General features: G+C 35.8%; 6 protein-coding genes and 2 pseudogenes across 8 annotated transcripts; 3 read left to right on the top strand and 5 right to left on the bottom strand.

Annotated features, from left to right (window-relative positions):
- The first annotated feature begins 7809 nt into the window (after positions 1-7809).
- Positions 7810-10260, top strand: LOC146954655 (F-box/kelch-repeat protein At3g23880-like). Its single transcript, XM_085717496.1, has 2 exons — positions 7810-9192; positions 9868-10260. Exon 1 carries the CDS (start codon positions 7900-7902, stop codon positions 9181-9183), a length of 1284 nt encoding a protein of 427 aa, XP_085573622.1. The 5' UTR covers positions 7810-7899; the 3' UTR covers positions 9184-9192; positions 9868-10260.
- A 2560-nt stretch (positions 10261-12820) lies between these two features.
- LOC146954656 (uncharacterized) lies at positions 12821-17708 on the bottom strand. The gene is made up of 7 exons (XM_085717514.1): positions 17585-17708; positions 15554-16502; positions 15336-15453; positions 14822-15118; positions 14602-14706; positions 13862-14403; positions 12821-12983 (listed from the first exon to the last, which is right to left on the bottom strand). Exons 4-6 carry the CDS (start codon positions 15035-15037, stop codon positions 13864-13866), a joined length of 861 nt encoding a protein of 286 aa, XP_085573640.1. The 5' UTR covers positions 15038-15118; positions 15336-15453; positions 15554-16502; positions 17585-17708; the 3' UTR covers positions 12821-12983; positions 13862-13863.
- On the bottom strand, positions 17605-22436 carry LOC146954657 (uncharacterized). Of its 2 annotated transcripts, XM_085717508.1 has the most exons (4): positions 22328-22436; positions 19073-21687; positions 18174-18987; positions 17605-17738 (listed from the first exon to the last, which is right to left on the bottom strand). In XM_085717508.1, the coding sequence occupies exons 2-3, from the start codon at positions 21682-21684 to the stop codon at positions 18195-18197; spliced, it is 3405 nt and encodes a 1134-aa protein (XP_085573634.1). In that variant the 5' UTR covers positions 21685-21687; positions 22328-22436; the 3' UTR covers positions 17605-17738; positions 18174-18194. The 2 variants fall into 2 exon arrangements, with proteins under 2 accessions (XP_085573634.1, XP_085573630.1); XM_085717504.1 differs by lacking the exon at positions 17605-17738 and having other exon boundaries at positions 18057-18987.
- Positions 22437-24016: 1580 nt separating this feature from the next.
- Positions 24017-25411, bottom strand: LOC146954658 (F-box/kelch-repeat protein At3g23880-like). Its single transcript, XM_085717529.1, has one exon. It carries the CDS (start codon positions 25394-25396, stop codon positions 24017-24019), a length of 1380 nt encoding a protein of 459 aa, XP_085573655.1. The 5' UTR covers positions 25397-25411.
- Positions 25412-26428: 1017 nt separating this feature from the next.
- On the bottom strand, positions 26429-29469 carry LOC146954659 (uncharacterized; annotated as a pseudogene). The gene is made up of 11 exons (XR_015005724.1): positions 29261-29469; positions 28889-29153; positions 28673-28769; positions 28449-28576; positions 28273-28357; positions 27800-27929; positions 27546-27718; positions 27347-27467; positions 27073-27249; positions 26896-26967; positions 26429-26809 (listed from the first exon to the last, which is right to left on the bottom strand). The product of XR_015005724.1 is annotated as an uncharacterized LOC146954659 (transcript).
- A 2141-nt stretch (positions 29470-31610) lies between these two features.
- LOC146954660 (leghemoglobin 29-like) lies at positions 31611-33798 on the bottom strand. The gene is made up of 4 exons (XM_085717533.1): positions 33649-33798; positions 33419-33533; positions 32394-32501; positions 31611-31967 (listed from the first exon to the last, which is right to left on the bottom strand). Exons 1-4 carry the CDS (start codon positions 33741-33743, stop codon positions 31839-31841), a joined length of 447 nt encoding a protein of 148 aa, XP_085573659.1. The 5' UTR covers positions 33744-33798; the 3' UTR covers positions 31611-31838.
- Positions 33799-40007: 6209 nt separating this feature from the next.
- LOC146954661 (secreted RxLR effector protein 161-like) lies at positions 40008-40754 on the top strand (annotated as a pseudogene).
- A 496-nt stretch (positions 40755-41250) lies between these two features.
- On the top strand, positions 41251-59756 carry LOC146954662 (uncharacterized). Its single transcript, XM_085745504.1, has 3 exons — positions 41251-41376; positions 41521-42017; positions 59300-59756. The coding sequence occupies exons 1-3, from the start codon at positions 41251-41253 to the stop codon at positions 59754-59756; spliced, it is 1080 nt and encodes a 359-aa protein (XP_085601630.1).
- Positions 59757-72089: the final 12333 nt, after the last annotated feature.

The following is a 72089-nucleotide window of genomic DNA, read 5'->3' on the forward strand; positions in this document are numbered from 1 at the left end:
AGAGATTGGTATACGACTCTACTACAATTTACAAGCGCCAAAACTCTGCTGAAATTGTTTTGCTTTCAAAGTCACTTAGAATTTCTGTTTTCAAGTTCATATCTTAGAAATTCTTAAGTCTTAGAGTTTGTATCTGATTGTATTGTGATCACCTCTGAATGTATATCAAGTGTTCAACCTCAAACATTATTCCTTGTAATCTTGTTTGTTTAGAAGTCTCTTGCAGTTGTGCTTGAGCATAGAAGTCTCTTGATTGTGTTCTTGAGCATAGGAAGACTCTTGCAAAGTGTGCTTGAGCAAAGGAAGTCTCTTGCTGTGTGCTTGAGCAATTGTAATCAGATATTACATTCTAGTGAAATCTCCTTGGAAGTGCAAGGGGGACTGGACTACTTCCGGATTGTGGAAGGAACCAGTATAATTGCTTTGTGTCTTTCTTCTTCTTCTCTCTCTCTCTCTGTTTTATTCCGCTGCATTTAGAATCTGTTTATCACTTCAGAAGCTGTCTCACTTAGCTTCTGACCAGTGTGTTCAGTTTTTACGAGAAAAGAAGAATTTTTCAAAACACAATTCAACCCCCCTTCTTTTGTTTTTCTCACCTTCAAAATATTAACGAGATCCGTTAGTAAGATCCACTTATTAAAATGAGTTTCACTAATCTATCAGTTGTGTCTATCTCTCTCGTTATAAAGTAAATTATTTAAGAGTTATGGAGTATAAGTTGTGTTTATATACTAGGTCCACTAATTAACATGTATTGTTTTCTCCCTCACTCAGCTCCGCTGGGGTGTTTACCTATTCATGAGGTCCTGTACTCAACACTCAACACAAGTGTGAGAAAATTATCTTTTTTTTTTTTTTTGTGGCCGGGGTTTGAACCCGGACCTTGCATTTATTATTCCCTATTAACCGAGCTAAGTTCGAGGACAGAAAATGATCTGATATAAGCAAAATGAAGTTTTAAATTGTGCTGGTTTTCTTCTCTTTGCCAACAAATATTTTTAAGTGGGTCTCTTTTTAAGCCTAGTTAGTTTAATTCAAAGTGAGTGCTGTTGTAAAATTGAAATGTTTTGTGCATCGGTAAATTGCAAAGGCTGCTAACATGATGCTGACAAATAGACTATTTCCAATTCAAAGATGACATTTCCATTAATCGATTATGTTCCTCATAAGCATGTAATAGCATTCTCATTATGGTCAAAACTAGGTATAGGCTTCAATGCAAGCATACAATTTGCAAAACCAATGTTTTAAAAGCATAACTAGACATCAAGCAAACAAGACATATGTGTCATGGTTTAACTGCATTAAACAACTCAAATCAAAACGATATCACAGATAACCAAATTGTGGACACTCCATGTTCACGGTTCAAACGATTTGACCGTTCGGTTTTTAAAACATTGTATAAATTGTGTTTTAAAAAGAATGGCACAGAAACACCTTGTTCGATGACACGATCTTTTGGATTTCATGGATTGGAGCAATGATCAAGGTGAATCAAACATGGACAAAAAGGATCCTCTTGATGTTTCAGATGATTTGGACAAAGATATATGTTTTAAAACTCGGTATCTAGTCAAATGATCGATTAATCTAGGGATCAATCTCATCATTCACTAGTGGTGCCCGTTTAAAGACAGATCAAACGTTGCATGAACTAGTCTACATAAATTGACACCGGCCAAACGTTAACCATGTCGGTTAACATTTGGACAAAGATATTGATACTAGAAAGCTTCAAAAACTTCCACTCATAGTGACTGATGAGAAAGTATCATACCTTCAAAATATAGGAGGCATGAGAAGTTCAGCATCACGGCATTGATTAAGTTAAAAAAACAAAGAAATGCTATAAAGCTTCAAAAGAGGGGATGTGATAGAGAAAAAGTGATTATTATTATTAAAAACACATGAAGGGAATTCCTAATAGCATATAACATTTACATCAGTGCATAATTGAAATGAAGGGAAAAACACGCGGTGGCGCAATTTGAGTGAAAACTTTGGCTCTATTGTAAAAACACATCCAACCACAAATTTTCACTTCTTCTTCGTTCTTCACTTTTTCACTTCTTCTTCTTCGTTCCAATTCCCAATCCTCCACCACCGTCCAATCACAATTGTAAATCGCAATTCCAATTCTACAATCGAACCAAACACAGCGCAAGTTCCCAATCTTTTTTCACTTCTTCTTCGAGCAAGCAGTGAAGCAAAACAACAAACCTTTCTTCGTTTTGTTCTTCGTTTCTGAACCTGTAAGTTTTCTTTAACACTCATTTTAGCTTCCCTTTAATTTTAACTTCTTTGTTGTTATTGTTGTTGAAATAATTTTAGGGTTTAGCTGATTGTGTTGTTATCGTTGTTGAAATAATTTTAGGGTTTAGCTGATTGTGTTGTTTGATATGTTGTTATTGTTGTTGAAATAATTTTAGGGTAAAGTGTCGATCTCTAATGGGGCATTTTGTATTTTTCATCTTAGATTTATAATTCATGTTATGTATGGATTATTTCAATTCTATGTTCGACAGTATTTTGATGGATTATTTTATTAAGAGAAAAAGCAGAACTATGTTAGCATTTTTGGGTTTTTCATTTCTGAATATTAAAACGGCTATAGTAATCTTCAACGTTCATGCCTGAAGTTAGACTATCATCAATTCTGCTGTATAGGATGTTGATGCTGAAAGTGATTTGTGTGATCATAATTTTCTTTTACAGGTCATTTTCTACTGTGTGATTTATTCTGATAATTTTGATTACTTCAGTTTTGCCGAAATGTAAACTACGGGGTTATAAGTGTTTGTTTGAGTTTGGAGTGGAGGGGAAGACTTGTGATTTGATTTAGTTTGGATGGGAGGAAAAAGATTATGACTAGCAATTTATCATTATTATGGTGAAAAATTACTCTCTGAAACTCTTCAGAGTTCTCTTTTAGTACATTTTTTGAATAATATTAGGGGGTTTAGTAACTGGTTTGAACTAAGACAAAAGAAGTTGGAGGTCCTAGATTCAAACCCGGACAAAGTAGTAGAATATTAATCTAATAAACTAACTATGAACATTTGCAATTCAAAAAAAAAACAAGAAGCTTTGAATAATATTAGAGAAATGATATTATGCTTCACATTTGTCGTTCCCATTGCTGTGTATGGGCTCTCACTATAGGTGTTTTTTTATTTTTTTTTATTGATTGTGTTAAATTAGTAGCTGAAGATGGTACATACATTGATCTTGGTGACAATTTAAAGCTGAGGTAATACTACTACATGTTGTTGAAGGCTTATTTCAGGGATTCTTTGAAAAGCCTATTTGATGGAGCTTATGAAATAAATTATGATGTTTGTAACCTGGTTTTTGCCTTTATACCTTATATAAGATCCGTGATATAGTTTATAGAAATACTTTATGCAATGTTTTTATGAAGTTTGGCCGTAACAATAACAATATCTAAAAATTAAGACCTGAATTTATTGAAGACTTCAAAATATCTAACTGTATCTCTTTGCATGTTTTACAATGTTGGCTCTAAGCCTTATGCCTATAAAATTAGCACCTAATCATTTAGAGATTGATGACATAGAGTTGACTCGAAAGGACCTAATCATTGAACTTCATTAGCTTTCTTAATATTGGATGAGCTGACATTGAACTTCATTTTGTTTCCCTGATCAGCTTGTGTCTATGACCTTGTAAAATAATTCATTTGAAATTATATCCGACTAGATGAACCTAATGTTACCGTTCAAAGATACACCATAGTGATTCTATCTTTCAGTGATTCTGTGTTTCTTTATTGTGATACCTCACAAATGGTTGTTCAATTTAGCTGAAATGGAAGATATGAAAAGTCATAATTCCTTACATAACTGAAAAGAGTCTAATTCTCCCATCAGAGTAACAATACATAGTCTAATTTTGTTGAACATAGTAGATAGGAAAACACATTCAATTTGCATCTGTGGTGCTATGTTTCATGTTGGGGCATGGGAGTTTTTTGGTGTAAACATGCTACTGTTTTTTTGGCTGCTCTGTGGCTTTTGGTGACTGCTATCAGAACTGAACAACACCTTCTATTGTGCTCCTGCGCAGCTGCTTTGTAGTTTCATTTTGGCCTGCTGTCTCGGCCTTCCTTTTTTGTTCCATGTGTGGTTAATTGTTTTTGCTTTTCGCTTGGTTAGGTGACTAGTTGTAGCTTTTCCTGCGCACCTTCAGGCTGTATTTGATGTTCTTTTTTTTCTAAGCTGCAAATATTATTAAACCCGGCTTGTGTAAGACACACAAAAACCAAGGGAGAAAGAGGAACGGTTACAAGGTGTTGTATATATTCGGAACACCATATGTTTGTTAATTAGTTTGACAATAATCCAAAGCAAGTTTCAACCTAACTAATTTTAGTTCCTTCCTTTTTCTTTTCCTTCTTAGAGTACCTAAAAATAGTTTGGCAATAATCCAATTCTTAGAGTACCTGACACATATATAAACCTATATATGTGTGCTAGAATGCATGTCAAGAGCCAAGACACTAGTTATTAGGACTATTTGTGTAGATCTATAAGTCCTTAATGCCTATATACACTATCCTCTTTTTATATGATGATTAAATATAGTAGACTTTTATTTTTTTTGTCTTAATATTCTTTAGTTTCTGTCATGAAGATTTAGTAGTAACAAACTATAGTACTCCTCTAATTTGCCTCATTTATCTCCTAAATTATCATACTTATCCTTATATAACAATTTGACAGATTATGTATTCAACACATAACTAGTAGAAAATTGGACGAAGTGACAAAGAGCATTTACCTATTTATATAACAGATCGTATGGTAGGCCATAAATTGGGAGAATTTTCACCTACTCTAAACTTCCGGGGGTATGCGAAAAATGATAATAGATCGCGTCGTTAACATTAATTTTAAGGTAAATTTAGTATAATTTAGTATACTAATAGTCATTAATAAAACATTTGAATTTAAATTGAAAATAACTATCACATTCTTTTGATCTATACTAATTAATTACTGCAACTTGTTGTTTTGCTGTTTGTTAGCCTTTGTTGCTTTGGCTTTTGTTTTGGGTGGTGTTGTTCTAGTTGTGTCGTCTTTGGCATATGAACTGCGTTTTTAGTGTTGGTTTGCTGTTCTGCGCATCTATGTTGCTGTTCGTTCGACATTAGTGATATTCCTCTCCGTAATTATAGAACCTGTTTGTTGATTGATAATGGATAATTGGAGTTCATTAATGATTTGCAGGAACTTGGACGAGAGTACGAAAGAAGTTGAGATGGTGGACCCTGTTGAATCTGAGAAGGTTCTCAAAGTTTCCATTGCAAAACCATTCGGCAACTTGTTTTCTTGACTTGTTTCAAGCTTAGGATTTATATATGGTATGTTTCAAAGCCAAACTGAGAATATGACATTTGATAATAAGAGATTATAATTTTGAACGGACTTGTAGTTTGCTTTTTAATGTGTGGTGGTTTGGGTGTGTGTGAAGTGTGTTTGTGCTTAGAAATTAGGAATTTGGTTTTGTTGATTTATGGAGGGTATAATTGTTGTTAATGTTAGTTAAAACGTGTGTGTTGATATCAGTAGCCTATAATGTTAGTTTGTTCATCTTCATTTTAGTTAAAACTAGAGTCCTATATGCATATAATCTGAGATATTTTGTTTGATTTTGAATGAACTCATTATTGAAATTGTTGGTCCTTATGTTTGATTTAGTTTCTTAACCAAATTATGCAGTTGAGATAACTTTTTCAATTGAATTATATTTTTTTTTTTCTGCAGATAAATTTTTTTAGTGAAGATTTTTATGGCTGAGATGATATTGTGGCTATCCTTGATGGGGGTATAGTTTGATGAATATTATGCCCAAATATTTATTTTTGTAAGGATTATGTCCAAAGATGTTTTTTTTAAGGATGTCCAAAGATGTTGTTATGGCTATATGTTGATATTGCGATAATATAACTTCCTAGATTGTATTCATATATGCATATGTATATTTTCATATATTTAATATTGATGTGGCTTGTTTTGAGGTTTGATGATGTGAAAATATCAAATTAGTTTTGGTAAGCAGTTTAAAAAAAAAAAAGCATTACTTTTTTTTGTAAAAGAAAAAAACAAAACAATTTCACATCAGTGGATCATATGACTAATGTGAAATATACATATTTAACTTCTGTGTCTAGCATTCAAATGATGTGAAAACCTTGATGTTAAATTTTAAAGAGAATGTATCACATCAGTGGGAAAAGGCCAGATGTGGAAACTTTGCTTTCACATCAGTTCGTACCTGATGTGAAAAGTTGCGGACATGCCACATCATGACACCTTACATCAGTTGCAACCTAATGTGAAAAGTACTTTTCAACTAATGTAAAAACTTATTTCTGTAGTAGTGATTTATTCTTGAATCATTTTGTCATTTATGATGTCCTCCCTGGAGAGGGAATTGTTGTAGTTGGGCAGCTACAAATGTGATTTTTTATTTTTTATGAATTCACATATTTCATTGTAACTTAAAAGAAAACATACATATAGCCTATGATGGCAGGAGGATTAGTCCTTTATGAATACATGTACAATATTAACCAGTACCTACAACAAACTTGAAAACACACAAGCTCTCATCCAACCTCTTCATTTGTCATTAAAATTAAACCAAACCTCTAAACATATAACCTAGATATGTCTAACTTACCTAATCTTAGGTCTTCTCAAAGATTATCACACCTGTACCAATCTGATCCTAAACTCTTGTTACCACCCGACGAGTTCACTACATCATATATTTCCTCCACCAAAAAGAGGATTGGAAAGGTTACCACACTTTCCAATATATCATCATTTCTATCAAGAGGAGTAGTAACGACCCTCGTTTAAATATTCAATCTTTTATCGGATAAAATCAATGTGAGTTCTATCACTTTATCTGACCCCATTTCCAAAGTATATGACCTAGATTGATTTAAGTCAATAAATTAGTGAGCATTAAAAGAGAGTGTTGTTATTATTACTCTTCTATCCATCTATGAAATTGAAAAATTACATATATTACAAAGTAGTAATTTCTATAGTAGTAATTTCTAACATTAAATTAGTGAGCACCCTATTTGTTTGTTTCCTAACATACACCACTACAAAGTAGTAATTTCTATAGAAAGAAAGAGACTTCTACATTTGAGATACTTACAAGGTCACCAAACTCACTAGTAGGAGTGATTGTGGTGGCGAGCACATCAGATAAATTTTGGAATCAGTTTTGAACAACACAACTTGCATACCGAATGAATCTGAACTCGGATCCCTTAAGCAATGTCTCGAGTTCGAGCTTTGTAAACGAAATAAATGCGATGATGAGGGGAGCCCCTATCGAAGATGGACAATAAATTATTCGATGAAGATTAGTCTTTGGCAAAATCAGCGGATATTTCACACTAGTAACACAATTATAAAAAAATTCTTAAGCTTATATCTATAATTTTCTTTACTTATGGTTTTGATAACTTAATTAATCTTTTTTACAAGACTAAAAATATTTAATATTTATTGTAAAAAACATATTTAATATTTTCTTCTGCTTTAATTTTTTCTTTTGATAAATCTTTTCTAAGATAAATCTTTTCTAAAACTGGCAAAACCATTATAAATTTACATGGAAGTGTCAGGGTTCGAACCGTGGTCATAGCATCCGACCTAAGAATTTGACATTTTGCAAGTTGAGTTAGAACTTGCGGACTTTTCTAAAACGGATTTAACCTATTAAAAATATACCGAAACTGTCAACTGATTTACTACCGTTGAACTATTTAATATATTTGTGAGCAATTGTTAGTTGTAAAGAACAATATCTTAACGAGTAAGCTAGGGACAAGCCCGGAAACAATCAGCCATGTCTACTCGTCCGTCACCGGTGTTCTTCTCCGACGATCTCCTCTCCGAGATACTTTCATTACTTCCTGTAAAATCACTTCTTCGATTCAAATGTGTAAGTAATCCTTGGAACAATCTCATTTCCGATCCCAATTTTGTGAAATTACATCTCATGAAATCAAAATCACAAAATCAATACTTCACACTAATAACTCATCACCTAAAAATTATCAAGGGAGATTTCCCATATGGTAGTGACGATGAAGCTGAGATTGATTACAGTATCATTCCATATCCTATACCTCGTTTACTCGATAACCCGTCATTTACGGTTGTTGCTGATCCTCACTCTATGTTGAATGAAAAAGACTGCTCTGGTATAGCTGGTTTCTGCAATGGGTTGATCTGTTTGACTGGTTATCGTTTCATTTATGGTTCTGCTGATACTGAATCTTATGAGTACTGGCTCCGTTTATGGAACCCAGCCACTAGGAAAATATCTCCAAAAATTGGTTGTTTTCGTGATCCTCGTGGTTTCGTCTTCAATTGTGGTTGTGATAATTCCACTGGCACTTTTAAAGTGGTTGCGTCACGTTACATTCATGATCATTTGACATGCGAGGTGAGAGTTTTCAGTTTAGGTGATAATGTTTGGAGAAATATTGAAAGTTTCCCGGCTGTTCCTCTTCGTTTGGATTATCAAGGATTTGGGCATACTGATGTGTCTCTTAATGGCACTCTTAACTGGTTGGTTGTTCACAATGACATCCCGATCACTTGGTATGGTGATCCGGCAGTGGAGGATATTACTGTTGAGCAGATTGTTATTGTTTCACTTGATTTAGGGACTGAGTCATACAACCAATATCGGTTGCCTCTGGGTTTTGATGTGGTGCCGGATGAGGAGCCAACTGTTGGTGTGTTGAGGGACTGCCTTTGTTTTTCTTATTGTTATAAGAAAACCGATTTTATTATATGGCAGATGAAGGAATTTGGCGTTGAAGAGTCTTGGACTCAATTTCTTAAAATTAGTTATCATGATCTTCAGTTGAGCCATGACTTTGGTGATGATACGCTGAAGTATCATCTTCGATTCTTGCCATTGTTTCTTTCTCAGGATGGTGATACACTGGTATTGCGTAGTAGTCTTGAGAGGGAGGCAATTCTCTATAATTGGAGAGATAATAGAGTGGAGCGAACAAGAGTCACTGTGCATAAAACTAGTATTGATGATGGAACTAGAAGTTGTTTATGTTGGAACTATGCCAAGGGTTTTGTTGAAAGCTTAATTTCGATTTGTTGAAACTTGAAAGTAAGTTCCTCTTCCATGGTTCACTTGTTTGAATTTAAGTAAATTCATATATGTTGTTTTCACATTAGTAAATTAGTAACGGTTACATGTGTTGTAACCGCTACTGCAGTAAAGGAAAAACATATAAACACATCTATAGGCTCAAACAAATTTGTTATATCTACATATCTATAAATAGATGAGAAAAGGAAAAACTAGTACTATTTTATTTCTTCAAACATACATTAATTTCATTTTCCTCAGACCTTTGTTATAAATATTGAGTGCATTTGTCTGGAATGAGTGTCACGTAATTGGTTTCTAAACACACACAACACTTTAGATTAAACTGTGTGGTTCTATTTCTATGTTTTAAAACTAAAGCTATATCATCGATGTATGTTTGAAGCAGAAAAAACGCTTTGCATATTTATGCATAAAGGATATTGGATGTTATTTTTGTTTGATTTTGTTTACACCCTTTCAAGTACATTTATACTGAAACATTGATTGATATTTCTGTACTTGCACGTGTTTCACTGATCTTTATGTCGAAGACTGCCTTACAAGTTGCTGACTGCTATTGTTTTCCAACTGCTTTTGGATCATATGACTCAATTTCCATTATCACTTTTTAGTTTGTTCCTATATTTTTAATCTCTGACATACTTTTTGGCTATTTTATCATCTTCCTAGGTTTCTGGTGGAAGAAATCACTCATAGGTATTTCAGATGCTTCACAATGATGTGGGTTTCAGAACAAATGCTGGATGGAGGAAAACAATAAGATGTCGGGGAAATTACATCGGATAGAACGGGAAGGGAAAATCTATAATCAAGATCAATCGTTCTGTTTTTAATTACATGTTGGCATGAAGGACCAATCCTTCTCCCTTCATAGGCTGAATGTATGTATCTGTTTTTTTTTTTTTTTTTTTTTTAAGTTACAATGAAATAAAAAGAATCACATTTTGTAGCAGCCAGACTACAACAAAACCCTCTTAGAAGAAGGATAAAATGCTTCAAACCCTTTTTATTTTGTATATTCATTCAGTCATGTACAAAAATAAAATAAAGAATAGATGATCAGAATAAATTATCATGTCTTCTTAATCTCCTCTCATAGGTTGACTCTTCTGCAGTGTGGGTCTTTGGAATCTAAGGAGGTTCACAAATAGTTTAGTTGCACCAATGAAATATTGTCAAGCTTGATTGCCATATTGTGTGTATCAAGGTTGTCAGACTCGCGAGTCTTCACGTAGTCGAAAAAGATTTGTAGACTCGATTCATATACTCGACTCTTAAACTAGTACGAGTCTATAAAAAATTAAAAATGACGCTAAAAAACCTGTAACTGACACATTAATGAAAAATATCTATAACAAAATACCAATCAACATAAAAAATTCAAACCAACTTGTGAACAAAAAATCTACATAATAAAGCAAGTAAATTCACAAAAGTAGATAAGGTCCTATTTCCTGGAGAAAAAAATAAAAAAATAAACATATATGTTAATGTCTTCAAACATTCAAAGCTCCAATGAAATCTTGCACATCATCAAAATCACCACCACCGTCACCATCATCATCTTCACTAGCTAGCATCTTGACCATCAACATAATCAAATTCTTCCCGAGATGAAACACCTTCATCTTTATCTGAACTTGGATTGCTTGAGCTTCCATTTAAATCAAAATTGCCACCACCACCATTTTCCACAACATTAGTAACAACATCAGCTCCAAAGACATTGTTAAAAGTAACATCAGCTTACTCAACATTGCCCTGATTTTACATTTGCACAACATTCTCTTCATTATGATATTTAGTTATCCACTCATAATCAGAATTAATATCTTCAAATGAAAGATTGTCTTGTTTTATCTATTCAAATTTTTTTGTTTGATTTGGAATTTTAGCCATATTTAGAAGACAATGATATAATCAGAATTAATATCTTCAAATGAAAGATTGACTTGTTTTATCTATTCAATTTTTTTGTTTGATTTGGAATTTGAGCCATATTTTGGGTTTTTTTTTCAAAAAAATTGCTTTATAAAAAAATCATGGACTCGGTGAACTCGTCTTAGACTCGCGGGTCTATGCGAGCCTGTCTACAGAGTCTACCACAAAAACGATTATATATGTGACTCTACTCGTTTTTACCTTCTAGATTCGTACGAGCCTACCAGTTTACTCGCGAGTTTGACAACTATGTACGTCCCTTAATCGGGCGAAACGAAACGTGCCCTCTTGCATTTCTCTTTGCCAGAATAATAATAACGTCTTGAATAGTATGACGCAAGGTAATATGTCAATCTTTTGTAGATAACCTTGAATTTTCACCGCAGCAACCTACTGAACAGCACGAAGAGAGTTTGAAAAATACAAAAGTTTATCAAACCATGTTTGCCAACAAAGTTCAATCAGAAGGGCATTCTCGCACTATCAAAAAAGGCAAATTGAAAGGATCCCTCATGGTTTCCAACCAAAACTCCAAAACCTTTTTATTATAAAATTTACTTTTTTTTTACAACAATTGATAAAGGTTCGTTCTTTAGGACCGGATCCAACAAATTTATAGGCCTAAAGCAATATTTGAAATGAGTCAGCAAAAGTTATCACCAACAAAATTAGAGGTGTTTTTTTAGATCACTAGTTAGTTTTCATAATATTAAATAATAAAAAAATAAATATTAAATATATTTGCAAGATTGATTAATTTTTTAGTAAATCAATTTGTCGGAAAATTAATGAGTAAAATTTATATTATGTACTTGTCAAAAAAATATTATAATATTTTGTCAAAAAAAAAAATATTATAATATGTGACCCAAAGTAATTAATATTAATAAAATTAATACTCAAGTGATTGGTTTGGCCATTTAAGTTCCTCTTTTAACAAACTCCATGCAAATTCTAACGTGAACCTTTCGCATGTAAGAGGGATATCACTACAAGAAATCATTGGAATTCTGAGGCCCATAACTCCTAGGAAAACGTCTGTTTCTCCTCGGAATGTCGCTTTGTTCCGAGGAATATGGGTCCTCGGAAAATCATTGGTTGCAATCCAGGTTCCGAGGAAATTTCCGAGGAAATAAAGTTTCCGAGGAACAAATGTCCTCGGAATATTGATTTGACAACTGCACAACAGACTGGTGCATCTGCGGTGACTGACACAAAAGTTACTAGCATTTCCGAGGATCTTGTACTCGGAATGTATGTTATTTTTTAATTTTTTTTCAATTCATAATTAAGCGGCAATATCTGAATATCAAATTTTAAAAAAGCGCCAAATATTTAAAATATAAAACACTCCGAGTAAAAGGTTCCTCGGTGTTCCTCGGTATTTATTTTAATTAAAAATAAAAAAAATAATTTGATTAAAAAAAGTAAATAAATGGATTTTTTTTTCTTAAAACGGCAAATATTATATTCATCGAGATTGTGTACGGAACACAAAAGCTCGCGGACAAATCGAACAAGATCCTGCTAGTACAATGGAATACTAAAATAACACCGACCAAATCCTCTCAAAACAAAGGTCTAAACCCAAAATTGCTGCTAACATGCGACAAATCACAGCAGCAGCAAAACTGCCGAAAACAAAACTAAATAAATTACCACTAACATAAAAACAGCCCAGCCCCTCAAACAATGATGCTAGCATATTCCAACAAAAGTTCAACCAGCTGCACACCAGCAGTCTGAACAAATAGCAGGCAACAAGCTTCTTGCTGATACCAAAACCACAAATGAGAATACCCCAGCGTCACAATCAAAAACCACCTACAACACCAATAAACAACCTGCAACAGCAACAACCAAAAGATAATCCATCAGATAAACACATAATTCAAGTCCATATAGTATGCTAAACAAAATTAAAGTTCAAGTCTATAACAAACATGAGCATGTTGGATGCATCATTATAATCATTCCAAATTGGACTTGGGTCTGAATCTTGAAGCAGTTGAAATATTAAGTCCATTTTTTTACAGAATCTACCATAATAACACAGTGCACTTAAAATAACAACATTAAACTGATAAAGCTGTCGTGCAACAAATAAAAGTGTATAACACACTTAAATTAGCTTCCTAAACCTGAAATATATTATGGAACAGAACTAATTTAACAAAATAATGTATATTTAGGCCGATCAATTCACTGCTAGAATCAAGAGTTTATCAATTTTTCATAGTTAACTTGAACTCATACAAGCAAGTTAACTCAAATACTTTCGAAAAGAACAGAGTTTACAAGCAATTTAACTCATTTTTGTTTCAAGGCCCAATATTACCTTCCAAACACCTAGTTACATGCCTCCTATGAAAAAGTTGTTCTAAAACAGTTTTCTCAAAAGTTTGACTGAAACTGCATTAATTGTAGCCTTCATATTTTTGTGATAAAGTTTTTGGTATAATGGGATACATTGTTTCTATTTTCTGGTTTTCACACCCCATGATAATATAAATAAAGCACTATGCTTTCTCACAAACTAAACAAGCGAACAATTAAGTAAATTGAACCATACAAACAGTTTTGTAGTCAAATATCATTCATTCCATCACACCCATTATGATACCAGATGATCTATACCAAAATCACAACTTATGGCAAAAAGGCAAAGACTCTAGTACATACCAATAACTTTTCTGGCAGAAAAAAAATGAAGGATTTATACCTTCATGCATTTTCTGAATCCTCATCATCATCACCATCACCATCTTTCGAGGAAAGAGATTCATTATTTGCAGAGTCTTGTTGGTGGTGTCTACGGTCCCGTCTTTCAGCCCTCCTTTCCATCTCTTCTACCAACTCTCTGTTACGCTGAATTTCCAGAATGAAAAAGTCTTGTTGTTGTTTTAACTGAGTCCTCATCTCTTGAAGTTCTTTTTGACTCTGAGTCCTCGCTTGTTCAAGCTCCACTTGATTTTGAGATTGCATCTGTTGACTCAATTGTTGTATCAGTGCCAGCATTTCAGGTGTCATCTCCACATTACGAGAGCCGCCTTCTCCATCAATCGATCGTTCATAAATACATTTATCGTGTACCAAGTTGGAGGACATGGATCCAGCACCATAATATTTGTAACTTTTTCCAGGTCCTGCTGTTTCCTTCCAAATGGTTTGTGCGGTAGAATGATCAAGTAAACGCATTGTACCCGTTGGAGATGAGCCATCAGACGGAGATAATACCTCTTTAGCCTTCTTATCAAACTTCTCCTGTATACGTAAATAATAACACTTGTTAATTCAAATTACAATTGGTGAGAAAAGTAACTTCTTAGTATATGTTTGGTTGGCCGTTTGAATGGCCAAACACACGTCAAATTGCTTTGAACTCTATCAAACTAATTTTTCACCATCTACAGAACCAAACACACACTAAGACAATTCAAAAATACGAAAGTGTAAATTTACCTGAGTGGTCTTAGCACGAGAATCCACATATTCACCACTGCCTTTTTTCTTGTGCCGATATTTGTGCAATTCATTAATAAATGGATCTCGCCCAAGGGTGCGTTTCTAATTTAGCACAACATAAAATTAATTATAAGTGGTTAAAAATAAAGTTAGTTAGAATTTGTGAGTAATTAATATATACAAATATATAAAAACTAAGAAATAAATGTATTTTTACCATGCGTTGACTGGTTGTATAAGAACTTGCAGAACCACCTGAGTGCAAGCAACCTCCCTTCTCTGACGCTCGGTTAACTTTTCCAATTTGTGAACGTTTTAGAAATGTTGGATCTGTAGCCCAATGCTCTAATAAGCGAGGCCATATGTTATCTCCTATCCTCCCAGGTACCCATTCAGGATCTCTAGCATGCTTTGCTCTTACTGTTGACATCATATCTTGGAAACGGTGTTGAGCTCGATAATGAAAATTCTTCTTAACCTGAGCATCATGGCGAGACTCCCAAACACATTTCGTCTGCACCAAATATATTATCAAAATCAACTTTATATTTTTATAAACTCGCCTTTACCTCTCACAAAATTGATTACTGTAAATCAGAACTTATATGTTTAACCAAGTGCCATTAGTAACTTCAGATGCATTAGTAACTTCAAAATGTGTAACCAACATTTTCATATGCATTAGTAACTTGACCCTAAATCAGAGCTTATATGTATTTATTTCAAGTTACCTGAAACCATTCAAAAATCAACTTCTTATCAACAGCCTTGTAAGTTTTCCAAAACTGCTTGAAGTTGGTTTGTATTGCCAACCTAATATATTTAGCTACGACTGCATTGGGCTCTAACCTAAATAAATATTTGAAATATATGAATTATATTGTTAATTTCAAAAATTAATATAAGTTAAGTCAAAATATAAATAGAAAATTAATTTGTTAATACTTACCCTCGAACAACAGGGAAGATAATAAATCAGTTACAGATTGGATGTCTTTTCTGATGCTCAATATATTGCTCGTCGTCCTCCTCCTCCTCCTCCTCCTCCTCTTGGTATTCCTCCTCATCCTCTGGTTGTTGTTCCTCATCTTGCTCATGTTCTTGCTCTTGTTGTACATGTTGCTGCTCATGTTGTTGATCATGTTGTTGCTCCTGGTTCAAAATTGTGGGTACTGGCATGAAGACTTCAGCAGATGGTTGTGAAGACAATAGATTCATGAATTCTCCTGGTGTATTTGAACGTGGTCCAGGAATAAATGGACGTTGTCCAAAATTTGGGGAGTGTGAATGGACAGCTGAAGTAGTGGGTGTAGGGAATGGAGTAGTGATGTATATGGGTGGAGTACGTGAAGGGAATAATGGTCGAGTGTGTGTCGGGAATGATGGATATTGTGTAGGGACATGTGAACGATAATTTGGGGAGTGGGAATGGACAGTTGAAGTACTCGGTGTAGGGAATGGAGTAGTGATGTATATGGGTGGAGTAGGTGAAGGGCATAATGGTTGAGTGAGTGTCGTGAGTGATGGATTTTGTGTAGGGACATGTGAACGATAATTTGGGGAGTGGGAATTGACAGCTGAAGTACTCGGTGTAGGGAATGGAGTAGAGATGTATATGGGTTGAGTAGGTGAATGGCAAAATGGTTGTGTATGGTATGATGGATGTGTCTGCGCAGGACGTGGAGGCAGTGGATATGTAGGAAATGGTGCACAGTAAGTTGGTGGAGTCTGTACTGTTGAAGAATCAGGGTCATTTTGAGTCGGCATCGGAATAAATTGTAATGACAGGTCTGTCTCCACTATCTGTTCAACGAATTTTGTCCTCCTCCTTTTGGTACCCTTTTTGTTTTCACCTTCTTTCGGTGGCATGGCTGAATAGATTTTGGAAGATCCCTTGCCTGCATAGTCACAAACCATTTTCATTAACCTTTACCTCATAAAATTAGACTCGAACCAAAATATTCTCACAACATGAAATGTCTTATATTAAGCTTTCAATTTCAGTAGTACAGTATCCAAAACTGATCACATTTGGTACCAAGTACTTACCCTTGATTAGTACTAACCCTTGTATTAAGCTTTTACATGATACCAAGTACTCACCCTTGATTAATTAACATTAATTACATGAAATTCATCACAATAAAGGCCATAAAAAGAAAAAAGGAATGATGATAACGAGTTTTAATAGTGAATACACAAAGGAACAAATCATGGTTCTAAATAAAAAGTTTCTATAAATTTCAAATGCCTAATTTATTGTTCTGTTTCTCCTCCTCCACATATTTTCTCCAATAATTTAAAAAGTAGATAAAAAAGTGAACAAGAAGCAAAATCAACTATAATGGTTAATATTAGCTAGAAGCATGATGAAAGGGATACAATGAATAAACCTTTAAGCAAACCCTTAAAAATTGATACTTTCAGCCAAAGTTTAAAAATTAACACTTTCAGCAAACCGTTAAAATTTTATAGATTCAGCATAAGGTTTATAAAATCAAGGATAACTATGTACTTAGTTAGAGGCAAGCCATCATCAATGGAAAAGAATGAATAAACATTTCAACAAACCCTTAAAAATTGAAGCTTTCAGCATGTAAGCATTGAACACTGTAAAGAACATCATAATATAACTATGATGAATGGGAACCAATGAACATTTCTCTAAACCCTTAAAAATTGATACTTTCAGCATAAAAGTGTTGAAAACTATGATGAATAGGAACCAATGAATGAACCCCTGCTGCAGGACAAAATCGAAGCAGCCAAACAGGGAACATGCAGAAAATGAAAGTACATGAATGGGAAAGATCAAAAACAGAACCGCACAGCAATAACAGCAGAAACAGAAAATGAAACTAATTACAAACATTCCCCAGAACCGCACAGCAATAATAGCAGCGACGATGAAGACCATAAGCCCTTAAAAATTGAAACTTTAAACATGTTGAAAACTATGGAGACCATAATATAAGCTTACCTGCAGCGACAATGAGATTACTGGAGGGAGATGGCGAGAGGCAAGCTTCTTTCTTCAATGGTGAGATTGGAGAGAGAGAGAGAGAAAGGGATTTAGGGTTTTCTGATGGTTTGAGATCTGGACTGAGTACTGGTTCTTTCTATCCTTCTTTTCACTTTGTTATTGAAATAAAGAAAAAAGAAAAAGAAAATAATGAAATGACTTAATTAAGTGAGCGGGACATGAAAAAGTGAGCGGGAGAGTGAAAAAAAAAGGGAAAAATGTGCTTCTATGAAACTAAGGGATACAGTAAAACTAGGCTTAATTAAGTAAATGGTCCCTATAAATATTCATAATTTTGTTTTTAGTCTTTATAAAAATTTTCAACAACATTTTTAGTCCCTATAAAAATTTTACATCAGCATTTTTAGCCCCTAAAATGCTTAAGAAAAATGTCACAGGGACTAAAAAGTGTGATTTTATTTTGCAGGGACTAAAAACAAAACTGTGAATATTTATAGGGACTAAAAACTTAATTAACCCTTAAAACTAATAAACTTATCATTACACTAAAATGCTACACAATATTTCAAAGAAGTTGAAATCTTACACAAATATTTTAATCAGAATCTTATATATCATCACTACTATCTGTATCACCCCCATCGTAAGACATGTTATCTTCACTGCTATTTGTCACGTCCTCATTGTCATCCAACAAGTTAACTTCAACTTCTTGACCATCAACTTCTTGGTCAACTAATAAACCTCTAATTGGTTCGACTTCAACTACATTAGGAACAGATGACATTTCATTATCTTGGTAAGCTGCTTCTTCAACTGGGATGTTCGTTTCAATGTGACCTCTTGGGTTTGTCTTGATTGCAGCACACCATCCTCGTTTGCGTTGCTGAAACGAAGGATAAGGTACATAATACACTTGTTTGACATTATGTGCCATGATGAATGGGTCAAATGCATTATACCTTTTGTCCATTCGTATGTCAACAATTTTGGAGATGGGGTCAATTTTTGTCCCGTTCCTTGAAGGGTCAAACCAATCACAGTAAAATAACACAACTTTGTTCTCATGTTCTACATATTGGTAAGACAATTCATATATGTTTTTAATCACGCCGTAGAAGTCATCTACACCTCCTTCTCCGACTCCTTTTACGTAAACACCACTGTTATATGTTTTTTTGCCCACCGTCCATGCATGAGTATGAAATTTATATCCATTCACAAAGTAAGTGTGATATTCTTTGACAAGTCTCTCTGGCCCTCGAGCTAGTCCTCTCAGATGACTGGCTCCTCTAGTCGGTTCAATAATTGATACTTGATGTTTAAACCATTCTGGAAAATTAGCATATATATAACCAGAAGATTGTTGTTCACTAACGTTTGCCCAACTCAAAAATGCCCTGTGGTGAAATTCAAAAGTTAACTTCAGAAATATTAAAAAAAAAAAATATTTGATTAAAATAAACATATACATGATGGACGTACTCGAGGTATGGTTTAACTTCAGTGCAATTAATCAACACATGAACTTCTGCTGACCGCAACTCTTCATCTTTCATCCAGTATTCTTTGTTCCCAACATGACGCCCGGGAAGACAAAAGACTGATAAGGAAAATGAGTGACTTCCACTTCCAGCATCAACTTCATTTCGTGTGTTTGTTGGAGTCAATGTCCCATTTTTGAAGTAATGGGAGAGAAAATAATTTGCTTCCTTCAACGTGTAAGCTGTGCGTATTGATCCCTCAACCTTAGCCTTATTCTTCACACATCGCTTTGCATCACCCATGAATCTTTCAAAAGGATACATCCACCTATATTGAACAGGTCCTCCGAGCATGGCTTCGTAAGCGAGATGCACCGACAGATGTTCCATAGAATCAAAGAAACCTGGTGGGAAAACTTGCTCAAGTTTACAGAGAGTGACTGGCATATTTTGGTCCATTTTAACAAGTTCATCCATTCTTAGAGTTGAAGCACAAAGATCTTTAAAGAATTGGCTAACTTCAGTCAATGGTTTTATAACATTGTTTGGCAATGAACTAAATGCAATTGGAAGCAAGCGTTGTAAGAAAACATGACCATCATGACTTTTCATCCCACGGCACTTTCCCTTGTTGACGTCGGCACACCTTGCTAAATTAGAAGAATAACCATCCGGCATCCTCAACTCTTTTAACCACATACATATAGATTTTGCTTCATCTGAGGTTAGACTAAAAACAGCTTTGGGTTTTCGAAATTTTCCACTTGGAAGAGGTTGTAGTTCCATTTCTGGTCTCTTACAATAAACCGACAAATCCAGTCTAGCCTTCTCATTATCTTTTGTTTTACCGGAGACATTCATCACTGTGTGAAGTATATTGTCAAAAAAATTCTTTTCAATGTGCATAACATCAAGATTATGTCTTAGTAAATTGTCTTTCCAGTAAGGAAGGTCCCAAAAAATACTTCTTTTGATCCAGTTGTTCTTTTCTCCATATTCATGGTATCTGATTCTTTGGCCAACATCTGGGAATCTCGATAGCCCACGGACCCTACGAAACACTTCACGAGATGTTATCTTAGGAGGCGGGCCATCTTTTTCTATTTTATCTTTCCTGAACATATTTCTTTTCCTTCGAAATACATGATTTTCTGGTAAAAACATCCTATGGTCAAACCATGAAGCCTTTCCTCCATACTCCAAAGTAAACGCCTTTGTTTTCTCCATACAATGAGGGCAAGCAAGTCTACCATGAGTCCCCCAACCAGACAACATCCCATACGCAGGAAAGTCGTTGATAGTCCACATCAAAGCCGCCCTCATATTGAAATTCTCCCTCTTTGCAATATCATACGTCAATTGACCAATCCACAACCTTTTCAGATCATCAATCAAGGGTTGTAAATACACATCAATGCCATCAAGTGGACTCGACGGTCCTAGAATAAGACAAGTCAAGAATATATAAGGTTTTGACATACACATCTCAGGAGGGAGGTTATACGGGGTAACAATAATTGGCCAACAAGAATAAGGCGTTGCCGATGCTTGGATATATGGTGTAAAGCCATCAGAGCATAATCCCAATCTCACATTTCGTGGATCTGATGCAAAATCATGATGAACACGATCAAAATGCTTCCATGCCTCACCGTCACAAGGATGCCGCATCAAGGGTGGATTTGACTTATTGTAATAATGCCAGGTCATTTGACCAGCTGTTTGCATTGATGCATACAACCTCTGCAGTCTTGGTATTATTGGCAGGTAAAACATTGACTTAACCGGGATTCGTTTGTGATTACGGTGAACATCATCATTACGAACAACATACCTCGGTTCATTGCAAAATTTACACTCCTCTAGTGCACCATCATTTGTACCGAATTCATTGTCGTAGAACAACATGCACCCATTACTGCAACAATCAATCCTTTTAGATTCTAACCCCAATTTCGACACTAATCTCTTGGCCTCGTAATAACTTTTCGGAAGATTGTCTTTGATGGGAGTAGCATCTAAAAGCATTTTCACGAAGTGCTCCAAGCACTTATCAGGTACATTCCAATTTGACTTGGCAGCTAAAAGTCTCGCGCACATGGATAATTTAGAGTCATTCGATCCTTCAAACAACGGTTCATTTATCTTTTCCAACAGGTTGTAAAAATCTTGTGCTTTCTTGTTCGGGGGTAGCTCCTCTTCAACGGGCTCATCATAAGACATGTTCACTCCAAGAGCGTCACTAATCATATCATCCATCATGTCAAACTGCTCAATATTCTCTGTATGTGTTCCACTGCATGAAGCATGTGTATTCACATCGAACCCAGCATGAATAGGCGGCATTTGTTCACCATGATTAGTCCACACCCAATAAGAATCCATAAAGCCAACATTTTTTAAATGTTTGATGACATCTTCTCCACTCTGTATCAATCTACACGTACAAGTAAGACACGGACATCTTATCCCTCCCTCCCTCTCATAAATGGGTTGTGACATGGCGAAAGCAACAAATCCATGAATTCCTTCCTCAAATTGCGGTTTAAGTCTGGTTCTCCCCGGAAATGTTCTATCGTACATCCAACTTCGGTAGTAATAATATTGATCCATCTTCTGCATTGTTGACATTTGGTTAAATTCTTTAAAAAAAAAAACTATTTATGCATTTCTTAAAACAAAATATAATATTTATGTATAGTGTATTTTTTTATACCAATATCCATGCATATTTAATCAATAAAGTTATATATAATTAACAATACATATTATATATCACATGTATGTATACTAAAACTTACGAACAAAGATTTTTACTAACTAACATTTTTATTACTACCTATTTACCAACTAACAATTTTTATAATTAAGTAACGTTTGTATTACTAACTAGTTTTTTTTTTCCACAACATTTTAATTACTAATAACTAACATTTTTACTTCCTTCAAAAAAAAAAACTTAAATTTTTACTAAGCTAATATTTTAAAACTACTTAACTTTTCACTAATTTTTTTTTACCAACACAAATTCTTTTTAGAAATTAACATTTTTACTACTAATTAACCTTACATTTGAAGAATTAAAAAAAAAAAATTAAGCATCAACAAGAAATTGATAGTGAGATTATAAATAACTATGATCAAAAGTATATAAATAATTATTGATAGTGAGATTATAAATAAATTGATAAATTAACATTGTAAAAAAATTAAATCAACAATATTTATAAAATAAAAATACATTTGAAAAACTTACCAATAACAATGATCTGATGCTAAATTTCAATAGATTTAAGGGACAATGATTTTTCTTCTTGATGAAAATGGAGTCAATACATTGAGTAGATTTTAGTTTGTAGTGTAGTTTGTAGTGTTTGATCAACTAGATGAAAATGTAGTATGGATCGATGCTTATGCTGCTACCTTTGAGGAAAGTGGGTAATAAAATTAATACAAGCTACCAACATTTGTACAATGCCGTGTAATAATTAATTCTTTCAACGGTCATATATGCTTTCCAAGGAACGTTTTCCTCGGAATTCAACATGGAAAAGCGTGCTCAACAGTTTGTGCAGGTGGGGCATTAAAGAGTCCTGACATATGCATTCCGAGTAATTACTTCCTCGGAAAACCTTTATTTTTGCGAGAAACCATGCTTCCTCGGAAATTTTTGGTCGGAATTCCATAGTATTCTTGTAGTGTATGTTTGTAGTCTCGCGGCTACAATGAGAAATTCTTGCATGGTCTCTCACCTAACACCTCATATTTAGTCTCAACCAATGAAAATATGACACATCATTTAAATTTAAAAAACTGTAAAATTAAAAAATCAAAAAATTTCTTTTCATATATTTCATTGTAACTTCAAAAAAAAAAAAAGATACATAAATTAACTATTTAGGCAGGAGGACTAGTCCTTTATGCATGCATACATGTAATCAAAAACAGAACAATTGATCTTGGTTTTTTCTTTTCCTCCTCCATGAATGTAACTTCTGGATAATTTCTTCCACCGGCAACCTAGGAAGCAAATAAAATAACCAAAATGTATGTTAGGAATTAAAAATATCGAGACGGATTAAAAAGTGATAATGGAAATTTAGTCATATGATCTTAAAGCAGTTGCAAAAACAATAACATTACAATCAACAATTCGTAAGGCACTTTATGCTATACATACACAGATAATCGGATTCTAAACATGTTGAGTGTTTGGAAACCAGTTACTTAAATACTCATTCCAAAGCTTCATCACCCAAAAGTATCAAAAGAGATACAATTTACAAATATACGCTCAACGCAACCAGACAAATGGACTCATTATTTGTAACAAAATTTTGTGGTAAATGAAATCAATGTATGTTAATCTCTCAGGCTCTCAGCCAAGAATAACAACCCAAGCTTCGACACAATGTAGTTAGTTTTCACAATGAAAGTTAAAATCAAAAAGAGAAGTGCTATTTCTCCCGAACAAAAACGTCCCGAGAATTCCACGAATTGCCTTCAGCCGTTAGATATTAGAATTTGTGGAAAACATGGATTGATAGAAATAAAGGTGGGTCATGCTGCAGTTACACATTTATGTCGGGAAGGTCTCGTGAACCCCTTTTTCGGGACATGTAGCATTTTTCAATCAAAAACTATGTTTGGTTACAAAAGAAAAACCAACTGCACAAAAAATACCACGTAAGTCTAGTTTACCAAAGGGTGGACTATTTCATACTTTTAGTTTTGTTTAAAAAAAAATTGAAGACAAACTAAATAAAGAATATCATATACTTAAGGCCAAGATGAGGCTGGCTGTAGATGTCTGAAAAACGCCAAACCTTTTGGCTATAATAACATAACACCAAAAACAAATATTCACACAATCTATTACTATGAAAACAACATATATGAATTTACATAAATTGAAAAAAGTAAACAATAATAGAGTAACTTACTTTCAACAAATCGAAATTAAGCTTTCAACATAACCATTGGCCATTTCCAAAAATAAAGTACTTTTAGTTCCATCATCAATACTAGTTTTATGCACAATAATTCCTGTTCGCTCCACTCTACGATCCCTCCAATTATAGATAATTGCTTCCCTTTCTCTATTACTCCTCAATATGAGTGTATCACCATCCTTAGAAAGAAACAATGGCATGAGATAACAACCTAGATGGTTCTCAGGATCCGTAAAGTGATATTTTAATTGAAGATCGTAATAACTAATTTTAAGAAATTGAGTCCAAGACTCGTCAACGCCAAATTCCTTCATCTGCCATATAATAAAATTGGTCATCTTATAAGTATAAGAAAAACAAAGGCAGTCCCCCAACACACCAACAGTTGGCTCTATAAGCGGCACCTCATCAAAACCCCGAGGCAACCGATATTGATTGAATGTCTCAGTCCCCAAATCAAGTGAAACAATAACAATCTGCTCAACAGTGATATCCTCCACAGCCATATCACTATACCTAGTGATTGGGACGTCATTATGAATAGCCAACCAATTAAAAGTGTCATTAAGAAACACATCAATATATTCAAATCCTTGATAATTCTCACGGAGAGGAATAACCGGGAAACTTTCAATATTTCTCCAATCATTATCAGCTAAACTGAAAACTCTCACATCGCATGTCAAATGATCACGAATGTAACGTGACGCAACCACTTTAAAAGTGCCAGTGGAATTATCACAACCAAAATTGAAGACGAAACCGTATACATCACGAAAAGACCCAATTTTTTGAGATATTTTCCTAATGGCTGGGTTCCATAAACGGAGCCAGTATTCGTAACAGCCGGAAGCATCAATGAAATGCTTACCAGTCAAACAAATCAATCCGTTACAAGAACCAACTATAGCAGCACAATCTTTTTGCTTCAATAGATAGTGAGGATCAACAACAAGGGTAAACGACAGGTTATCGAGTAAACAAGATATAGGATATGGAATGATACTGTAATCAATTTCAGCATGATAATGGAAATTTCTATGGATATATTTGGTGTGACGAGTGGCTACTTTGATATGTTTGATGTGACGAGTGACTAGTGTGAGGTGTTGATTTTGTGATTTTGATCTCTTGAGATGGAATTTCACAAAAAAGGGATCAGAAATTAGAGCATTCCAAGACTTACTTACGCATCTGAATCGAAGAAGAGATTTCACAGAAAGTAATGAAAGGATCTCAGTGAGGAGATCATCACAGAACAACACCGGCGACGGAGTAATAGACATGGCTGATTGTTTCCAATACCAAGGCATCCCCGTTGTAGTTATAGGGATTGTTCCAAAAAAGAACACCGGCGACGGAGTCGTAGACATGGCAGATTGTTTCCAATACCAAGGCAGTCCCGTTGTAGTCATAGGGATTGTTCCAATAAAGAACACCGGCGACGGAGTCGTAGACATGGCTGATTGTTTCCAATACCAAGGCAGTCCTGTTGTAGTCATAGGGATTGTTCCAATAAAGAACACCGGCGACGGAGTCGTAGACATGGCTGATTGTTTCCAATACCAAGGCAGTGTCGTTGTAGTTATAGGGATTTGCTCCAAAAGTTAGCTTTATATTCTCCTAGGGTTTGCTCTGCCTTGCTCATTAAGTTACGAGGATTTGTTTTTATAGTAACTTTAGGTTACGAGGATTTGTACTTTTTTAATGTAGTTTATATGTTTAAAAAAAAAATGTAGTTTATACTTTTTTAATTTAGGCAAATTCTTGTTTATCCATCAATAAAAGGTGGGTAACACCACCCATGCTGAGTTGGCCCAATAAAAATCATGTATTTATATAATACTAGAACGCCGACCCGTGCATCGCACGGGTCTCACGGGTCGGAATAATTTGATACATAATAAAACGAAGAATTAATTAAGTTTTTAGTCCCTATAAATATATCAAATTTCGTTTTTAGTCCTCATAAATTTTTTTGATAGATCTTGGTTCCTATAAAAAAATTTAGCACGTAGTTTTAGTCCCTATTAAATTAAAATTTGTTTAATTATGCTTAAAATTTTAAATTTTTTAATGATTTTTTACATACTTGTTTAAAACATTATAAAATGTTCCTTCGCTTAAACACATACTAAGCAAAGGCAAGCATACTAACTTGGTTTTGTCAATTTGTACTTTTAATTTAACCTGTGAATGCGCGTGATCTAGTTACTCAAGCCAAATCAGTATTGAGTTTTCTTCATCAGCATACCAACTTGGAGAATGACTGTCTAACATTCAGAAAAATATTAACACCTTCCGAAGGTAGATCTAAAAATAAATTTCGTACATTTAGAGGTCGAAGCGCTAATAAAAGACAATGATAATAAATTTTTGAAATAATACTTATGCCAATGAATAAATTTATTTAGGTGGACTGGAAAAAGTTTCCTTAGCTAAGTAAATATAGCCGACACAGCAACTTGAAGAAATTTAAAAACCAAATTGTAAAAAACAAAAGGTAAAAACACAGATTATTTAATGTCTGATTTATGCAGATTGAAGGAATTCGATAACAAAGCAAACGGCTCCAGCATTCGAGCAAGCTAAACATCTTTGTCGTCCTTGTGCTCAATTTTGACACGAACAACTCTGGTAGGTTTTGTGACCGACGTCTGGCCAGCTTCATCATCATCAACAGCCACAGAGTCAATGCTATTAGAGGACCTCTTAGCACCTGTTTTGGTGGTTGGTGTGTCAATCACACATGTATTGCTGCATGAGTCCTCAACCTCTGGTACATCCTGCAGACATTGGTGACAAACAATTTGATCAATTGTGTTACGGATTAAACCTTTACGGACTCATGAAAGATTAATGTAATAATTACCATCTGAACATTTGAATTATTTGGCGCATCACCATCCACACTAAGCTCAACAACAGATCCATCGTCGGGTTTCTATCACGTATACATCAATAAAGGGAAGCAATTAGCAACACGATTCTTCCTTTATGTGCATTATTCTATAACAATTATAAAACCGTAATATCAGTTATGTTCTACCTTCAAATTATACTTAAACATAAACTGCTCAATGACAGCAACATCATCAGATGCCTTCTTTACGGCATAATTCCGATACTTCTTTACGACATTTCCTTCACCAACCTCAACCTTGAAAAGAATTTGCTTGTCAATCAGCACATTAAAATCAGCAGGATAATCATTGCCTACTGCTCCCTGCTCAAAAATAATAAAATGTTAGTACAAATTTTCGTCAGTAGATATACCTCATATATAGACCACACATTTATACAATTATATAATACACGACTACCTCATCATGTTCATAGATCAAGTCTTGCACATTACGCCCAATAAACTGGGTCACCTGGCGATCAAAAAGAACAAAATTAGTGGACCCTGTGTCGTCCATCACGATGACATGCAGCTTGAACCTATCAAATAATCAACTATATCAATACAATTCCACGCATGATAAAAACAAAAATTATATTCGGATAAAATTTGTTTACCTTGGGACTGCACCCTTGCAAGTTTTACACTTGCGACAACAGAGCACTCCGTTGTCAGCGGTGGCCAATGAAGCACACTGGGTGCATGATCGAAAGTACCAATCAACCCCAGTTTCGATCTCACATATAGTGGCAAGCACCGAACCTTGACAGATTTGTAAATATTTCCTAGCCTTTTGCATAAAAATATTGAACAAAAATAACAAAGATGAATCCAAAAATACATCTAAAAATTTCATTAAACAGGTAGCCACCTCAGTTGACTCCATCATGCTTTCAATTGTCATTCGGTTGGTGTTGAGCAAGTCATCTGATAAAGACGCGGAGCTGTTCGTTGAAATCTGGCTGACACTTCGGGTTAACTGTATTGATGCATTTTTCATTCTAATAAAAGGGCACCAATGTCAATAGAAGAGTAGCGAGACTCAAGTAGCAAGGTAAGGGACGACAACATATAACTCATGTAACCTATTAATAATAATTGAACAATAATATTTGACAGTGTTACTATTAATATTGCGCTGCCCTTTTCTGTGTGCACATCTTCTCAAACTTTCTTACTTATTACAAATTCTAACATGCCCTCAGAAAACTATTGTTAGTGGATATCTTTAGGGGCATATGCCAAATAAGCTACCCATAAACGATGGGAGGACATCCAGACAACTTAATTACGACCAAAAAAACTTGTCTTTATTCTATAACATATAAAAATGTAAATGGTTACCCTGTCATGTACGCAGCGACTTCAGGCAAATCGTCATTTAGCATCAGCTTAGTCCCATTAAAGGCATTAGCAACTCCCATATCACCTCATTTTTCAAAAATTCAATAGCAAGTGAACATAATTTCACATTTCATTCTTGATATCAGCAGAAAGCACAAACTTAAAACATGACATACCTAAATACATGCGTGTCTTGCAGAACTGAAATATCAATATAGTAGGTGTGTGGTTGTCATGGTTGCTAAAAAAGGTCACAATTTTGTCAGCATGTTCACCCCAAAGAGAGCAATGCAATTGGTTGTTTCTGTAATAAAATATTACCAAAATATCAATTCAGGAACATAAGGTATATTAAAATTATATTACATGAACCAGCAACAAAGAAACAGACAAAGCTTACTCAAGATCCTCAAAAGTGAGATCAATAACCCTGCTTTTCCTTCCATCCTTTTCAGTTTCCCTTATATCACCTCTTTCAATTACATGACCAATAACATCTGAAATTACGTATACAAAAGCGAAAACAAATAACAAATGTATGAAATTCCTAAAGGAATGCTTATAGGTAGTAATAATGTACAACGCACATTCAGAATTGAAGTCTTTGAAGTCTTACCCGTAGACACTTCCTCGACAGTTGAAGAGAGAATTTCATTGAATGGCTTGAACTCAAAAACGTTCATAGGGATAGCAGGCTAGTGTACTTTGGTAAAATTTGAATTGTGCATCATACTAAGCTTATGTTTGTGTGAAGTTAACTTATAAGGACCTTCATTAAAACCTACAATTGCATTTTCAAGCTGATATGTACCCCCTTCTTCAACCATGGACCTAAACCTTGCCACCAAATCTTTTCTAGTTGTGGCGTGAATACGTCCACCCTATTGACGACAACAACATCAGTAAACAGCTGGTTAAATTATATAACTAAAAAAACAACGATGACATTAGTTTAATTTTAAAGCTAAGAGTGCAAACATGTAAAAACCTTTTCATCGACCAGTAACATGTTCATGAAAATGATGCTAGTGGGGACCTTCTTCTCTCGAATCAATCAAATGTGAGCAACTCGCACACACATTTTGAGGTTCTTTCTTCCTCCAGAAATAGCTGAGATTGGAGTGTATTTGGCAGACATCATTGGCCGGTTTTTTCCTTTCCAAGAAAGAGAATGCTTGCTTAGATTGAGAAGGTCTGGCTAATAGGTTATGATGTATTTATAGAAAAAGGTGAAATGCGTGTGAGTAGGATATGATGGTTGAGCAATAAAGAGTATTACTTATCACGTTAAGCACAAAATAGTGGAACAAAGTTAGGAAATGGCCAACAATTTAGGATAATGATTAATATGAATCAGCCTGAAATTAATATTGACATAGTGTGTTTACTAAGGATTGACATCTTGATAAGCATGAAAGATTGAAATACTCGCTATTTTTAGGAAATAGCATAATTTGTTATGCACATTGTGTTGACTTCTCTGCATAAAACATAGGCGATTTTGTTTACTAAAGATTGACATACTGATAAGCATGGAAAAATAGGACATTCTGTTAACTAAAGATTGACACATTGATAAGGATGAAACACATGACACAAATTATTAGGGTTAGGGTTAGCTTGGGGGGATAAGCTGAAGTAGAGATAAATATGAAATAGTTGTTTCGGAAAACAGAAGAGATAAATATGAAATAGTTGTTTCGGAAAAATAGGGCTATAGATAAATATGAAATAGTTGTTTCGGAAAACAAAAGAGATAAATATGAAATAGTTGTTTCGGAAAATAGAAGAGATAAATATGAAATAGTTGTTTCGGAAAATAGAAGAGATAAATATGAAATATGATCAATGGCTAAAATTGAATGGCACCTAAATGTGCAAGATCCAATGGCTCAGAAAAGTGGAGGGAAAAATGGGGGGAAAAATATTAGGGTTAGGGTTAGCATCAGAGGTTAAGCATTAGTAAATAAGATTAAAAATAATAGAAAACAAATGAATATTTTGATTGGTGTCAACTCAACATTGGTTGTGTTACCCATCTTTTATAGATGGGTAACGGAGTAATTTTTATATGATTTTTTACGGGATATAAATTTTTGCTTGAAAAAAAAAAACTTAATTGTTTATTGTTATTAAATTTTTGAGGCACTCGTTAAGAAAGTTAAAAATAAAAACATTTCATTGAAAACGACAAGTTTTTGACTTTTAAAACGTTAAATACTTCACTTTTCCACAATTTTTAATATAATCTTTTTATATTGATTTTCTTAACCGATGTCCCGAGACACTGGTTAACATTTCTCATTTACTTTACATATGTATTTTGCGGTCATCTTGATTAATAAGTTTTTCCTACGTTGTTGCTCAAGTGGTTGGTTCCACACAATTGATGTTAAGCTATTCAAACATTTTGAATATGAATTGAACTGTGCATGTGATGTATTATCGGTGTCCTAAGCCTTAACTGGATGTGTCTAAAGAGTTTTGTGAAGTCACTATTTCCTGCGATATTTATTAAGTTTGTCTAATACTCCCTCCGTCCCTTAATGTAACCCCCCTTTGCATTTTTCACATTTCTTAAGAAAAGTTGTCAGTGTAATTAATGTGTCTGTTTTGTGTATTAATATTACCAAATTGTCCTTTGTTTGTATGTGTATTAAATTTGACTATTTATATTTCAAGACAAATTAGTAGTATTAATTAGGGGTATGTTTAGGAAAAAAGTAATAAATGCATCTAGTAATTTGAAAAGGGGGTTACATTTAGGGACAAAAATAAAATCAAATAGGTGGTTACATTAAGGGACGGAGGGAGTATGTGTAATATTATACATGTTAAAGGAAATAAAAATAGTAAGTTTTTATTGAAAAACAACTATCAGTAATAAAAAAAAGTTATATATTTAATGTAAAATGCATAAATTCTAAAATAAATTTACTATTTTGAATTTCTTAACATGTGTAAATTTGTAAATCATAAAAAAAACATACTTAAATAATATTTATTAGTAAAAAATCTCTAAATAAAAAAGTGTTGGGGTTTAGGTTGTCACAATAATTTTTATTTTACAACTTTTTTTGAGTCTTGTGTACTATTTACATTTTTTTTTTACAAAGTCTTGTGTACTATTGTTCTATTATTGGCACATCTATATCAATTATTCGTTTCATGGATGACTAAGAACATATAATTGAGTTGTAATTGAAGAGGATTATTGAATTGGTGGTGACTAAATTAGCTGAGTAATTGAGTAAGCATGGTTGAATGACCGAGTAGGTTAGCCAATTATTTATGTGAGTCATTATTTGACCGTGAACAAGACCACAAGACAAAACAAATTTGCAAAGTACACAACTTTGAACTTTTTTTTTTCCGTAAACTATATATTGAAATTTTCATATATAAGTCTTTCCACAATTTTAAAATACCTTAATACATCAAATGGTTCGTAACTAATTCTTTTGGAAAACAACTATTATTTATTTTTTTGAAGAAATGGAAAACAATTATTATTGAAAACTTGTTTAAAGTTTTAGGGAAATTTAATTTATTTTTCGATCTCCTATCTAAATCATTGTCTTCTTAATTGCATATGCCAATTCATCATAAGCAGTTTCCCAAGCAACACTGAATTCCTCGCTCCATTTATCTCCAACAACTTCTTTCATAGTTTTGAGCAATGCTTCTTTCACAACCTGTATAGCAACAATATCCTTATAAGCTTTGATTAAGCAATTTAGCTCTATAAAAAAAATTAGGTAGATGACAAGAAAAATTAAGAAAATTAATTAAAATTCATTTTTATTAAATCTTATCCTCTTATGTTTATATAGGGCCCTATGAAAAATAAAATTATATACACTTTTTATATTTTAAAATGTAATATTATAAAGTTATATATTTCTAGTTTTAATATATATGTGTGTGTGTGGGTTTATTAGTTTTTGAAATTGAATTTCCTATATATTATCTTTAATTATTTAATCCCATTGAAAACAATACTTAGAATTCTAAAATTAATTGACTTCGAAGGGGTTTATTTGTGGCATTTTGCTGCATTATGAAATAAGCAATTCTTAGAATTATAAATTTAAGGGTTGATTAATTGCAATACTTCATACCATGAAATGACGATCAGCAACCCCTTTTTGGGTGTGAACAACCCCCAACATATTATCTTCCAGCACTACTTCTCCTTTTACTTGGAGCTGAATGGCCGCATCACGCACCTAAAATTAAATAAATATTTTATGATAAAGTAATGATATCAAGAAATAATAATAATAATAATAATAATAATAATAATAATAATAATAATAATAATAATAATAATAATAATAATAATAATAATAATAATAATAATAATATTTCTACCTTAAATATTCACATCATTTTATTAGTATTTTACATTTATCAACTGTTTATCCTTCTTTTTGGATAATATATTAGTCATTTCTTGTTTTTATCTTATATACAATATAACAATAAAGTATGAATTCAACATTAATACTACAAAGTGAATTTCTTGTTAACACTTCTTTAATAATCATAATCATTGTTTGAGAAGTTAATGACATGTGATGTTTCGTAGATTAAAATATATTTTACTTGTAGATTCATAACTCTGACTTTATATTTTATGGTCTAAATGTATTTCTTCCTTGACAAATTATTGTCTATCTCTTCTTGTATAATGTGAATGTGCAAATAAGTTTGTGATTTTATCTAAAAATGAGGAGAATTCAATAAAGTTTGTTTGAAAATTACTCCCTCCGTCCCTTAATGTAACCCCCTATGCATTTTTCACATTTCTTAAGAAAAGTTGTCAGTGTAATTAATGTGTCTGTTTTGTGTATTAATATTACCAAATTGTCCTTTGTTTGTATGTATATTAAATTTGACTATTCATATTTCAAGACAAGTTAGTAGTATTAATTAGGGGTATGTTTAGGAAAAAAGTAATAAATGCATCTAGTAATTTGAAAATGGGGTTACATTTAGGGACAAAAATAAAATCAAATAGGTGGTTACATTAAGGGACGGGAGAGTAATTATAAAAAGTTAAAGTGATGGACAAGGGTATAAAATACGCTTTATATGGAAATACAAAAAAGATTGAAGTTTGTGAGGGTTGAATTGTACTCACCATTCCAAAAACCATCTCAGCATGAGCATTGGCACTAGGATTACCTTGAATAACCTCATTAGAATCCTTTAGAAAGGAAAACATATTTTTTGTTGCAGGTGTTTTCTCCAATATACTGTTTTAACAAAACCAATCAAAGATATTCATTTTAAACCATCTCTTTGGAAACAAAACATACAACAAATAAAGGAAATTATAAATTGAAAAACATATTGATAAGCAAAACTTACAAGGTGTAGAACAAAACACTATAGAAAGGAAGGTTTTGATTGAACGCTTCCCATGAGCTGTTGACTAACGCCTCTTGTCTTTGAGTGAAACTCATAGTTCTCTCCTTTTTTTCAACTTTTCTGTTATTTGAGTTAGAATTTTTCAATGGTACAACTTTACATCCATTAAAAGTTTATATAGAAGGCATGGTGAACCAAAATTAAGAGATGAGGGTTGCTTTCTTGCGATTATTCATTTAGAGTATTTATTGGCCTTTTATTATGAGATGGCCATTGGCATTATTAAGAGACAATCATCTTTTCAAACTCATAATCAATCAATTAATTAATTAAACTAATGAATAATTCTAAAAACAAAAAGAATTAAACATTTAATATAAATTTTATCGACTTTTGAATTTTTTATGGAAGTTTAATTTTCAATTAATCAATGTAGTTATTAATCTTTTTTTCTTCGCTAAACCAGGAGAAAGGACAGGCATCAAGGGGAAGCAATGACATCTCAACTACCCATCTTCTACCGCCAATCTCAGCATATTATTAAAAAAAGGGGAAAAATACAAGAGGGGGGACTAGGCCAAAACTCTCGAAGAAAAACAAGAAACAAAAACAGAAAGGAAAAAGAAATAGAAAAAATAACAACAGCCGCCTACGGAAATCTCAACCTAGGAAAACCACAGCGGTCCGAATAAAAATCCAACTGAAAATCAGAAGGCAAAATAGACAACCAAACTGCACCATCAACCGAGTGACCCATAGAAGCCAACCTGTCAGCACAAGCGTTACCTTCATGAAAAATGTGAGAGGAGATAACATGAATACCAAGAGAGGGTGCATTGTGTTGGAACAAAATGTGTTTAACATTACCCTTTGAGTTTTGATGATAACAAGGTATTAAAAATTGTCAATTGGATATGCTAATATTTGTTCAAGTGTGCAGGACCATAGACAAAAAATTTAATGTCTTTTTAAAGCATAGGTTCTGGAAGAACAAATGAGAGCAATGTAATCAACAAGAAGGAAGCCTGAAGATGTTGGAACAAAATGTGTTTAACAATACCCTTTAGAGTTTTGATGATAACAATGTATTAAAAATTATCAATTGGATATGCTAATATTTGTTCAAGTGTACAGGACCATAGACAAAAAATTTGATATCTTCATTAGGTTCTGGAAGAACAAAAGAGAGCAATGGAATCAACAAAATGAAGCTTGAAACATCTGAAGTCAAAGTGCTCCTGAAGTCAAGTGCTCCTGAAGTGATGTGATGACGTCATCAGAAGCACCTCATCAGAAGCTGAAGATCACCAGAAGCAGAAGTTCATCAGAAGATGAGAGACTTAAAGCTTCAAAGGTTGTTCAGAGGATTTAATCTCGTTTAAGCATTGCAGAAGATCAGAAGAGTGAAGCAACGACTATTTTGAAAGGATTTGAAGTCATTGGATGCTTGTTCTTTGAAGAGCGTTGACAAAGTAAAATTGTACGAAGTGTACAACCACTACCTCCACTACTCTGTTTTGTCTCTGCTACAAGACAAGAAAAACAGCTATGCCTGCAACGATGTTCCTTCAGACTTGGAATGGATTTGAAATTGATCCTTCATAGAAGAATAACCATATCAGGCAAAAGATCATTGGTGATTGATCAAAGCTTCAAACGACTCTATTTTGATGTGCTGGCAATTTCACAACGTCTCTTTCACATCTCTATATAAAGGAGTGAAGACTACGAGAAAGAGATAAGGACTCAACAATTTACAAGTGCCAAAACTCTGTCAGAATTGTTCTGTATCAAAAGTTCACTTAGAATTACTTAACAACTTTCATATCTTAGAAATTCTAGAGTCTTAAAGAGTCTGTATCTGATTTGTATTGTGAACACCACTGATTTTATATCAAGTGTTCAACCTTAAACATTTTTCTTTGTAATTTTGTTTGAATAGAAGTCTCTTGCAGTTGTGCTTAAGTAGTTTGAAGTCACTTACTAGTTTTAGCAGTGAGCATTTGTAATCAGATATTACATTTTTAGTGAACTCTCCTTGGAAGTGCAAGGGGGGACAGGTCTACTTCCGGTTTGTGGAAGGAACCTGTATAATTACTTTGTGTCTTTCTTCTCTCTCTCTATTTTATCCGCTGCATTTAGTCCTGAACATCACTTCTGAAGTAGAACTCTATCTGCTTCTGATCAGTAGTTTCAGCTTAGGAGAAAACGAAGAAAAAGCTAACATAATTCAACCCCTCTTCTTGTGTTTTTCTCACCTTCAATTGGTATCTAGAGCCTTGGTCTGTTGTCTTAACACTTAACAGTGTAACAGAAAAAGATCTGAGAAAAACATGTCTTGTGAAGACTCTGCTTCTGGATCTGGGAACAACAATGTTGTTCCATATGATTATGGTAACAACAAGAAATCTGACTCTGGAAAAGTTCCTAAGTTCAATGGAGATCCTGAAGAATTCTCTTGGTGGAAAAACAACTTCTATAGCTATGTCATGGGTTTAGATGAAGAACTATGGGCATACTTGAAGATGAAGTAGGTAACTTGGTCCTTGATGAAGAAGGAGCTTCTATTGATAGAAAGAAACATACTCCTGCTCAGAAGAAACTTTACAAGAAGCATCACACCATCAGAGGAGCACTTGTCACTGCTATACCTAAAGCAGAGTATATGAAGATGAGTGACAAATGTTTGCTTCTCATTGTGCAAACTTTGAAGGCAACAAGAAAGTCAGACAAGCAAAAGCCCTTATGCTTGTTCATCAGTATGGGTTGTTCTAGATGAAGGATGATGAAAGTATTGAGGGAATGTACTCAAGATTTCAAACCCTAGTCTCTGTACTACAAATACTGAAGAAAAGTTATGTTGCTTCTGATCATGTGAGCAAGATACTAAGAAGTTTACCTGCTAGATGGAGACCTAAGGTTACTGGTATTGAGGAAGCTAAAGATTTAAACACTTTAAGTGTTGAAGATCTTGTCAGCTCTCTCAAAGTTCATGAGATTAGTCTAAATGAACATGAGCCTGCTAAGAAGAGTAAATCTATTGCTCTTCCATATAAAGGGAAGTCATCAAAAGCTCTTAATGTTGTTGAATCTGAAAGGAGAGTCACCTGATGGAGACTCTGATGAAGATCGTACCGAGAAGATGGCTATGCTTTCCAACAAGCTTGAGTATCTGGCAAGGAAGAATAGGAAGTTTCTGAGTAAGAGAGACGGTTACAATAACTTCAAGAAAGAAGATCAGAAGGGATGCTTGACTGTAAGAAGCCTGGACATTTCATTGTTGATTGCCCTGATCTTCAGAAGGAGAAATCAAAGGACAAGTCAAAGAAGTCAAGTTTCAACTCAAGGAAATTCAAAAAGCAGATTAAGAAGAGTTTAATGGCAACCTGGGAAGATTCAGATAGTGAATCTAGGTCTAAAAATGTTGAAGCTAGAGATGAAGCAAATGTAGTTATGGGGTTAGTGGCTACAATGAATTTAGAAGCAGAACCTAACTCAGACTCTGAAGATGAAAATGAGGTATATTCTAAAATTCCCAGAGAAGAACTTATTGAGTCTCTTAAAGAACTTCTTACACACTTTGAACTTAGAACCAATGAGTTGAAAGATTTAAAATAAAGATATGATGATTTAATGAAACAACAAGAATCAACTTTGTTGGATCTAAAAGCTTTTGAAGAAGGACTCAGAGGCTTTGACTTCATTTGTAAAACTTATGAAGAGAAGCTCAAGTTTCTTTGTCAGAAGCTACAACAAAAGTGTAATGGAAAATCTTTAAGTAAACACGAAATTGCTCTTGAGGATTTTATTATATCTGGTATTGACAGAAGCAAAGTTGCTTCAATGATTTATAGCATTTACAGAAACAATGGTAAAGGGATTGGATTTTCAGGAGGAAAACGTAATGAAATCAGTCTTAAAGCATGTTGGGAATGCATCAAGGAAGGATTGAAAACCTTCTTTGTACCTGAAGGTGCTAAGTTTGAAACTGTAGTTCATTCAGAACCTGAAGCTTTCAGCTCTAAGGCTAAGATTACTTCAAAGCCAAAGAACTCTAAGCCAAATGCAATGATAAACTCTTATTCTAAGACTTCACAGATCAAGATTCTGAAGAGATCAGAACCTGTTCCTCAGAGTCTGTTGAAACCTGAATCTGAAGTTCTGAAGTCTAAGTTTCAAAAGAACAAAACAGTTATTACGTCTGGGGAATCAAAACCAAAAGGTGTTAAACCTAAGGTAATGATTAATAGAAGTTATCAAACTTACAGCACAAGGTACAAGAAGTGAAGAGTAAAGCTTCTAGTACTAACCTCAAAGGACCCATAAAATAATGGGTACCTAAATTTGAAATTATCAATGCTACATATTTGTCTAAGAGAAAAGGAAAAGCAGAAATCATGGTATCTAGACAGCGGTTGCTCAAGGCATATGACAGGAGAGAAGTCTATGTTCCTCACCCTCACAATGAGAGAAGGAGGAAATGTGAAGTTTGGAGGCAACCAGTCTTATAAGATCATTGGTACAAGAACTATTGGTAACTCCTCTATCTCAATTAATAATGTGTGGTTGGTAGATGGTCTTGAACATAACCTTTTGAGTATCAGTCAGTTTTGTGACAATGGTTATGATGTGATGTTTGAAAAGACCAACTGTACAGTAATCAACAAAGATAACAAGTCCATAGTATTCAAGGGAAAGAGGATAGAGAATGTCTATAAAATTAACTTCTCTGAACTGGTTGATCAGAAGGTAATTTGTCTTCTGTCAGTGAATGATAAGAAATGGATGTGGCATAGAAGGTTGGGACATGTTAACTGGAGATTAATCTCTAAGCTTAGTAAGTTACAACTTGTCAAAGGCCTACCAGACATTGACTATCATTCATATTGATTTATTTGGACCAGTTAGCACTGCATCCTTATATGGAAGTAAATATGGATTAGTTATTGTTGATGATTACAACAGATGGACTTAGGTAAAATTCCTGAAAAGTAAGGATAATGCTTATGATGTATTCAGTAACTTCTGCACTCAAATACATTCTGAAAAAGAAATGAAAATTTTAAAAGTCAGAAGTGATCATGGGGGAGAATTCAAAAATGAGTCATTTGAAAATTTTTGTGAAAAACATGGAATTGTCCATGAATTCTCTTCTCCTAGAACTCCACAGCAAAATAGGGTTGTAGAGAGAAAGAATAGAACTTTACAATAAATGGCTAGAACCATGATTCATGAAAATAATTTGGCTAAACATTTCTGGGCAGAAGCAGTGAATACAACATGTTATGTCCAAAATAGAATCTATATCAGACCTATCTTGGAGAAAACAGCATATGAACTCTTTAAGGGAAGAAGACCCAAAATCTCTTATTTTCATCAGTTTGGATGTACCTATTACATTCTAAATAACAAGCTTTACCTAAAGAAATTTGATGTCAAGGCCCAAAGAGGAATCTTTTTAGGTTACTCTGAAAGGTCAAAGACATACAGAGTGTATAATTCAGAGACACTCTATGTTGAAGAATCAATGCACGTTAAATTTGATGACAAAGAGTCTGGAAATAAAGCTCCAAAGCAAGGTGAAAGTTTTGTAGATATACAGGTTCCAGAAGACACTCCAGAACCTGATTAGATTGTTGAATCTGAAGATAGTCCAGAAGCTGAATCAACTTCAGTAGCTCAAAATGAAGTAGCTTCTGATGAAGCTCAAGATGGCTCTCAGCAAGCTAATCAATCCAAGAATACATTCAAGTATAAGTCTTCACATCCTGAGGATCAAATCATTGGGAACAAAGAAAGTCCTGGAAGAACAAGATCTTACTTCAGACAAGAAGAGTCTATGATAGGATTGTTATCAGTAATTGAACCTACTACAGTTGATGAAGTACTTTCAGATGATGGATGGATACGAGCTATGCAAGAAGAGCTCAATCAGTTTTAAAGAAGAAATGTTTGTCAAGAAACCTCCTGGTTTTGAGGATCTTAATTATCCTGACCATGTTTATAAACTAAAGAAATCACTATATGGCTTGAAACAAGCTTCCAGAGCTTGGTATGATAGACTAAGTATTCTGATTAAAAATGATTTTAAAAGAGGTCAAGTTGACACAACACTCTTCAAAAGGACTCTTAAGAAATACATTCTTGTTGTACAGATATATGTTGATGATATAATATTTGGTTCTACTAATGCATCTCTTTGTAAGGAATTCTCTAAGATAATGCAGGATGAATTTGAAATGAGCATGATGGGAGAGTTGAAGTTCTACCTCGGAATTCAAATCAATCAAAGCAGAGATGGGGTATATATTCATCAAACAAAGTATACTAAGGAGCTTCTGAAGAAGTTCAATCTAGAAGATTGTAAAGTGATGAACACTCCAATGCATCCAACCTGCACCTTAAGCAAAGAATATACTAGAACAAAGGTAGATCAGAAGCTGTATAGAGGTATGATTGGTTCTTTGTTATACCTCACTGCATCTAGGCCAGATATTTTATTCAGTGTATGCTTGTGTGCAAGATTTCAATCAGATCCTAGAGAATCTAATTTAACTGTTGTTAAGAGAATCTTTAGGTATTTGAAATGAACAACTAATCTTGGACTCTTTTATAGGAAATCCCTAGATTATCAGTTGGTTGGATTTTGTGATGCTGATTATGCTGGTGATAGGATTTAAAGAAAATCAATCAGTGGCAATTGTCAGTTCCTGGAAGAGAATCTGATATCTTGGGCTAGCAAAAGACAAGCAATTATTGTTATGTCTACAGCAGAAGCAGAATACATCTCAGCTGCAAGCTATTGTACACAACTACTTTGGATGAAACACCAGTTGGAAGACTATCAGATTAATGCTAACAGTATTCCCATCTATTGTGATAATACTGCTGCTATTTGTTTGTCAAAGAATCCAATTCTACATTCAAGAGCCGAGCATATCGAAATCAAACACCACTTTATTAGAGACTATGTTCAAAAAGTAATTTTAGATACACAATTCATTGATACTGAACATCAGTGGGCTGAGATATTTACTAAGCCTTTAACTGTGGAAAGATTTGTTTTTATAAAGAAAAATTTGAACATGCACTTTGTGTCTGATTAAATTTGCTTGCTCCTGAACAGGAATTTAGGTTCTGAAGTAGTTCAGAAGTTATAGTCCATCAAAAGCTCTTTACTGAGGTTCTGAGGAAAATGCGCTTCTGAAGATGACATCAGCATCTGAACTCCAGAAGCTGGATTTTGTGCTCCTGAATAGCAGAGTTAGTGGAAACGTTGGAAGTTACGTTTTAGTAACACCTGTGCCACTAACTTGGCAGATACTCTGAGAAAATTCAACGTGGCTTAAGTGTATTGGTGTATAACGTAAGAGGGCAATGATGATTTTAAGCTTTGAATGTACTATCTCGCGCCCCCTAGGTCATTAATGCTGTGTTTGTTTGTCCCCTTCTGAATTGCAAACGTTTCACTCAAAACACTTAGAGAAATCACACAATACTCACTTCACAACCTACATTTTCTACTTTTCACATTGGTTCTCTGCGAAGTAAGTTCGTCTTCTTCAAACAAATCCCTAGAACCCTAAAACTTCGTTCTCATCAATGGCATCTTCAAGCTCCATTCCAGAATCAAACATGCAAGAAGCAGTTCCAGAATCAACTACACAAGAAACTCCTGCTTATGAAATCAGAGGAAGAACAATGTCCCTAGAGGAATTGGAATTCAATGTTCAAACATAAAATCCAGTGGATTTAATTTCTTTAGCACATCATGTATGCGACCTCAGGGGTTACTATGAAGCTCAAGGTCTCATGGATTACTTCAACATATTGAATGGTTCAACTTACAAGAACCTAATAAGGCATTTCTAGGTAAGAGCACAAGTATATGATCGCAAAGCTGCTCAATTGGAAATGGATGAGAAGGTGCTGATTGACCCTACTTTAAAGGGAAAATCAAGAAAAGAAATGGGTTTGGAACCTTTCACAGTTACAGATATTAGGTCAAGAATCATGGGTGTTCCTGTCTTCATCTTTCAAGAAGTGATTGCTTATGTAATCAGGAGACCATCAGGAGGAAGTTTCAAAGATGGTCTGGACAACAGCAATAGTCCTTGGAATGAAGTTGTTAACAGGTCCATGTTCAATAGCAAGAAGAGAGGTGCTTACAGTGATTTGACAATGGAGAAGAAACTGCTCCAGAATATACAGAATGAAAATCTTCTACCAAAAGGTGGTGGTGGAGATCAACCTTCCTTGGAGTACAGAGTGTTTCTTCGTTACTTCATTACAAAGGAGAGTGCAAATGTGCCCAAATACATCTTCAAGCACATGATCAAAGAGCTCAGGGAAAGCCAAGATAACAGGAGGTGCTGGATGTAACACCCTACTTCTATTAAGCGGTAAAACGCGCGAATATACAAATATATTCTAGAAATAGATGCTACGTCTTCCAAATAAAAACATACATGCATAAAGATCATGTTACATCACATAGCAGCGGAACACATACATAATCCAAAGCAACTACAAATCTCAGAATAAAGATACAAAAATAACATCCTCCAATCTCAGATACAATAATATCTCAAATCTCAACATAATAATGTCTCAACACCAAAACTACACAATCAAATAGGAATCCAACGTGCAAGAACTACCCTAGATCAGAGCCCTAATCTAGACACTGCACATAAAAAGAGGAACTCCGCTCCTCGGCGACATCAACACAAGGTCTAAGCATCTTGCACTCCATCTACCCGTCCATACGGAAAGGTAGGTGGTAAACCACTGAGGGTTAGCATTACATCATCATAATCCATATAAGATTAAACATGAACATTGGAAATGAAAGATATACTCAAGAACGAAGGACAAGAAATCATACATGTATTCACAAGTATTCACAATACTTATATTATTCAATATCATCATTTCAATTTCGTATCAACAAGTGTATCATACACGTATCATATATACATAACCATCCCTCCTAGAACACTAGCATCACATGATTATTATCCCCCATCACTTACATTTCAAGCTATCACATTATTAACATGGCATAGCAAGTATATCCAATTTCTAAACAAATCATCGACATAAGTTCATCAATTATCAATCAATGGAAGGATTACTCTCCTTATTCTCCATTTAGCATACTTAATTCAAAAGTACAATTCATCATTTCAAAGTCATAAGCAAGTAATTATCATCATCAAGGAAATCACCACATCATATGCATATACATATACAACTCTCACTTCATCATTATTATCAAATTAATTATCATCAAATAGATTCACCAAGTGTATAAGCACAAACAAATAAGACATGCAATTAGAGCATAATTCAATTATTCACAACCATCAACAAAATCCACCAATGTACATATACACCAATCCACACAATCACAACATTCACCAAATTTCACCAATCCACAAATTCACCAAGTCATATATTCAATTATGACACAACTCATCAATTATTCAAATGCATATAATGCTCTAGACTCTTCCAGATGCATGTGGTACCAAATCACCTCAAGGTCGTCACCTTCGATGCAACAAAAACATCGTAATCACCTCAATTGGATATAAAATCCACCACCATCAGTCATGAATGCATGAACATATGACTCGACTCAATGCATATGTTCACACAAACAATAATCACCTCAACGTCACCAATACTTGTACACATGCAATCAACAACAATTCACCACCACTTAACATATGTACAATCACCAACAACATCCATAATTCAAGCAACATATAGTTGTCACATATATACACCACCAACAATCAACATTTAACATGTTCAACAAATAACATAACATAAACATGTTCATCACCATTCAATTAGTATATATTCATTGACAACAATTCACCACCACTTGACATATACATACATCATTAATCATCTTCACATAAATCAACATATAGTTGCCACATTTCCACATAATTCCTTACAATCCAAATAGAGGAACAAATACAACATATGATCACAAACATCATATTCATCACTCAACAACCATTCATACATCATCTCATAATAATATTAATTTATTCATAAAGGGTTCATAAGCAATTGGCTTTCAAAAATTATTTTATACCAAGTTCGTCTCCAAAAATCACAACATTGAAAATAATTGAGCACCTAAGCCAAAACCAAGTAAATGAGCTCAATTGCCTATGCCATGTATCCTCACAAGTCACACATATGTGCAGTAGAGGTTACATAAGCATTTCATCGGCCAAATACGATGAATTCATAAAAATCACAAAGTTCGTCTCACCAAAACACTTTTCAAGAAATTTTCCATTTTCTAAGCAAAACAAGTTAAATCCCTCACCTCATAGTTTAAATACTACTAAACACCTTAATTGAACTCATAAAACATAAGTTTCAAAGATTGAAAACATTCCACAAGGTTTGGGTCGACTTAGAACTAGTTATGCGGGATTTTTGTAAAATTTCACCAAGACCACCTTGGAGTATTTTCATCATAACTCAAAAATCAAAAATCATTTTCAAGTCAAATGAAAGCCTCTGGAAAGCTAACAAAATTATCTACAACTTTCATGTTTACACCGAAAACCGATTCAAAACGGAAACGAGGGAAAAAGATGCAAGAATACGAAACAGGGGGGTCTGTCCTGTGCAACTCGCAATTGCGAGTAATTTACTTGCCATTGCGAGTTATGACAGTCCAGTCTCGGGAAAAACCTCATTTTCACCCCAAAACCTCAATTTTGACTTCCCAAAGCTCAAATTTGATCCCAAAGTTTGTTTAAACATTTCTAAACATGAAAAGACACTCAAAATCATATAAAATTTGCCCCAAAACATCCTCCTAACAAAATCACCATTTGACCCATTTTTCATTAAAACTTCAAAAACAACATAAAGTCATAGCAAACTCCACAATTATGATTACCCAAGGTTTTAATCATCAACAACAACATCTACCAACAACAACAACAACTAACCATCATGAATTCATCAATAATTCATCACAACAACACCTCATATCATCAATTTTGGACAAAAATGCAAAGCACACATATAACCACAATTTAAGCATGCAATTTCATCATCAATAACTCAATTAATATTCAATATACATACCCAAACATTGCATCAAAACATGAACACGAATTTACAATTAATTAGGTTCAATTCATCAATTTCACAAAATGGGTAGAAATGAAAAGTTAGGAATTATGGTTGAAACCTAACCCTCTTACCTCTAGCACCAAGAATCTCTAACCCAAGCTTCAATTTAGCTCCTAGATGATGAATCCCCTCTTGCCTCTAAACCTTGTTCTTGTTCTTCCCTCTAGCCTCTATCTCTTCTCTTCTCAAATGAAAAATGTTGTGAAGAAAACCTTATTTCTCTACTAGCATTAGTTTATATAGGCTCACTTAATTGGGCTTATCTCACCAACCTTAATGGGCCTAACCCATTTCTATTCTAACCTCAAAAATGTTACTACTCACTTAACGGTGAAATATAACACTAACGGTCACTTAACGTTAAATAAAATAATTACTACACCCTCTAGTAACTTGGTAAAATAATAACTCTCACTAGCACTAAAAATAACTTTTAGCAAAATTACAAAATTACCCCTGCCCTCAAAATGACCAAAATGCCCCTGAGTTCAAAATGACTAAAATACCCCTCCAATACCGAATTCTACGAATCCCAACCAAAAATACACACAGAGGCAAATAATCACATATGAGCACATATAACACACTTAAAAGCAATTAAATAAATAATAAAATAAATCTGGCGGAAATCGGGCTGTTACAACTCTCCCCCACTAAAAAGAATTTTCGCCCTCGAAAATTACCTGAAGGAAACAACTCCGGGTACGAAACCTTCATCATACTCTCCGATTCCCAAGTGGCACTCTCACTAGTCGGTCCAACCGAAATAAAACGGTCTCCTTGCTACGCAAACGTTTCACTTCACGATCCTCGATCCTAACTGGCCAAGTCTCAACGGTCAAATTATCCCTTACTTCCAAATCATCCACTTGGATCACATGAGACGCATCATACACATACTGAGACACATGAAACACATCATGAAGATTCGGCAGAGATGGCGGTAACGCAATCCGATACGCTACAACCCCAACCTTCTCAACAATCTCAAATGGTCCAACAAAACGAGGAGTCAACTTCCGACACTTCAAAGCACGACTAACACCGGTTACAGGATTCACTCTCAAAAACACATGATCACCAACCTGAAACTCAATGTCCTTCCTCCTCTTATCATGATGACTCTTCTGCCTACTCTGAGACGCTCTCATCTTCTCTTGGATCATCTTAACCTTTCCCGTAGTTTCTTGCACAACTTCCGGTCCTAACAAAGCACTTTCACCTGACTCATACCAACACAAAGGAGTCCTACACCTCCGACCAAACTAAGCTTCAAACGGTGCCATCCCGATACTAGAATGAAAACTGTTATTGTAAGTGAACTCAATCAACGGTAAACATTCAACCCAACTGACACCTTGCTCCAACACACAAGCTCTCAACAAATCTTCCAAACTCTGAATAGTCCTCTTCGTCTGACCATTAGTCTGGGGATGATAAGCAGAACTCAACCTCAACTTAGTCCCTGATAGGGCCAAACCGCAAGTGCACGGCCTATCGAAGTAATAGTAGTAAGAAAGAGTATCGTTCCGCTAGGGAGTTGTGAATTCAATCAACTTTTAGAGAATGATTAGAAGAGAAGAAAGCTTATAAAAAGGGGTTTAACTGCTGCAAGTAATTAACAATAATAATAAAGAGCCTTAGGATTATTGGTTTGTCATAATAACAAACCCTTCACTAGACAAGACTTAAACATCTAATTTCATGGTTTACACACTAATTTCTAAAGACCGGTTTCCCTTAGCCCCTCACCTTTCCGATGAAAGTCCGGTGAGAGTTTACTTCTAGTAACCAAGCCTATTTCGCTGACTTGATTACTAGAAGATGCATAGAGGATTGAAACTACTCTTTGTCTCAATAATTGCAAAGACTATTTCACTGTTTTGCAATTATTGTCTAGATTCACTTGTTCCAACATCAAGACTCCGCTCTCGCTTTATGAATTGATGTTTGGGATGGTGTATTAACGATTATCAAACCCTCCGCTTTCGCTTCCACAGTTTGATAATTGTTAATCCACGTTAAGTCGGTGAATCTAGATTAGAAATTAGGGTTACATAGAAATTAGGGTTTAAGCTTGGTTTGTTTAGGATTATGTCATTAGACTCCCCAACAATCCTAAGACGAAGAAGTCTACTCACTAACGTTCATCGTAGACATGGGGGAAGAAGAGAGAAAACAATAAAAGAATAATATAAAAGTGAACTTTTATTCCAAGAACAAAAGATGAATGTTTATGATGGAGTGCTACTCTATTTATAGCTTTACAATTGACTTAGAAACTAAGCTACTATAAGGGCAAAACAGTAAAGCTGCAACGGAGTAACTTGGGCTTGAAGAAAAGCAGCAAAAGTGGTCCTGAAGGGTGGCACGGCCATGCCACATGTTGGCACGGGCCGTGCCAAGCTTCTGACTTGGTAGAGACATATTTTTGTCTCGTATGTTCATATTCTTGCACTGTATTTGCTCCAGTTCTCTTTCTTTTGCTCCAAGACACCTTCCATCATATATTCTTTCCTGAAATAAAATAAAAGACAATTTAAAGTAAAATATTCTAAAAGGAAATAAAATGCAATAAAATAAAATCAAATCTTAAATAAAACTAAACTAAATAAAGCAATAAAATAGACTATCTATGACTCATCAAACTCCCCCACACTTGAATCTTTGCTTGTCCTCAAGCAAAAGGCAATGGACATAGCAGCAACTAAAAGATTATTATGGCAATATTAAGAACATAAGTCTCAAAGAAAGGTTTTGTTCCAAGTACACTAATTACAATTTCAAACATTCCTCATGAACCTATTCTACCCAACATCAAGTCTCAAGTGAGTGTGTGTGTGCAGTCCAACCCTTTTCTTGCCCCTGTATAAGACAGATATTATGAGGAACAGGTTCTATCCTTAATGCTAAAGTAACCGAGTAAAGTCCTTTCTTCATTTCATATAAGAGTGATGAGAATTTAAGTTAAGATTTAAATTAATTTAACAATTAAGCACAAGGGGCTGCAGATGCTTAGGGGCTATCTATTCTCATAGGAAGTCTTCTCGGATGTAATTGTCCTTTCCCCCTAGATTCAAAATCACCCTAAGCAGTGCTGCAAAATTATTATTTGTTTCATCTCCGCGTAGGAAGTCTTTTTGGATGTGATTGTCCTTTCCCCCTAGCATTGATGAATTTGTTTCATTTAAGTTCAAATTAAGGAGTCACCACCACAATTAGGAAGTTAGGATGTAATTGTCCTTTCCCCCACATGTTGGTGCCATTCTCCCGCCCCATTTAACATTAACAAATTAAGAAGAATATAACGATTAAGAACAATTTGATTAATTTTCCCACACAAACTTATACTACTTTTACTCTGAAGACTTTAAAGGGTCTAAGTTAACACTAAAGATAGAACATGCTCCTTAAAATACCTATTCATACACTTGCTCAAAGATTGCAACTGGGTGCTTTTCTCATTGGAGATTTTCACAATAAAACAAGATATGGGTATAGCAAGAACACAAGAAACACAAGAAATTACTTTCATGTACAAGAAACAACCTTTAAAGAAGAGACAAAACAAAAATTTTTATGCCATATTTTACATTAAAAACAAGCTACTAATCATGCCTCTTGTTATAAAAACAAAACAAAAGAATAAAGTTCAAGGGAGTTTGGGAACACTACGACTCTAGACACTTTATTAGGCCCCCCCACACTTAGGAGAAGCATTGTCCTCAATGATTCAAAAAGAAAAAAATAAAAGAAGAAGAAGAAGAGGAAGGAGAAGAAGAAGAAGAAGAAGGAGTAGAAGTAGAAGAAGAGGAGGAAGAAGAAAGAGTAAAGGAAGAGGAAAGCTCACAATTTTATTGAAATTCATAAAGTAGACCTTTGGAGGTGAAGGTGTTGTATCATGTTGTGGAGCATTTGATTGTTTTCTTCATTTATTCGATTGCTCCTTTGGACATTGTTCCTTTCAACACCTTATCTTTGTTGCTCGGTGCTTATTCTTTGAACTTTGGTTTGCATCCATGCCCGTCGTTCATCATTATAGCTTCCACCGGTTTCTTGTTCATGGTGCAAGTTTGCACCTACCTCCTCTTCATTACCATCATCATCACGATCATTATGTACCTGTGGGTTAGTACCAACATAAAGCAAATTTTCCACCACCTCTGGATTAGTTATGTCCAGATTAGGTAGAATAATCAAACAATAAGCTCTGATAATTCTCCATTCATATTGGTAATTGTGAGTAGGTTCATGGGTTCTAAGGACAAAGTAGTGATAGTATATAAGTCTAGACAAAAGTTTCCCTCTATCCTCTTGATCCCTTGACTCACACTCACCCCAAACTTCCTAGCAAGAAAAGTGATGATTCCACCTACCATTATATCACTCTTATCATCCAGTTTCTTTTTAACAATTGAAACAAGTTAATCAAGCAAATAATAGCAAATGTTATATGATGGTTATAAAGCATAGCCCACAACAGCTCATTAATCCTCATCATTCCTACCTCTATCCTACTTTATATGGTGTCATGGTGCTCTTCCTCTTGGTGCAGGTTAGCACCTTCTCCTACATCATGGTGCAAGTTAGCATCGTCTCCCTCATCATCATCTTGCTCACTAAGAACCTGCACATCATCAACATACAACAAATTTGCTTCCACCTCGGTGGTAATCCGAGATGGGTTAGGAAGTAAAAACATGATAGGCACATTAAAGTTGAGTTGGTGATGGAGTGGTGGACGAGGTTTGATGAAATTTATAGTAATGAGGGTGTCCATGTTAAGTCTATTGTTTCCCTCAATTTGTTTGATCCCCTCATCCTCACCAATGCCAAAATCCCTACCTATGTATGTAATGATGCCACCCACCACTATATCTCCTTTACCGGCCGGTCTAGTACCGACAACGTCTAGGGTAATCAATCAGATAAAAGCAAGTGTTGACCGGGTGGTTGTAGAGCATTGCCCATAACATGAACTGCTCATCGGTTCTAGTGTTCCCAAAAGGCAGCTGGTTGGTAGTTATCCGGTTTTAGGCTAGGGTCCCAAGAATCATGAATATACCCCTCGTTTGCAAAACCTAAGGTATCACAATAGTGCTGTAGAGACATATCATAATTAACATTCATTAACCAGAAAGAAACTCTATGCTTAGGGTTATCAAAATCCAACTTATTTTTAGTAAAAATAATTGAGTTGAGAAATTAATAAGTGAAATTTTCATAAACCCGCATAGTTTTCAACAAATCAGTCCAACCTAGCCTTCCTATAAGCCTATAAACATCAGCACTAAGCTCTAACATATTCAAAGTATGAGAATCGGGATACCGAGAAGGATGCAAGGGTTTAGAGATTAGAATTTTATACCTGTCCCGTTGCTTGTTGTCTCGAAATTGGATTCCATGATTCTTTGCTTGTGCTTGCTTCTTTGAGGGAGGACCTCCGAAAGAGCTTGCTGGTTTCTTACCACTTCTTCTTGAAGCCATATGACCTTTGGTGTGGATTGGTAAGGTTGATGGGTTTGGTTATGGAGATTTGTGGTTGCTAGGTTTAATGGAGAATAAGGTTTTGGTGAATTATAGGTTTGGGTGGATGAAAGTTATTTTTGATGGGAGCGTTTGGTTTAGGATGAATTTTAGAATTGTTTGGTGAAATAATTGAGTGGATTGGTGAAGATTTGATGGAGATATGAAGGTTTGAGGTTTGAAGGTTATGGAGGTTTAGAGAGAGATTTGAAAGATGAAAGAGGGCTGTTGTTTGTGAATGAGGAAGAAGAAAGAAAAAAAATTGGGTTTATAGAAGGCTAGAGGTCGGGCACGGCCGTGCCACCCTTGGCACGGGCCGTGCCAACTTTCTGTGGGTCTTGGCCAATTTTGCTTCAAAAACACTGGCACGGCCGTGCCAACCTTCTGGTCAGGGGGCTTCAAAATTTTCAGTTTTTCTTGAATCATACTTGGACAATTACCTACAAAACAACTTAAAACAAAAAACAAACAAAACAAAAGCAATTAAATGCGTGGGTTGCCTCCCACGAAGCGCTCGTTTAAAGTCGTTAGCTTGACGATCAAAAGGTTTCTCTATCCGATACCTAATCTCTCACTAAGGGACAATGGCATCAAACTAATATTCTCCCCCAAATCACATGTTGTTCTTTCTATAGTCTTGGATCCTATGTCACATGGTATGGAAAAACTCTCGGGATCCTTAAGTTTAGATGACAATTTGCTTTGAATGATTGCAATAGATTTCCTAAACTGTTCATCTAACTTGGACTCATCAAACCCTTGTGGGAAATGAATTTTTGGCTCATATGGTGGTGATATGTGAGGCTTTCCACTTTCTACTACAACTTTCTCACTTTGTGGCTTTTCACTCTCTACCTCAACCTCAATTTTCTTGGTTTCCACAACGGGGTCTTCTAATTGCTTACCATCCCTAGGTGTAATAGCATTTATTGGGCTTTTGGGGTTGATTTCAGTTTGACTCGGGAAGACTCCGGAGGGTTGTGGGTAAGAGGTTACTTGTTGGGCTACTTGTGGGATTTGAGTCTCAAGCATTTTGTTGTGAGTAGAAAGAGAATCCACATTTGCGGAAAGCCTATTGAGAGAGTCATTCAAAATTCCAGCTTTGACTTTAAACTCTTGGTTATGCCTAATGTTATCTAATTCAAAATTTTCTATCAAAAGTTCCAAGTCGGATTTTGGAGAGACTCTTTGGTTGTTTGCAAAACCGGGTGGTGATATTTGTTGTCCAAAAAGATTTTGAGGGGTTTGAGAAAAAATTTGATCATTCCTAAACCCATAGTTTACCTGCTCGGGACTTCTAACAACACTACCTAGTTGACATTCAACACCAGTGTGACCAAAAATTTCATAAGCTTTACAAGGTGGTGAAAGGGGAGAAAAGGTCCATTGATAAAGGTTTTGAGCCATGCCTGAAATCAAAACAGTTAGAGATAGAATAGAAAAAGAGAAAGAGAGAGAGAGAGAGAGAGAGAGAGAGAGAGAGAGAGAGAGAGATGTTTTTTTTATTTTTTTATAAATATATATATATATATATATATGTGAAACAAATATAAAACGAAAATAGAATAAAACAGAATAAAGTAAAGATTTTTTTTTTTGAAAGAAATATAAACACAATAAAATTAAATAAAATGAAACAACGAAAAAGATTTTTTTTTTTTTAGTCTAATCACTATTAAAAAGTTAATCAAATTACAACAACTCTCCGGCAACGGCGCCAAAAACTTGATAGGGCCAAACCGCAAGTGCACGGCCTATCGAAGTAATAGTAGTAAGAAAGAGTATCGTTCCGCTAGGGAGTTGTGAATTCAATCAACTTTTAGAGAATGATTAGAAGAGAAGAAAGCTTATAAAAAGGGGTTTAACTGCTGCAAGTAATTAACAATAATAATAAAGAGCCTTAGGATTATTGGTTTGTCATAATAACAAACCCTTCACTAGACAAGACTTAAACATCTAATTTCATGGTTTACACACTAATTTCTAAAGACCGGTTTCCCTTAGCCCCTCACCTTTCCGATGAAAGTCCGGTGAGAGTTTACTTCTAGTAACCAAGCCTATTTCGCTGACTTGATTACTAGAAGATGCATAGAGGATTGAAACTACTCTTTGTCTCAATAATTGCAAAGACTATTTCACTGTTTTGCAATTATTGTCTAGATTCACTTGTTCCAACATCAAGACTCCGCTCTCGCTTTATGAATTGATGTTTGGGATGGTGTATTAACGATTATCAAACCCTCCGCTTTCGCTTCCACAGTTTGATAATTGTTAATCCACGTTAAGTCGGTGAATCTAGATTAGAAATTAGGGTTACATAGAAATTAGGGTTTAAGCTTGGTTTGTTTAGGATTATGTCATTAGACTCCCCAACAATCCTAAGACGAAGAAGTCTACTCACTAACGTTCATCGTAGACATGGGGGAAGAAGAGAGAAAACAATAAAAGAATAATATAAAAGTGAACTTTTATTCCAAGAACAAAAGATGAATGTTTATGATGGAGTGCTACTCTATTTATAGCTTTACAATTGACTTAGAAACTAAGCTACTATAAGGGCAAAACAGTAAAGCTGCAACGGAGTAACTTGGGCTTGAAGAAAAGCAGCAAAAGTGGTCCTGGAGGGTGGCACGGCCGTGCCACATGTTGGCACGGGCCGTGCCAAGCTTCTGACTTGGTAGAGACATATTTTTGTCTCGTATGTTCGTATTCTTGCACTGTATTTGCTCCAGTTCTCTTTCTTTTGCTCCAAGACACCTTCCATCATATATTCTTTCCTGAAATAAAATAAAAGACAATTTAAAGTAAAATATTCTAAAAGGAAATAAAATGCAATAAAATAAAATCAAATCTTAAATAAAACTAAACTAAATAAAGCAATAAAATAGACTATCTATGACTCATCAGTCCCCAAAGCAGCTTGCAAACTCTCCCAAAACCTAGAAGTGAACCTCGGATCCGGATCCGACACAATACTAGAAGGAACACCATGCAATCTAACAACCTGCTCAATGTAGATTTCAGCCAACTTTGCCACAGACATACCAGTCTTGATAGGAACAAAATGTGCCGACTTCGTCAACCGATCAACAATCACCCAAATAGAATCAAAACCCTTAATAGTCTTCAGCAGCTCTCCTACAAAGTCCATTGATATACTATCCCACTTCCATTCCGGTACAAACAACGGTTGCATCAAACCTGACAGTCTCTGATGTTCAATCTTAGACTTCTGACAAACCAAACAAGCATACACAAACTCTGCAATCTCTTTCTTCATTCCAGGCCACCAAAACAACCTCTTCAAATCCTGATACATCTTAGTCGCTCTTGGATGAATACTCAAACTACTCCTGTGACCTTCTTCCAAAATCCTTCTCTTAAGCTCAAGAACATCTAGTACACAAACACGATCGCGAAACATCAAAACATCATTCTCACCCAACCTGAAGTCTCCACCCTTACCTTGATTAACCAACACCACACGATCTACAAGTTCCAAATCTTCCTTCTGACCATTCTTGATCTCTTCCAAAATATTACTCGTCAACTTCAACATTCCCAACCTGACACTATCCAGTGTCAAATCACTAACCAAACCCAAATCTTGAAACTGCTCAATCAACTCCAACTCTTTAACCATCAAAGCAGACATATGCAACGACTTTCTACTCAGAGCATCAGCAACAACATTCGCCTTCCCAGGTTGATAACTCAACTAAAAATCGAGATCCTTAAGATACTCCAACCATCTTCTTTGCCTCATATTCAACTCCTTCTGGTCAAACAAGTACTTCAAACTCTTGTGATCATTGAACACTTCAAACTTAGAACCATACAAATAATGCCTCCAAATCTTCAACACATACACAACGGCCGTTAATTCCAAGTCGTAAGTCGGATAATTCTTCTCATGCACTTTCAACTGCCTCGAAGCATAAGCCACAACCTGACGATTCTGTATAAGCACACCACCAAGACCCATCTTAGAAGCATCACAATACACCACAAACGATTCCTTCGGATTCGGCAAAATCAACACTGGAGCTGAAGTCAACCTCTTCTTCAACTCTTGGAAACTCTTCTCACACTTAGCATCCCAAACATAAGCTTGTCCTTTCCGAGTTAACTGCGTCAATGGCAACGCCAACTTAGAGAATCCCTCAATGAACCTCCGATAATACCTTGCCAATCCAAGAAAGCTTCTAACTTCAAAAACAGACTTAGGTGATTCCCACTGCAACACTGCATCAACCTTAGACGGATCCACGGCAATACCACCTTTAGAAATCACATGACCAAGGAAACTCACTTCCCGCAACCAAAACTCACACTTCGACAACTTAGAAAACAACTTCTTCTCCTTTAAGACTCCCAACACAATCCTCAAATGCTCGGCATGCTCCTCTTCAGACTTCGAATACACCAAAATATCATCTATGAACACCACCACAAAACGGTCCAGAAAAGGATGAAATATCCTATTCATGTACTCCATGAAGAAACCTGACGCATTAGACACTCCAAATGGCATCATAGAATACTCATAGTGTCCATACCTCGTTCTGAACGCAGTTTTGGATACATCTTCTGCCTTGACTCTAATCTGATGATATCCTGATCTCAAATCAATCTTGCTGAACACTTTTGCACCAACCAACTGATCCATCTAATCATCTATTCTCGGAAGCGGATACCGATTCTTAATTGTCACCTTATTCAACTGCCGATAATCCACACACAACCTCATGCTTCCATCCTTCTTCTTAACCAACAACACAGGAGCACCCCACGGAGAAACACTCGGCCTGATAAACTGCTTCTCAAGCAACTCTTCCAACTGTTTCTTCAACTCACCCTACTCTGATGCAGCATCCGATACGGCGCAATCGAAATAGGACTTGTTCCTAGTACCAAATCAGTTGCAAACTCAACTTCCCTCTCTGGCGGTAATTCGGTATTGTCGTCCGGAAAAACTTCTGAAAACTCTTGCACTACCGGCAAATCGCCCACTCCTTTCTCACTACTTTCCTTCAAGGAAGCAAACATCATGAACACGCTAGCTTCACCATCCAAGGACTTCTTCACTTGCTCCGCGGTCAAGAACTTCCCACCTTCCTCAGCTACTGGCTTAGAAACCGTTACACTCTTGGTCAAACAATTAATGTTAACACCAAAAGTCAACATCCAATCCATAACAAAAATCACATCCATATGCTTCAACGGAAGACACACAAGATCCAACTCAAAATCAACATGAACCTTAACACAAACCACAACCAACTAAGCCTCTGCAGCCAAAGATACCTTCCCGTGCCAGACCAAACAAACCTGAAGCAAACTGCTACTCCCCCACTACGCTCAAACCCACCTAAAAGAATGGAACAACACAACAAGTACCGACAGTACTTCCGTACATGTCGCATACAACAGGAAATTCAACGGGTTTTGGTCTGGACAAGACCGACCACGGCTCTGATACCAACTTGTAACACCTACTTCTATTAAGCGGTAAAACGCGCAAATATAAAAATATATTCTAGAAATAGATGCTACGTCTTCCAAATAAAAACATACATGCATAAAGATCATGTTACATCACATAGCAGCGGTACACATACATAATCCAAAACAAATGCAAATCTCAGAATAAAGATACAAAAATAACATCCTCCAATCTCAGATACAATAATATCTCAAATCTCAACATAATAATGTCTCAACACCAAAACTACACAATCAAATAGGAATCCAACGTGCAAGAACTACCCTAGATCAGAGCCCTAATCTAGACACTGCACATAAAAAGAGGAACTCCTCTCCTCGGCAACATCAACACAAGGTCTAAGCATCCTGCACTCCATCTACCCGTCCATACGGAAAGGTAGGTGGTAAACCACTGAGGGTTAGCATTACATCATCATAATCCATATAAGATTAAACAAGAACATTGGAAATGAAAGATATACTCAAGAACGAAGGACAACAAATCATACATGTATTCACAAGTATTCACAATACTTATATTATTCAATATCATCATTTCAAGTTCGTATCAACAAGTGTATCATACACGTATCACATATACATAACCATCCCTTCTAGAACACTAGCATCACATGATTATTATCCCCCATCACTTACATTTCAAGCTATCACATTATTAACATGGCATAGCAAGTATATCCAATTTCTAAACAAATTATCGACATAAGTTCATCAATTATCAATCAATGGAAGGATTACTCTCCTTACTCTCCACTTAGCATACTTAATTTAAAAGTACAATTCATCATTTCAAATTCATAAGCAAGTAATCATCATCATCAAGGAAATCACCACATCATATGCATATACATATACAACTCTCACTTCATCATTATTATCAAATTAATTATCATCAAATAGATTCACCAAGTGTATAAGCACAAACAAATAAGACATGCAATTAGAGCATAATTCAATTATTCACAACCATCAACAAAATCCACCAATGTACATATACACCAATCCACACAATCACAACATTCACCAAATTTCACCAATCCACAAATTCACCAAGTCATATATTCAATTATGACACAACTCATCAATTATTCAAATGCATATAATGCTCTAGACTCTTCTAGATGCATGTGGTACCAAATCACCTCAAGGTCGTCACCTTCGATGCAACAAAAACATCGTAATCACCTCAATTGAATATAAAATCCACCACCATCAGTCATGAATGCATGAACATATGACTCGACTAAATGCATATGTTCACACAAACAATAATCACCTCAACGTCACCAATACTTGTACACATGCAATCAACAACAATTCACCACCACTTAACATATGTACAATCACCAACAACATCCATAATTCAAGCAACATATAGTTGTCACATATATACACCACCAACAATCAACATTTAACATGTTCAACAAATAACATAACATAAACATGTTCATCACAATTCAATTAGTATATATGCATCGACAACAATTCACCACAACTTGACATATACATACATCATTAATCATCTCCACATAAATCAACATATAGTCGCCACATTTCCACATAATTCCTTACAATCCAAATAGAGGAACAAATACAACATATGATCACAAACATCATATTCATCACTCAACAACCATTAATACATCATCTCATAATCATATTAATCTATTCATAAAGGGTTCATAAGCAATTGGCTCTCAAAAATCATTTTATACCACATTCGTCTCCAAAAATCACAACAGTGAAAATAATTGAGCACCTAAGCCAAAACCAAGTAAACGAGCTCAATTGCCTATGCCATGTATCCTCACAAGTCACACATATGTGCAGTAGAGGTTACATAAGCATTTCATCGGCCAAATACGATGAATTCATAAAAATCACAAAGTTCGTCTCACCGAAACACTTTTCAAGAAATTTTCCATTTTCTAAGCAAAACAAGTTAAATCCCTCACCTCATAGTTTAAATACTACTAAACACCTTAATTGAACTCATAAAACATAAGTTTCAAAGATTGAAAACATTCCACAAGGTTTGGGTCGACTTAGAACTAGTTATGCGGGATTTTTGAAAAATTTCACCAAGACCACCTTGGAGTATTTTCATCATAACTCAAAAACCAAAAATCATTTTCAAGTCAAACCAAAGCCTGTAGAAAGCTAACAAAATTATCTACAACTTTCATGTTTAAACCGAAAACCAATTCAAAACGGAAACGAGAGAAAAAGATGCAAGAATGCGTAACAGGGGGGTCTGTCCTGTGCAACTCGCAATTGCAAGTAATTTACTTGCCATTGCGAGTTATGACAGTGCAGTCTCGGGAAAAACCTCATTTTCATCCCAAAACCCCAATTTTGACTTCCCAAAGCTCAAATTTGATCCCAAAGTTTGTTTAAACATTTCTAAACATGAAAAGACACTCAAAATCATATAAAATTTGCCCCAAAACATCCTCCTAACAAAATCACCATTTGACCCATTTTTCATTAAAACTTCAAAAACAACATAAAGTCATAGCAAACTCCACAATTATGATTACCCAAGGTTTTAATCATCAACAACAACATCTCCCAACAACAACATCAACTAACCATCATGAATTCATCAATAATTCATCACAACAACACCTCATATCATCATTTTTGGACAAAAATGCAAAGCACGCATATAACCACAATTTAAGCATGCAATTTCATCATCAATAACTCAATTAATATTCAATATACATACCCAAACATTGCATTAAAACATTAACACGAATTTACAATTAATTAGGTTCAATTCATCAATTTCACAAAATGGGTAGAAATGAAAAGTTAGAAATTATGGTTGAAACCTAACCCTCTTACCTCTAGCACCAAGAATCTCTAACCCAAGCTTCAATTTAGCTCCTAGATGATGAATCCCCTCTTGCCTCTAACCCTCGTTCTTGTTCTTCCCTCTAGCCTCTATCTCTTCTCTTCTCAAATGAAAAATGTTGTGAAGAAAACCCTATTTCTCTACTAGCATTAGTTTATATAGGCTCACTTAATTAGGCTTATCTTACCAACCATAATGGGCCTAACCCATTTCTATTCTAACCTCAAAAATGTTACTACTCACTTAACGGTGAAATATAACACTAACGGTCACTTAACGGTAAATAAAATAATTACTACACCCTCTAGTAACTTGGTAAAATAATAACTCTCACTAGCACTAAAAATAACTTTCAGTAAAATTGCAAAATTACCCCTGCCCTCAAAATGACCAAAATGCCCCTAAGTTCAAAATGACTAAAATACCCCTCCAATACCGAATTCTACGAATCCCAACCAAAAATACACACAGAGGCAAATAATCACATATGAGCACATATAACACACTTAAAAGCATATAAATAAATAATAAAATAAATCTAGCAGAAATCGGGCTGCTACACTGGATTCCCTATGGAAGGCTAATTTTAGAGATTATTCATCAAAGATGGATTCTGAAAGTACCTAAGAAGCTCAACATCTTCACTGATGATCAGCTTGGCACTGAAAAAGGCAAAGTGATCAATGGAAAAACTCTCAGAAAGATCAATCTGATAGAGAAGGGAGCTTTTAAGAAGCTTAGTACAGATTTGAAGGAATCAAATGTTGTATGTGATCTAATGGATGATTTTCCTCCAATCTGCAAACAAGATCCTATTGAGGTCAGGATGAATTACATCATGGATCACTTTGAGAGAATTGGTGAGCCGATCAGGCTAAGTGACATTCCAGACACCATGTATGGTGGTGCCTTGCCTGTAGCCAAGAGCAGAAAGACAAAGAGGAAAGCACTCACAAAGGCTGAGTATCTGGATGATGCTCCTGAAGAACTTCATAAGAAGAAAGCCAAGAAAGCCAAAGTTGCTTCTAAAATATAAGCAACTGGTTCTGGTGTGCCAACTATTCAAGAAGAAGTTCAAGACTTAGATGATGGTAAGGTCCTGAACAAAAGGACAAGAAGTGGCAAGTCTGTTGGCACTTCTCAAACTCAACCTCCTCAACCATCAATACCTAAGAAGAAAAAGAAGCCTGATATCAGGAAGCTAAAGATAGAAGATTATGTGACTGAAGATTAGGAGCAGGTTGAAGCTGCAACAAATCTTGCCATAAGAGAAATCAAGAACAAGAAAGCTGCAGAAGAAGCTTCACTGCAGAAGGTTGATTGCTTGCTCAGGATATGGTTGTTCCTGCTGAGCAACTACTAAAGGATTCAACTGTTGAAGCTGCTCAGATAGGAATTGAGCTCACTGAAAATCTTCAAAATTTGATGGTGGCTGATGAGCGGTTGGATACTACTGAAGTAGTCCAGGAGGAGAGAGCTGTTTGTTCAGAAGCTGATGCTTCAGGAGTTAATCAAGGTAATATTGATCCCCATCACATCTCTAATATAGTAGAAATAGATTCTATTACAACCTTAGACTCCCATTCAACCTCAGTGTCAAACTCCTCAACCTCTTCAGACATGGATGATGTTCCCTTGAACAAAATTTATGCAAATCTACATAAATCCTTATCCCCATCATCATCTTCCAAGCACAAGAAAAAGGCCAATGATGATATTTTTAAGCCTATGTATCCTAGTGTTCAAGAAAGAAAACATGATATGGCTCAAATGAGATTCAATGTTTGTGCAAGACTAACTGCTGATTGAAGGTGAGAAAAACACAAGAAGGGGGGTTGAATTGTGTTTTCTTTTTCTTCGTTTTCTCCTAAGCTGAAAACACATACCAGAAGCAAATAAAGTTCTCCTTCTGAAGTGATGTTCAGGACTAACTTGCAGCGGATAAAAATAGAGAGAGAGATAGAGAGAGAGAGAGAGAGAGAGAGAGAAGAAAGACATAAATCAATTATACAGGTTCCTTCCATAAACCGGAAGTAGTCCTGTTCCCCTTGCACTTCCAAGGAGAGTTCACTAAAATATAATATCTGATTACAACTGCTCACTGCTACAACTAGCAAGAGACTTCAAACTGCTCAAGCACAACTGCAAGAGACTTCCTATGCTCCTGAACACAATCAAGAGACTTCTAATGCTTAAACACAACTGCAAGAGACTTCTAATCAAACAGAATTACAAAGAAAATTGTTTGAGGTTGAACACTTGATATACAATCAGTGGTGTTCACAATACAAATCAGATACAAACTCTTAAGACTCTAGAATTTCTAAGATATGAACTTTGAAACAGAAATTCTAACTGAACTTTTGAATGCAGAACAATTTCAGCAGAGTTTTGGCACTTGTAAATTGTTGTTGAGTCCTTGCCAATCTCTAAGTCTTCACTCCTTTATATAAAGGTGTGAAAGGGACGTTGTGAATTGCCAGCACATCAAAATAGAGTCGTTTGAAGCTTTGATCAATCACCAATGATATTTTTCCTGATATGGTTATTATCCTATGAATGATCAATTTCAAATCAATTCCCATTGTGAAGGAACATTGTTGCAGACAGAGATATTTTTCTTGTCTTGTAGCAGACAAAAAAACAGAGTAGTGGAGGTAGTGGTTGTACACTTCGTACAATTGTACTTATTCAACGCTCTTTGAAGAATAAACATCCAATGCCTTCAAATCCTTTCAAAATGATTGTTGCTTCATACTTCCAGTCTTCTGCAATGCTTAGACGAGTTTAAATCCATTGAACAACCTTTGAAGCTTTAAGTCTTGCATCTCCTGATGAACTTTGATGAGATGCTTTTGATGAACTTGCTTCTGATGACATCATCACTTCAGGAGCACTTCTCTTCAGATGCTTTAAGCTTCCTTTTTGTTGATTCCTTAGCTCTCTTTTGTTCATCCAGAACCTATTTAAGATTTCAAATTTTGTCTATGGTCCTATACACTTGAACAAATATTAGCTTATCCAATTGACAATTTTTAATACCTTGTTATCATCAAAACTCTCAAAGGTTTATTGTTAAACACATTTTGTTCCAACAATCTCCCCCTTTTTGATGATGACAAACACTAGTATTTAAAATGTTCAATTGTTGTTAATCTAATTAACAAGTTGACTATAAGGGTTTGAGGTTTGTAATCTCCCCCTGAGCCTAATAGTACCTTAAGATGAGGTTTGTAAGCTCCCCCTGAGTTCTATCCATGTTAATTAAATTCATCATTAAGAACGAAAAAATCACTCAGAATATTCTCACATTAATAGACTAAGAGATAAGAAGAAGATCATATTAATTTAACTTGATTAATAAAATTAAATTAATGGGGCTCAGAGCCTATAAATACTATACATCTACTCCCCCTCTTGTCAGCAACAACAAGTTTAAAAACTAAAGACAAAACGAAAGAAATAGAAAAAAAATAGTGAGAAAAACTCTATAAACATAAGAAATATATCAGAGCAAAAACAATTAAGTTCAGAAGCATAAATATTAATCAATAGCGCAAAATAGGTTCAGAAGCAGAATATGATCAGATGTAAAAATTTGAAGCCAGAAGCACAATAAATTTCAGAAAAAGATAAACAAGGAAACTTAAGATAAACGAAAAAACAAGCTAAAATAAGGTCTGCAACTAAGGGTTGGCTTGTTTGTTGAACATATCCATCATCTGTTTCAGCATCTTGTTAGTCTCTTCTTGTTGTTGCTTCATTGCTTCTTGTTGTAGCTTCATTTCATTCTTAAAATCTTCATTGCTCTTAATCAGATTTTCTTCTCTCACTCTAGCTTCTTCTAGCTTTGCTTCAGTAGATGACTGGAGTAGCTTCTATTCAAGAACTTCCTTTCTGAGCTGCTTGTTTTCCTTTTCCAGAACATCATTTCTTTGTATCAAATCCAAGCTAGTAGAGGCTGATTTGAAGTTAATCTTGTTCAAGAAAGTTAAGTCCAACTCCCTGGGATGCACACCAGTAGGAATGAAGTCAATAACATCTCTTCCTTTTATGCTTGGAGGATTCTGCACCCAAGTTCTTAGTATCTTAATTTCTTGCAAATTGTTATCCACTCCTTTCAGCCAGTCTTAGAGCTTCTGTTGAGCTGAGTCTTGAGCATCCAAACATGTCCTCTGGAGCTCAGACAAGACAAAATCAACTCTTTCTTTCAATCTTCTCCACTGCTTCTCATAACTCTCCTTGTGAATAAGGTTATTCCTTGCTTGACTAAGACTGATTAGCTCCTGAGAAATGTTCTCACACACATCTGCTAATAGAGTAGAATCTAGAAAGATGGTTGGTGGTGAGGGTACTTTTGGTTTGGCAGGAGCAACAGGTTGTATGGCTAAGCTTGATGATGAAGGTTGTCTATTGTTGAAGTTGGAGTTTGATTGCTGGTTGAGGGTTGATCAGAAATAGACTTTTCAATCACAGAAGAGGATGATTGCTCAACCTCAACATCAGAAGCATCTGATGTGATCATAAAGTCAGGTTCACTGACAGTTTCAGGAATGGAAAGAGATGTAGTTTGTTCAGGAACAAATAGTTCAGGAACAGCAAGTTCAGGTGTAGAGATGTTTGTATAGGTTGTTGAGGCCATCTGTAAGTTTGGTGCTTGTTGTTGGGGCTTTGTAAAGCAACTTCATCAGAAGCTACTTCAGAGGCTTTTTGTAGGTTGGGCTTAACACCTGGCAGTTCACCTGAGTAGTGACTGACCAGAGTCTCTAACACTGATGTTTCAGGAGCTTGATTGGTTGAGGTGGTTTGAGATGATGATGAAGCATTAAGGTTGGAAGTCTCAGAACCTATATGTTCATCTATGAAATCTGCATCAGCAGGAACAACATTTAAGGGTTGAATCATTGGTGGTTTTAAAGGATGATTATCAGGTAGTCTATTACAGAAATCTGCTTTCATTTGAGACATGCCAATGATTCTTTCATCAATGTTTGAGTTTAAGGGTTCAAGAGGGGTGTTGTCAGCAGGCTTTTTATGAAGTTTGGTTGATGGTAAAAGGCCTTTGTGAATGGTTGAGTAAACTTGGCCTATGGGTATATCATCTAGATTTAAAGAAGATGATGAGGATGTGGATTGGGAGGATACGGAGGGGGTTGAATCTGATTCTACTACTATAACTTCTTTAGTGTGCGGAGAATCAGGATTACCTCTTGAAGCTTATGGAATATCAGCTTCTGATGTATCAGCATTGTCCTCTTGGACTCACTCTGCAGCTACCATCAGCAAACCTCTAGCTTATGAAGTTACCAAAATTACTGCCTAGTGGCAACTAAAAATAACTTTTATACATCCTAAGTTCCAACGTAATTTACTTATTGAGATTAAAAACAGTCCTCGTGGGATCGATATTTTTACTACTTCGATAGTTTTTGGTGCACTTGCCAAACGTCTATCAAGTTTTTGGCGCCGTTGCCGGAGACTGTTGATTTAATTGAACAAGGCGATTACGTTATAATTTAGGATTTCTGCAATTTAATTTTCTGTTTTAAAATTTTCTTTGTTTCAGTATTCATTAATTATTTTGTATCGTGCAATGCTACTAAGGTATTTTGTTGTTTATGAGAGGTAAACAGAGCTCTGACGACTTAGAGTACGATCCGAAAATAGAAAGGACTGCTAGAGCACTTCAGAAAGCTGTCCGGTCGCAATGGTTGTCTTCCACCTAGTGCACGGGAACCGATACCGGAGCCGACACCAACTGAATCTGAAACAATCTCTTCTCCTAATTCTACAACTATGGGAGAACCTGTACCACCGAGACTAAAATTGGGAGACTATGGTTATCTACTCACCGTGGTCAACTGACCCACACTTTTCAGCCTGCAAATCTCGTTGCGTTTGACATTAAAACCACCGTTCTGAATGGGTTGAGAGACAAACAGTTTGATGGGACCAAGGCCATGCCCACATGAACACTTGAACCGCTTTGCTAAAACATAAGAGTTTTGTGTACAACCAGCCAATGTGACCGATGCACAAAAGAAGCTTAGGTTGTTTCCTTTCACCTTGACCGGTAGAGCGATAGATTGGTTGTTGACTATACCCAATGGGACAGTCCAAACATGGGAGGAGCTAGAGCTTAAATTCCTCGAGAAGTACTTCCCTATGTCTAAATATTGGGATAAGAAGATAGAGATTTCAAACTTCAAGCAAGGAGAGAATGAGTCACTATATGATGCTTGGTAGTGATTCAATTTGCTTCTTAAGAGATGCCCTAACCATGAGTTCACTGAGAAACAATACCTCCAAATCTTCACTGAGGGGGTGACACTAACACTAGGATGTTCTTAGATGCTTCTGCGGGAGGTAGTCTTAAGAGTAAAACTGATATTGAAGTTCAAGCTCAAATCGAAAACATGGCCAGCAATGAATACCGTGCTGAAGCGAAAAAGAAAGAAAGAAGAGTGTTTGGGGTGAGTGATCAAACTGCAATCTTAGCTAACCAAGCAGCCATGAACAAACAAATAGAGGCTCTAACTAAGGAGTTTCAGAGTTTCACGTTGGCTCACAAGCAACAACAAGTGACTGCAATCAGGTGTGAATTATGTGGTAAAGGACATGCTAACGGAGAGTGTGTACCTAAAGGATCGAGCGAGGAAGCCAACTACATGGGGAACTACCAAAGGCAAAATCAATACTACACTCCAGGCATCAACAAGCATCCCAACTTAAGCTACTCAAATAACAACGCTTTGAACTCTCAAATGCTTAATCCTCCACAGCAACAACCAAGAAAGCCTTTAGCTCTTGAGGAGACTATGATCAATTTCATGAAGATCACTCAAGGAAACTTTGAAGAGATGAAGAAGAGTCAAGAGGCTGAAAGAAAGAACAATGAAGCCTCCAGGAAGATGCTTGAAACTCAGCTGGGGCAATTAGCCAAGCAATTGGCTGAACAAAACAAAGGAGGATTCTCAGGTAACACACAAGACAACCCTAAGAATGAATCCTGCAATGCTATTGAATTGAGGAGCAAAAAGGTTCTCACATCTATAGTTCCAAAAGCTCCAAAGAAAGTTGATGAAGTAGTAGGGGAGGATGGTGAAGTTGAAAAGAATAATGCGGGTGTGGTTGAAAAAGAAAGTGAACATGGTGTAGTTGAAAATGAGAATGATCAAGGGGTAGTTGAAAATGAAAAGAAGAAAAAAATAGAGGGAGAAAAAAGTGAGAAATTGATAGATGAAGATTCAATCTTGAGGAAGTCGAAGAGTCAAATATTGAAAGATGGAGATAAACCACAAGTTATTCCATCATATGTAAAGCTTCCATATCCTCATCTCGCGAAGAAGAAGAAGAAGAAGAAGAAGAAGAAGAAGGAAGGACAATTTAAGAAGTTCATGCAACTTTTCTCACAACTCCAGGTGAATATTCCTTTCGGTGAAGCTCTTGATCAAATGCCCGTGTATGCTAAGTTCATGAAAGAATTGTTAATGGGAAGAAGGAAGCCAACAGATGATGAGAACATTTCTCTTTCCGAAAATTGTAGTACTATTCTCCAAAAGAAACTCCCACCGAAGCTAAAAGATCCTGGTGCTTTTACTATCCCTTGTTCTATTTGACCGGTAGACATTGGAAGAGCTTTATGTGATTTAGGGGCAAGTATCAACTTGATGCCCCTCTCAATGATGAGGAAGCTTGGATGTGGTGAGCCAAAGCCAACAAGAATTACCATCACTCTAGCTGATAGGTTGATCTCTTATCCTTTCGGTGTGCTTGAAGATGTGCTAGTGAAAGCTAATGAGCTAATATTTCCAGCAGATTTTGTGATCTTAGATATGGCTGAAGATGAAGAGATGCCACTAATTCTAGGAAGACCTTTCCTTACAACTGGTCGTGCTTTGATTGATGTTGAGATAGGTGAGCTGATTTTGAGATTCCATAATGAACAAGCAGTGTTCAATATCTTTGAGGCAATGAAACACCGAATTGAAAATCCCAAGTGTTACCGAATAGATGTTGTTGATGAAATCATAGAAGACAATTCCCGTGAACCTCAACCAACACAACCAATGGAAAGAGAAATTGTAAATTCTATAGAGAGTTGTGAGTCTGATGAAGATATTGAGGTAAGTGAATGTGTCAAGCAACTTGAGGCAAGCAAGCAAGAGTTGGAACCGGTGAAAGTCGAAAAGATAATTGGTGAAGACTCTACAAGTGTGCCAACTTTGAACGGGGAAGGTGAAAAAATCCAGAATTGAAAGAACTTCCTTCCCACTTGAAGTATGTTTTCCTTAGCAAGGATGCCTCCAAACCAGTAATCATCAGCAACACCTTGACACCTTTAGAAGAAGAAAAATTGATGAGGGTGTTAATGGACAATCAAGGAGCTTTGGGGTGGAACATTTCTGACTTAAAAGGTATTAGTCCAGCTTATTGCATGCACAAGATACACATGGAGGCTGAATACAAACCCGTGGTTCAACCTTAAAGAAGACTAAACCCAACAATCAAGGAAGTGGTGAAGATGGAGGTGCTTAAGTTACTCGATGCAGGTATGATTTACCCTATCTCTGATAGTTCATGGGTAAGTCCGGTTCATGTGGTGCCTAAGAAAGGAGGAATGACGGTGGTGGCCAATGAGAAAAATGAGTTGATACCCACCTGTACCGTCACTGGTTGGAGAATGTGTATAGACTATCGGAGACTGAATACCACCACAAGGAAGGATCACTTCCTGTTACCGTTCATGGATCAAATGATTGAGAGGTTGGTTGGCCAAGCTTTTTACTGCTTTTTGGATGGGTATTCGGGTTATAATCAGATTGCGGTGGCTCCGGAAGATCAAGAGAAGATTGCCTTCACTTGTCCATTTGGTATATTTGCTTATAGGAGGATGCCCTTTGGGCTGTGTAATGCGCCGGCGACCTTTCAAAGGTGTATGCTCTCCATCTTCTCTGACATGATAGAGAAGAACATTGAGGTATTTATGGACGACTTTTCTGTGTTTGGTAAGTCTTTTGATCAATGCTTGTTTCACCTAGATGATGTCCTTAAACGATGCACCGAAACTAACCTTGTTTTAAACTGGGAAAAATGTCATTTTTTGGTGATTGAAGGAATAGTTTTGGGGCATAAGATAAGTGCAAAAGGCATAGAGGTGGATCAAGCTAAGATAAAGGTTATAGAGAAACTTCCCCCACCTGTTAATGTTAAGGAACTTAGAAGTTTCTTGGGGCATGCCAGTTTCTATCGGCATTTCATAAAAGATTTTTCTAAAATTTCAAAGCCCCTTTGTAACCTCTTGGTAAAAAAAATGAGTTTAATTTTGATTCTGAATGTTTAGATGCTTTTTCTTTGATGAAAACCAAGTTGGTAACTGCACCAATAATCATTGCACCCGATTGGGATTTACCTTTTGAACTTATGTGCGATGCAAGTGATTATGCTGTTGGTGCAGTCCTAGGCCAACGCAAGAACAAATTTTTCCATGCAATTTACTATGCAAGCAAGGTTTTAAATGAAAATCAAATTAACTATTCCACAACTGAAAAGGAGTTGCTTGCAGTAATCTTTGCATTGGAATAGTTTCGTTCTTATCTAATAGGCCCCAAAGTCATTATTTTTACAGATCATGCAGCTCTGAAATATCTCTTAACCAAGGGGGATTCAGGGCCTCGGCTGTTGAGGTGGATCCTTTTGTTACAAGAATTTTATCTTGAGATTCGTGACAAGAAGGGAGTAGAGAACGTGGTAGCTGATCACCTCTCAAGGCTGGAAAATGATGATGAGGTGACAAAGAAAGAGAAGGCCATCGAGTTTCCAGATGAACAACTGCTTGCTATTGGAGAAAGGCATTGGTTTGCTGATATTGCGAACTTTAAGGCCGGCAACATAGTTCCTGATGACTTGAGTTACCATCAGAGGAAAAAGTTCTTCAAATATGCGAACCACTATGTGTGGGATGACCCTTATCCGTTTAAGTTGGGTACTGACGGTTTGATGAGACGTTGTGTTGCAGGTGAGGAAGCTCGTAGTATTATGTGGCACTGCCATAGCTCAGCTTATGGGGGCCACCATAGTGGAGAAAGAATCGTTGCAAAAATTCTGCAAAGTGGATTCTGGTGGCCCACCCTTTTCAAGGATTGCCATGACTTTGTTGCACGGTGTGACAAATGCCAAAGGACAAGTAACATCTCAAAGAGGAACGAGATGCCCCTTTCAGGAATCATGGAAGTTGAACCATTTGATTGTTGGGGCATAGACTTTATGGGACCTTTCCCTTCCTCTTATTTTTTTTTTCTCCATATTCTTGTTTGTTTTGACTATGTCACAAAATGGGTTGAAGCGATACCATGTATTGCTAATGATGCCAAGACTGTTGTTAACTTCTTGCATAAGAACATTTTCACTAGGTTTGGAACACCTAGAGTCTTAATCAGTGATGAGGGGAAGCACTTTTGCAATAATTTTCTTGAAAATATGCTCAAAAAGTATAACATAAGGCACAAAGTTGCAACTCGTTATTACCCACAAACAAGTGGTCAAGCAGAGGTTTCAAACCGACAGCTGAAACAGATACTAGAGAAGACAGTTGCGTCAAATAGGAAAGATTGGTATAAAAAATTATATGACGCACTGTGGGCATATAGGACAACCTTTAAGACTCATCTAGGGCTTTGACCCTATCAGTTAGTCTATGGGAAGGCATGTCATCTTCCAGTTGAGCTAGAACATAAAGCATACTGGGCCATTAAGACCTTAAATTTTGATCAAGTAGCTGATGGTAAGAAGAGACTCTTGAAACTTAATGAACTTGAAAAGATGAGGCTTAGAGCGTATGAAAATGAGCTCATCTATAAAGCCAGGACTAAAAGGTATCATGACAAAAACTTGGTGTCTAGGGATATTAACTGTGGGCAACTAGTTTTGTTGTATAATTCCAGGTTGAAGCTGTTTCCTAGGAAGCTCAAGTCAAAGTGGTCTGGACCGTTCTTGATGAAAAGTGTGTCACCTCATGGAGCTGTTGATTTGATGACACCTGAAAGTGACCGAAGTTTCAAGGTGAATGGGCAGAGAGTTAAGCCATATTTCGGTGGCGACCTACCGAAAGCAAGGGTAGGACTTATTCTGACTGACCTCTAAGGGTCGTGGACAGTCAACCTAGTGACGATAGAGAAGCGCTTGGTGGGAGGCAACCCACATTTTATTGTTCAGGTAGTATTTTAACTTTTATTGCTTTCAAAAAAATCAAAAATACAAAAATATTTTAGCTGAAACGAACATAGGAACAAAAAAATTTCAAGTCCAATACTGGGCAAAATTGTGTCACATTTTAGGCAAAATGTGACACGATTGTGTCTCCCTCCGAAGCTCTTCACAAAATTTTTCTAAGTTAAATTGGTGCCCATTCGACATTTTGAAAAACGTGTCACGATACTAAAATCGTGACACGATTTTGGCACCCAAATTTTTTTCAAAGTTTCAAACTGGTGGCATTTGACATTGAGAAATCGTGACACGTTGACCAAAACGTGTCAAGATTTCTGGGCAAGAAAATTTTTCAAAACGAGCAATCGTGACACGTTTTGCCCAAACGTGACATGATTTTTGGTGGTTTCAAAATTTTACCGTTACAAACACAAATCGTGACACGTTTTTGGCCAAACGTGACACGATTTTCCCAGCCTATAAATAAACCCAACACGATTTTCATTCCATTCACTTCCAAAAGTAGCCAAACTCTGCCAAAATTTTCTCAGAACCCTAACCTACGAACTTTTAACCCTTTTCTACCAAAAATCTTCATCTTTTCATCTTCCAATCACTAAACCATCATCATCAACCTTCATCATCAATCATAAATAACCAAACTTCATCATCTTCATCATCTCCATCCTAACCCTAACCCTAATATTCATCTTTTTCTACAAACCCTAACCTTCATCAACCCAACCACCCAACCCTAACCATGGTTGAGACACGCAACAAAGGCAAATCACAAGCATCCACCCACCCATCAAAGAAGGCCAAAACTGCCCCCAAACGCAAACAACCCGTTAAGCCTAACCCTAACACCGCACCACCACCATCCATAAACCACCTGTTTTACAACAATGCTGCCCGACACGGTTTCAAGGACATCCGAGGCTATAGGGTGATCCCAGAGAGAGGATTTGATTTTGCTAAACTCATCTCTAACCCCGAGTTCCATCAAGTCATCACTGAGAGAGGGTGGGAGTCCCTTGTAAGCATGATTTTCGAACATGCTAACAAGACGGTGGGGATTGAGTTCTATGCCAACACTATGTACATGGGGAGGAAGTATGTATCCTATGTGAGGGGGAAGGAGATTGACTATAGCCCGGAGAGGATCAATGATATGCTGGAGATTGTGCCACCGAAGACTTGTGGTGTGAAGAGGAGGATGGAAGAGTGCAAAAACTGGGATGATGAGAGGTGGGAGGAGTTGTTATTGCAGATTTGTGTAGAGGGTGCAAAGTGGCATGGAGGGTCGCACATGTTGCTGAGGGCTGATTTCAAGCCCCATGCTAAGGCATGGGCATCTTTTGTGGTGCAAACCTTGGAGGGCACCTCATGTACTTCAGAGATTCCACTGCCCCGCTTGCTTACGTTGTCTGCTATTCTTGATGGTGCACCCATCAATGTTGGTGAGTTAATTGCCAACAATATATATATGTTTGCTTCAGGTACTAAGAAGGCGCTCCCTCACTTGAGCCTTATCAATTGGCTTTGTGAGGAGTAGGAGTGCGATTTGTTTGGAATGACTTGAGTGCAGCAATGATGAAGCCTATCACTGACACCTACATGGATGGCTTCATCAAGGATTATCAGGATAGGATGCATGCCATTCAGGTTGCCACCGCCACCACGTCAGTCTCAGCCATCACCACAGAGCCAGACATTTGCTGGAGAGGGGAGCAGTCAGTAGGGTGCCCATGCACCTATTCATCCTATGATGTTGGACTACATGTTCGGCCACGCCAACTAGATGAATGAGGTGTCAGATTAGGAGTATTGGAACCGTCCTAGGTTTGGTCAGGAGTTCACTGAGGCGGTATGCCTCAACAGGAGGAAGATGACGGGCTCTTTTGAGCGCTTTGATGGGTCCGAGGAGGCTATGGACCACTATTTCGATGTCACCAGAGGTCGAGCTCAAGCTAGAGAGCAGGAGATCAGAGCCGACTTTGCTGCTGGTGGCGCCCAGTCTAGACACCACTTTGGGGAGGACACTTATGCAGAGGACAACCCCGGCACATGGATTCCGGAGGACTAGATGCAAGATTGAGTGGGCTACTAATGGTCCACCTTTTGTTATTTTTCTGTTTTTGTTTCAGCACTTTGGTTTTGT

This window comes from Medicago sativa, chromosome 1 (genome assembly GCF_051527215.1).
Source record: "Medicago sativa cultivar Bolivia chromosome 1, Bolivia_mono, whole genome shotgun sequence".
NCBI lineage: Eukaryota > Viridiplantae > Streptophyta > Magnoliopsida > Fabales > Fabaceae > Medicago > Medicago sativa.

Excerpts from the sequence above, each read along its gene's own strand:
- LOC146954655 (XM_085717496.1), top strand. The coding sequence starts at position 7,900 with ATGTCTACTCGTCCGTCACCGGTGTTCTTCTCCGACGATCTCCTCTCC.
- LOC146954656 (XM_085717514.1), bottom strand. The coding sequence starts at position 15,037 with ATGATGTCAACAGTAAGAGCAAAGCATGCTAGAGATCCTGAATGGGTA. Across the intron at positions 14,707-14,821 it reads ATACAACCAGTCAACGCATG|AAACGCACCCTTGGGCGAGA; the intron begins GTAAAAATACAT and ends GTGCTAAATTAG. Across the intron at positions 14,404-14,601 it reads CTCGTGCTAAGACCACTCAG|GAGAAGTTTGATAAGAAGGC; the intron begins GTAAATTTACAC and ends TTACGTATACAG.
- LOC146954657 (XM_085717508.1), bottom strand. The coding sequence starts at position 21,684 with ATGGATCAATATTATTACTACCGAAGTTGGATGTACGATAGAACATTT. Across the intron at positions 18,988-19,072 it reads GAAGTTAAACCATACCTCGA|GGCATTTTTGAGTTGGGCAA; the intron begins GTACGTCCATCA and ends ATTTCACCACAG.
- LOC146954658 (XM_085717529.1), bottom strand. The coding sequence starts at position 25,396 with ATGTCTACGACTCCGTCGCCGGTGTTCTTTTTTGGAACAATCCCTATA.
- LOC146954660 (XM_085717533.1), bottom strand. The coding sequence starts at position 33,743 with ATGAGTTTCACTCAAAGACAAGAGGCGTTAGTCAACAGCTCATGGGAA. Across the intron at positions 33,534-33,648 it reads AGTGTTTTGTTCTACACCTT|TATATTGGAGAAAACACCTG; the intron begins GTAAGTTTTGCT and ends TTGTTAAAACAG. Across the intron at positions 32,502-33,418 it reads CTGAGATGGTTTTTGGAATG|GTGCGTGATGCGGCCATTCA; the intron begins GTGAGTACAATT and ends ATTTAATTTTAG.
- LOC146954662 (XM_085745504.1), top strand. The coding sequence starts at position 41,251 with ATGGCATCTTCAAGCTCCATTCCAGAATCAAACATGCAAGAAGCAGTT. Across the intron at positions 41,377-41,520 it reads TAGAGGAATTGGAATTCAAT|GTAAGAGCACAAGTATATGA; the intron begins GTTCAAACATAA and ends AGGCATTTCTAG. Across the intron at positions 42,018-59,299 it reads GAAAGCCAAGATAACAGGAG|GCTAATTTTAGAGATTATTC; the intron begins GTGCTGGATGTA and ends TCCCTATGGAAG.